General features: G+C 43.5%; 1 protein-coding gene across 2 annotated transcripts; it reads left to right on the forward strand.

Annotated features, from left to right (window-relative positions):
• Positions 1–547: 547 nt before the first annotated feature.
• Positions 548–49,211, forward strand: LOC127567524 (disintegrin and metalloproteinase domain-containing protein 12-like). Of its 2 annotated transcripts, XM_052010520.1 has the most exons (14): positions 548–656; positions 4,599–4,711; positions 16,482–16,567; positions 19,511–19,589; positions 22,221–22,294; positions 26,014–26,146; positions 27,184–27,237; positions 29,002–29,073; positions 32,643–32,815; positions 38,125–38,206; positions 39,912–40,048; positions 42,560–42,665; positions 45,348–45,399; positions 47,242–49,211. In XM_052010520.1, exons 1-14 carry the CDS (start codon positions 605–607, stop codon positions 47,382–47,384), a joined length of 1,356 nt encoding a protein of 451 aa, XP_051866480.1. In that variant the 5' UTR covers positions 548–604; the 3' UTR covers positions 47,385–49,211. The 2 variants fall into 2 exon arrangements, with proteins under 2 accessions (XP_051866480.1, XP_051866481.1); XM_052010521.1 differs by lacking the exon at positions 27,184–27,237.
• The last annotated feature ends 22,878 nt before the right edge of the window (positions 49,212–72,089 follow it).

Genomic DNA, 72,089 nt, shown 5'->3' on the forward strand with positions numbered 1-72,089 from the left:
TGATCTGGTCTGTTGGTGGTGAAACTGCTTGGCTCTATCTATCACATGCTGTTTTCTCCTGTTGTCTTTCCCAAGACAGGGTAACCAAAATTGTACACAGCACCCCTGATGTGGCTTCTCCACCGTCTTGTATCTCTCAGTGAATAAACATCTTATATATGGAGTGGCATTAGTTCAAGAACAAACAGGAGTGAATTAAAAGTAAAAAAATAACACACACACATACTGTAAATCTGGAATGAAAACAGAAAACTTGAAACATTCAGCAATTCAGGCGACATCTACGAGATAATGAACTGCTGCCAGTCTGAGATCCTTTGCTCCTGTAGTTAAGTAAACCTTTGATATTGTTGTTGAAAGTTTGAGCTAAAATTTCAGAGAACTTTTATTTTTGGTAAGGTATTCCAGGAAGATTAAACTATTCCAAGAATCAATAAATGACCGACGAAAGATTAGATTTCATAATGGGCGGAGTTACTTCTCTTATTGCTTAAGTCAAGGAGGCTCTGCATTCTTAAAACACATTCAGTCTAAGCAATGTGTCAAAACAGGTGACGCTTTTGCAGAATTCAGAGAGCAAGAAACCCTTGAAGTTGGAGCACCAATGGAATCAATACAACTACTTGTCTCCTTTTTGTTGGCCACAATTCCCAGAGGTACAGTAACAATTAATGCAGTGCTCAGCAAGTCCTGGATCGGTTATACTGAATAGTGCAGTCAGTGTAAGCAATGTAAGTGCAAGCAAACAGGGCAACGGTCACAGATATCAAAGGGGGCAGTAACTGCTTACATATTGAAGTGTGTAAATTAAATATTGTACCTGATTGTAGTGCTTAAAAAATTGATTATATTAACAGATAATTTTTAAGAAGTTGGATAAACAATGACAGGTAAGAATGTGCATGAAATGGAGTGTAATGATTTTGAATTTATTGTTAACAGAATGAACAAATGTGCATATATACTTCAATGTTCAGTGTTCTTGCAACATGCTATATGTAAATATACAAACATAATTTTAATGTTATATTTCTTTATTGCTTCAGCATACCAAACATATGCACACATATACAATCGTGCACCAATGTATGAATAGCTGCACATATATAGTGAATGACTACTTATTCAGTGCTGAGCATATCTTTGATTCATGAAATCATTACATTGTTACGGCACAGAGGAGATCGTTCAGGCTGTTGAGTCCAGCCAAACTCCTTGAATTCAGTTCCATTTCCCTTCTCTTTCCAAAAACCCTATTAATTATTTTCTTTCAGGTGCTCATCTAACCCAAGGCAAACCCAACAGGGCACAACTATGTGTTTCAGGTTTGGTCAGGTTGGATATCAAACCTTGTTTCCGGGCCTGGGTTAGATTGGAATAATTGGCAGCTTTATAAATTAGTGCACTAACCCTCAGGACTTCATAAATAAATGCATTACATAAATAAAATGATACTTGTTATCTGGGGCAATACAGGGTCTCTGTCGTGCTAATTCAGGTGGGAAATGCCCGAATATCCTGGGTGGCAGTGGTTGGGTCAGGTCGGATATCAAATGTTTACATTCCTTTGACCTGAGTCCGGTTTGGATTGTGGTCAGGTTGGGTTGAGTTTTAATTTTATACCTATATGTCGAAACCCAATTTCCCATTGAAAGACTTAAATAACTGCTTCCAACACCTTTATTGCCAGTCAGTTCCGGATCATAACAGCTCTGAGTAAAAGATATTCCTCACATTCCCTTCTGTGCCTTCTGTCTATCATTTTAAAGCTGTGTCCTTTGGTTCTTGATTCTTATGTCAAGCCTTATCTAAGCTCTTGTACATTGCCATCACATCTCCCATCAACCTTCTTTGCTCCAAGGACTACAGCTCTAGTTTCTTTAGTCTAACTTCACTCTGGTGAAACTTTTCGCCTTGGTTCAAGCAGAATGGACGTGGTGGGCTGAAGGGCCTGTTCTGTGCTGTACGTCTCTTTGACTCATTGACTCAACATTACAGCTGGCGGAATTCTAACTCATTTCAATTATTTGGTGGGGCCGAGAATATCAGTGGCAATTAATGATCCAGCAGTGTTAATTAAGTGTGAAAGTGCAAAAACTTACTGGAAATTAGTCAAAGCAAGAGACAATCTGTCTTTCTTAACAGCATAGTAAAAGCTGTCAACTCCAAATGTCAGTGCAAAAAATATTACCCTCTTTTGGCAAATATTATGAATTGTGCATCAAAGTTTAACATGAATCCAGCTTGTCCTTAACAATTGTTGATGACAAGACTATGGTTTCGGCTGAGCTATTGTACGAGCAAAATCATTTCTCTGCGTGTGTGTGTGTGTGTGTGTATATATGTATGTGTGCATTGTGTGTGCATGTTTGTGTGTGTGTGTGTGTGTTTAACATAGAACATAGAACACTACAGCAAAGTACAGGCCCTTCAGCCCACAATGTTGTGCCGACATTTTATCCTGCTCTAAGATCTATCTTTCTTTTTCAATCTTTTTATTAAGTTTCAAATTAATTTCAAATTAATATACATAACATTAGTGATTATACACATGGTACGAAGAGATCGGGATAACAATAATAACACTCACACACGGAGTAAAATATATAATCTGAACCTCCCAATCTCCTACTAAGTGAGCATGATACAAAAGAATTTGAAAGCTAAGATCTATCTAACCCTTCCCTCCCACATAGCCCCCTATTTTTCTATCATTCATGCATCTATCTAAGTCTCTTAAATGTCGCTAATGTATCTGCCTCCACAACCTCTGCCGGCAGTGTGCTCCATGCACCCACCACTCTCTGTGTAAAAAACTTCCCCCTGACATCCCCCTTATACCTTCCTCCAATCACCTTAAAATTATGTCCCCTCATGTTAGCCATTGTCGCACTGGGAAAAAGTCTCTTTATGTGTGTGTATGTGTGTGTTTGTCTGTGTGAGAGAGGGGGTGCATGTGTGTTGTGTGCGCAAAGGTGTTATGCATGTGTACATGCATGTCTGAGCTGTGCTAATAATTTTGGCCTCTTTCCCATTCCAAAGTTTAATTGCTCTGCAATTAAGGGTAGCCGTGCTTCATTTCCCAAAATGTAATGTTCTCAAGTTCCCTTTCTAAACCATTCTGCTCAGCAAGTTAGGCAACATGTAAGGAGAGAGAAGCAGGTTAATTTTCAAGCTAATGGCCGTCATCAGAACTGGGAGAGGTAAGCAGAGTCTGAGATGCAGAGAAAGCAGGGTGAGGTAGACTTTAGTAAGGTCTTTGACAATATCCCATGTGGGAGACTGGTTTAAAAGGTTAGGACCATGGGATCCAGGGCAAGTTGGCAAAATGGATCCAGATTGGCTTGGCAATAGGTAATGGCAGAGGGTTGTTTTTGCAAGTGAATGCATGTGACTTGTGGTGTCCCGCAAGGATTGGTGCTGGGACCCTTACTGTTTGTAATATATGTGAATGATTTGGATGTGGATATGGATGTGGGAGACATGATCAGTAAGTATGTGGATGACATGAAGATTGGTGGAGCTGTTGATAGTGTGGGAGGTAGCCTTGGGCTGCAGAGATATATCAATGTGTTGGTGAAATAGGCTGAAAAATGGCAGATAGAGTTTTGTCCAGACTAATGAGAGATGATGCATTTTGGGAGTCCTAATGATGCTAGGACATGCACCATGAATGGTTGGATCTTAGGGAATACTGAGGAACAGTGGGACCTTGGAGTACAAGTCCATAGATCCTTGAAGGTGGCAACATAGGGAGATAATGTTGTTAAGAAGGCAAATGGGAGGGCCTCAAATACAGAAGTAGGAGGTTATGCTCCAACTTTATGGAACCTTGGTCAGACAGCTGGAGTTCTGTGTGCACCATGTGAATAGGAAGGATGTGGCAGCACTGAAGAGGGTGCAGAGGAGATTCACCAGGATGTTGGCTGGGATGGAACGTTTCAGTTGTGAGGAGAGAGTGGAGAAGCTGGGTCTGTTCTTCTCGATGTGGGGGAGGTTAAGGGGGAGTGTGAGGGTGTATAAAATTATGAGGGGTATAGATAGGGTAGACTGCAAGAAACATCCCCATAACAGATAAAACTACAGGACATGGATTTAGGGTGAAGAGATTTAGAGGAGATATGAGGGGGACCTTCTTCACCCAGAGAGTGCTAAGTATCTAGAATACACTGCATGAGACAGTGGTTGAAGTTGGATTGCTGACCCCATATCTCAATGACCACTTGGATTGCCTAGGCATAGAAGGCTATGGACCAAGTGCTGGGAGATGGGATTAATACGGAAGTGTGGCCATGGGTCGATGTGGATGAGTTGGGCCAAGTGGCCTGTTTCAATGCTGTATGATTCCAGGACACTATGACTCTAGGCGGGAACTTGGCTGGAAGGCAGGAAAAAAATGGAATAACTAAAGAAATGCTGGGAGAGGTATAAATAGGAAAAGATGAATAAATATCTGAAATGTTGACTATTTTATTTTCTACAACTGCTGTCCGATCTGTTGTTTCCAGCATTTTTTTTATATCAGATTTCCGCATCTGAAGTATTTTGATTTTGCAGTTTTGGTTACAGTTTTAGTAACATTAACTTCTTCCTTGCAGGGAAATGCTGCTTGCAGAGTCAAAAGGGACTCTGTCAGTCTCAGGCACATGAAATAGTTGCGGTGGAAAAACTGACCGAGCCCTTGAGCTTACTGTCAAAGAATACTACAGGGGTGAGGTTGCCTGCCTTTGCTCTTTCTTCTCGTTTTGTAAAGAAAAAGAAACAGTGGGATGTGCTTGCTTAAAAATAGATCGAGAATTCTGATTTTCCTGCTCTTCATTTTATTTTAAGTTTGTTCCAAAGATGTGGGAATAGGAGTCAAGACCAGGAATGATTTCATATTTCACAAAGACGTAAAGGAGGTCATTCAGCCTCCAAGTCTATGCTGGTTTTCAGAGCAATTCTTTTCCCCACTTATTTCCCTCTATCCTGCTCTCTCATACCTGCCTATTAACACTGCTCTTCGCCATTTCTCAAATCATCCACATACAGTAGAGATAATTTATAGATAATTATAGATAATTTATAAAGCCAGTTAACCTAACAACCCACATGCCGTTAGGATGTGGGAGGAAACTGAAGAACCTGAAGGAAACCCAACCCACAGAGTCACAGGGAGAACATGGAAAGTCCACCCAGACAGTGCCTGTGGTCAGAATCAAACCTGGGTTGCTACACTACTTGCAACTCCATTGCATCACACACTGCTATTGCCCTTGAAGTGTTGGTGAGCTGCCGCTTGACATGCGGCCGTCGATTTGGTGGAGGTAATCCCGTAGTGCTCTTAGATAAGGAGTCAATGTGACATCAAATGTAAGCCACCAAGAATGGCTCCTGCTACCCTCCAGTGGGATGTGGGACCAGTCATCTGCCCAGTTTCGGATAGAGCAGGTCCCTTTGGCAATTCCGTCTTCCTGCATGTTCCTGTGCATGTCCAAAGTGACATCTATAACCTCTTTCACAAGAGAAGGAAAGGACAATTGCATTTCCGCAGTGCCTTCCACATCTGTCTCTAAACATCTCAATGAATTACATTGCACAGAAACAGACTGTTTGGCTCAATCAGTGCATGCCAGCATTTGTGTTCCAATTGAAAATCCTCCTGTCTTTACTCCTCTAAGTCTATTACACATAACCCTGTATTCTCTTCTCACTCATATGATGGGTTCAGCCTATCCCTACATCCATATCATAAGATATAGGACCAGAATTAGGTCATTCAGCCCATCGAATCTGCTCTGCCATTCAGTCATGACTGATATTTTTGCAGCCCCATTCTCCCGCCTTCTCCTCATAACCCTTAACCCCTTTACCAGTCAAGAACCTATTAATCTCTGCCTTCAATACATCCAATGACTTGACTTCTACAGCCCTCTGTGGCAACGAATTCTACCGATTCACCACCCTCTGGCTGAAGAAATTCCTCCTCATCTCAGTTTTAAAAGGATGTCCCTTTATTCTGAGGCTGTGCCCTCGGATCCTAGACTCCCCTACCAATGCAAACCTCCTTTCCGCATCCACTCTATCCAGCCCTTTCAGTATCCAGTAGGTTTCAATGAGATCCCCCCTCATCCTTCTGAACTCCATCGAGCACAGGCCCAGAGATATCAAATTCTCCTCATATGTTAAACCTTTCATTCATAGAACATAGAACGTAGAACATTACAGCACAGTACAGGCCCTTCGGCCCACAATGTTGTACCGACATTTTATCCTGCTCTAATATCTATCTAACCCTTTCCTCTCACATAGCCCTTCATTCCCCTATCATTCATGTGTCTACCTAAGAGTCTCAAATGTCTCTAATGTATCTGCCCCCACAAACTCCGCCGGCAGTGTGATCCATGCACCCACCACTCTGTGTAAAAAACTTACCTCTGACATTCCTGGGATCATTCATATGAACCTCCTCTGGACCCTCTCAGTGGAAGCAAAGTCCACATTCTCACCCTTCTTTTAAATTCCCCATTAGAAGTGGTGTCAAAACTTAGTCTGTGGTGTAGTGTCCGAAAAATGACAACCGGTTTGCATATATAACAGCAACTCACCAAAGAACACATAGATGTGTTTTAGAAATGTATTTGTAGAATAGATACTAGCTGGGTCATTGGTATTACATCCAATACTCTTCTCCCCAGAAGTACCAGCAAGAGCAGACGGGATCTTGGGTTCAACATCTCTTGTGAATGATGTCAGTCTCATGTCAGCCCACATTTTTGTGTTTGTGTCACTGTAGTGCAGATTGAACCTGGAAGGTTCAGTTTACATGGTGTTCCTTAATACATCCCTGAAAACTCTTCCCTGCTGATATATTTCAGGTGTCAAGCAAATTATTGGAATTGGAATTGGTTTATTATTGTCACATGTACCAAGATACAGTGAAAAACTTGTCTTGCATACTGTTCATGCAGATCAATTCATTACACAGTGCATTGAGGTAGTACAAGATGAAACAATACAGAATGCAGAATAAAGTGTAACAGCTGCAGGGAAGTGCAGTGCAGGTAGACAATAAGGTGCAAGGTCATAACAAGGTAGATTGTTAGGTCAAGAGTCCCTCTTATGGTATTAAGGAACCGTTCAATAGTCTTATAACAGCGGGGTAGAAACTGTCCTTGAGCCTTTTAAACAACCAGTGATGAGATTTTCCTTTCTCTGGGCCTTTTGCATCTTTTATTTCCAGTAATTTTTAATAAACTGTGCTGTTTTAGTTAACCATCAATATTTGGTAATTAGTAATTGGCAATTGGTTTATTATTGTCACATGTACCGAGATACAGTGAAAAACTTTGTTTTGAATGCTATCCAGACAGATCATTCCAAACATAAGTACATGGAGGTAGTACAAATGAAAAAGCAATCACAAAATAGAATGCAGAATATAGTATTACAGTTACAGAGAAAGTGCAGTGCAGGTAGATAAATAAGGTGCAAGGGCCATGACAAGGTAGATTGGGAGATTCAGTTCTTGAACCAACCAGCAAGACCCTAATCACTACAGTTTAGCAACACTATAACCACTTTAATCTCTTTACACTAAAATGGACCTTTTTGTTCCAATTGTGTTCTTTTTTGTAAAAACTGTGCATAATTTATGCTTAATTTATGTTTTTCTTGTGAATGCTGCTTATATGATGCTGTGTGCCTGTGATGCTGCTGCAAGTAAGTTTTTCATTGCACCTGTGCGTCCATGTACTTGGGCGTATGACAATAAACTCGACTGACTTTGACCAAGATCAAGACCTCATCAAAGCTGACCTTGAACCTGGTGGTACGTGCTTTCAAGCTTTTGTATCTTCTACATGATGGAAGGGGGGTGAAGAAGAATGTCTGGGGTGGGAGGGGTCTTTGATTATGTTGGCTGCTTATCCCAGGCAGTGGGAGGTGTAAATGGAGTCAACGGAGGGGAGGCTGGATTTTGTGATGGACTGGGATGTGTTCAAAGCTCTCTGCAATTTCTTGTGCAGAACAGTTGCCAGCCAAGCTGTGATGCATCAGGATAGGATGCCTTCTATGATGCATCTGTAAAAATTGGTGAGGTTCATCAGAGACATGCCAAATTTCCTTACCCTTCTGAGGAAGTAAAGATGCTGGTGAGCTTTCTTGGGAGTAGTGCCACACAATCCAATGGAGGATATCATCACTGTGGTGTTTTCTTCACAACATCTCAGTCGCTTAATGATCACTATTCATAATACAAGCTTTTTAATTCTAAGTAATAGAATTAGATAAATTTAACTCCCTTCACGGAAATCAAATTTCAACAACACTTCAGGAGTCTGGATTTCTGGCTTAATAACTTTACAGCCCTATGATACCCATTAGGCAGGTTTAACATGGCATTATTTAGTGAAATACAGATCAGACGAAGCCATCTCTCTAAGAATGCCTGTCTGCTCAGAATTTTTGGCAAGATTTTATTTATTTAGTATATCAACTGAAGGCGTGCCATGAAGGGAGATTTAACTGAGGTTCATAACACTTGAGAGACTAAACAAGGTAAACAAGAGGACCTACTTCCCTGGGCAGAGAGCTCAGTAATTAAGGAGTGTAGATTTAACTTAGCTGATAAAGCATAACTGGGAAGTTGAAAAGAAATGCTTTCGCTCAAAGTCAAAGTCAAAGTTGAGTTTATTGCCATATGCACAAGTACATGTATGCACAGGTGCAGTGAAATCTCAGTGGGAGGTGTGGGCTCTCACTGAAAGAACATAAGAACATGAATTAGGAGCAGGAGTACATCATTCAGCACCTTAAGCCCAATGTGCCAGTCAACGAGATTGTAGATGAACCTGTACCTCATCCTGTATCCCCTAACATCCAGAAACCCACCAGTCTCTGTTTTGAATGAACTCAACAGCTAAGCATCTACAACACTCTAGGGTAGAGACTTCCAAAGAATCCCCACCCTCTGAGTGGTTTGTAGACACAAGATCCCTCTTCACATTTAAACAGCCTTTGTTAGCACTTGAAAAACTGGCAGAAGAGCAGTTGCCATACCAAGCTGCTGAATATTTCTCTGCCTGCTTCAATCTGAGGTCCCCCCCTGTTTTAAGAAGACCACCATCATCCTGGTACCTAAGAAAAACAAGGTTACGTGCCTTAATGACTACTGATCAGTGGCTCTGACATCCATTATCATGAAGTGCTTTGATGGTACACATTAACTCCAGCCTCCCAGACAACCTCGACCCATTGCAATTCGCCTACCGTCTACTGCCATCTCCCTAGCCCTACACTCATCTCTGGAGCACCTGGACAGTAAAGACACCTACGTTAGACTAATGTTTATTGACTGCAGCTCCTCCTCCAATACCATAATCCCAAACATCACCAGACTCCGAGACCTGGGACTCAACACCTCCCTCTGCAACTAGATCCTTGACTTTCTGACCAACAGACCGCAATCAGTGAGGATAGGCAGCAATACCTCCAGCATGATTATTCTCAACACTGGTGCCCCACAAGGCTGCGTCCTCAGCCCTCCACTCTACTCCCTAGGCACTCATGACTGTGTGGCCAGATTCTGTTCAAACTCCATCTATGAGTTTGTAGATGATACCGTCATAGTAGGCTGTACTGCAAATAATGATGAGTCGGAGTACAGGAAGGATATAGAGAGCTTAGTGATATGGTGTCATGACAACAACCTTTCCCTCAATGTCAGCAAAACAAAAGAGCTGGACATTGACTTCAGGAAAGGGGGCGGTGTACATGCACCTGTCTAACTCAATGGTGCTGAAGTCAAGAGGGTTGAGAGCTTCAAGTTCCCAGGAGTGAACATCACCAATAGCCTGTCTTGACCACGTAGACGCCACGGCCAAGAAAGCTCACCAGCGCTTCTATGTCCTCAAGAGGCTAAAGAAATTTGACACATCCCATTTGACACTCAGTAACTTTTATCGATGCACCATAGAAAGCATCCTCTCTGGATGCACCATGGCCTGGTATAGCAACTGCTCTGTCCAGGACCATGAGAAACTTCAGAGAGTTGTGGACACAGCCCAGCACGTCACGGAAACCAGTTTCCCCTCCGTGGACTCTGTCTATACCTCTTGCTGCCTTGGTGAAGCAGCCAGCATAATCAAAGACCCCACCCATCCAGGTCATTCTCTCTTCTCTCCTCTCCCATCAGGCAGAAGATACAGGAGCCTGAGAGCCTGAGGGCACATACCACCAGGCTCAAGTACAGCTTCTATCCCACAGTGATAAGACTATTGAACGGTTCCCTTATATGATGAGATGGACTCTTGACTTCACAATCTACCTTGTTTGACCTTGCACCTTATTGGCTACCTGCCTGCACTTCTCTGTAGCTGTGACAATTTGTATTCTGTTATTGTTTTTACCCTGTACTATCTCAATGCACTGTGTAATGAATTGATCTCTACGAATGGTATGCAAGACAAGTTTTTTTACTGTACCTCGGTACACGTGACAATAATAAACCAATACCAATACCAATAACCAGACTAGAACAGCGGGCGGGGGTGGGGGGGGGCATTATGTCATTGTGACTCTGTGGACATTTTGCATATCCTATCTAATTGCTGCCACTCCTCTCTTTCCCCAGGCTCATGTAATTGTCTTTTCTCTTTCAAATATTTATCCATTCCATTTTGAAAGGTGGTAGGTCTGCTTCCAACCAACGCATTCTGTATAAATCTGTTTGTCCTCTGGGGAGGACCTTAATAATAATCTGAAATACTTAGAAGCTGAGATAATTATTTGTGTCGACAGAAATATTTTCTTTTGTATAAATCAACACCTTTGCAATTGTGCATTTGGTGAGTCACAGTATATAATGCCCCCACAGGCACCTGGTGATTCAAAAAAATCATGTAGCAATTCCGGTGTCTGGCTGATGCAGCCAATGAAAGGGGCAGAGGTGCAGCTTGAATTTAAGTGACACTTCAGTGCTTGCCCCCTCAGGGGTTTGCACAATATGGCTGATTTCTGGGTTGTGGATCCCACGGATTCTGGAAGAGATGAGGTCATCAGTAGTTTTATTGAGATTCCCGGAAAGGTGAGGCAAGTGGGAAGTCTTTAGACTCCTTTGCGATTGGGAAGTACGAGTACTGAGAAGGGTGGGACCGGTATAGTCCGGGCGAGTTTCACCCTGACAGAACTGGGTCTCATGGTTTGCTAAGGCTGGGGGGAGGGGGTGGGGGGCTTGGATGGCGGGAGATTTAAACTGTGGGCACAGGTCTGTAGAATTCAAAAGGACATACAGGGACAGCCAGCATGGCTTTGTGAAGGGCAGATCATGTCTCACAAGCCTGATAGAGCTCTTTGAGGAGGTGACTAGGCAGATTGATGAGGGTAGTGCAGTAGATGTGGTCTACATGGACTTTAGTAAGGCATTTGACAGGGTTCCACATGGTAGGCTTCTTCAGAAGGTCAGAGGGCATAGGATCCAGGGAAGCTTGGCCATGTGGACTCAGAATTGGCTTGCCTGTAGAAAACAGAGCATTGTGGTGGAGGGAGTGCATTCAGATTGGAGGGCTGTGACTAATGGTGTCCCACAATGCTCGGTTCTGGGATCTCTGCTTTTCGTGATTTTTATTAATGACTTGGATGAGGGGGTAGAAGGGTGGTTTGGCAAATTTGAAGACGACACAAAGGTTGGTGGTGTTGTGGATAGTGTAGTGGATTGTCAAAGATTCCAGAGGGACATCGATAGGATGCAGAGCTGGGCTGAGAAGTGGCAGATGGAGTTCAATCCGGAGAAGTGTGAGGTGGTACACCTTGGAAGGACAAACTCCAAGGTACAGTACAAAGTTAATGGCAGGATTCTTGGTAGTGTGGAGTAGCAGAGGGATCTGGGGGTCCATATGCACAGATCCCTGAAAGTTGCCTCACAGATGTATAGGATAGTTAAGAAAGCTTATGGGGTGTTAGCTTTCATAAGTCGAGTGATCGAGTTTAAGAGCTGCGAGGTAATGATGCAGCTCTACAAAACTCTGGTTAGACCACACATAGAGTACTGTGTCCAGTTCTGGTCGCCTCATTATAGGAAGGATGTGGAAGCATTGGAAAGGGTGCAGAGGAGATTTACCAGGATGCTGCCCGGTTTAGAGAGTATGCATTGTGAGGAGAGACTAAGGGAGCTAGGGATTTACTCTTTGGAGAGGAGGAGGATGAGAGGAGACATGATAGAGGTGTACAAAATACTAAGAGGAATAAATAGAGTGTACAGCCAGCGCCTCTTTCCCAGGGCACCAATGCTCAATACAAGAGGCCATGGCTTTAAAGTAATGGGTGGGAAGTTCAAGGGAGATATCAGAGAGAGGTTTTATACCCAGAGAGTGGTTGGGGCATGGAATGTGCTGCCTGGGGTGGTGGTGGAGGCAGGTACATTGGTCAAATTCAAGAACTTACTGGATAAGCATATGGAGGAATTTAAAATAGAGGGATATGTCAGAGGAAAGGTATAGATAGTCTTAGGCAAGGTTTAAAGGTTGGCACAACATTGTGGGCTGAAGGGCCTGTATTGTGCTGTACATGGAAGTGATTATTGGATGGTGAATCTCTGGAGTTCTCATTTCTCAAACATGATTGTCTGCTCTTACTGTTTCTGCATGCAAACCAGTTGTCATTTTTCGGACACTACACCAGGGACTAAGTTTTGACACCACTTCCAATGCTGAGTTTAGAAGAAAATTCTTCATTCTAAGAATGGTGAGAATGTGGACTTTCTCATCACTGGGTAGGGATGTAAGGGTAGGCTGAACCACCATATGAGTGAGAAGAGAATACATGGTTATGGTTGAATTGGTAAATTGGATTATTATTGTTACATGTACTGAGGTACAGTGAAAATCTTTGTTTTGCATATCATCAATGCAGATCATTTCATTACAACTATGCATTGCGGTAGTACGAGGGAAAACAATAACAGAATGCAGAATAAAGTGCTACAGTTACAGGGAAACTGCAGTGCAGGTAGATAGGATATCTGTATTAGTCATGTACATCAAAACACACAGTGAAATGCATCTTTTTTGTGTAGAGTGTTCTGGGGGCAGCCTGCAAGTGTTGCCACACTTCAGGTGCCAACATAGCATACCCACAAAGACTAACCCGTATGTCTTTGGAATATGGGAGGAAACCGGAGCACCTGGAGGAAACCCATGTAGACACAGGGAGAACTTACAAACTCCTTACAGACAGCAGCCGGAATTGAACTCAGGTCACTGGTGCTGCAATAACATTACGCTAACCACTACACTACCGTGCCTGCCACGGCACAAGTCACAGAAGTGACTTGATCTTGACAATAATGTGCAAGATCATAATGAGGTAGATTGTGAGGTCAAGAGTCCATCTTATTGTACTAGGGGACCATTCAATAGTGTTATAACAACAGAACAAAAGCTGTCCTTGAGCCTGGTGGTACATGCTTTCAGGCTTTTGTATTTTCTACCTGATTGGGGGGGGGGGGGAAGAGAGAATGTCTGGGGTGGGTGGGGTCTTTGATTATGCTGGCTGCTTCATGGAGGCAGAGAGGAGTGTAGACAGAGGCCATGGAGGGGATGTTGGTGTCTGTGATGTGCTGAGCTGTGTCCATGACTTAGAGTAAAGACATGAGAAGGTTAATCGGAACATAAAAGCAGGCATGCACTGTTTGAGCTAAATAATCTGTTCTGTGCAATGTAATCTTGTACAGGCTAGTTCATTGCAGGTATTTATAAGATAAAGCAAGATATTTATTGGTCACATGAACACCAAAACACACAGTGAAATGCATCTTTCTGTGTTACTGAGAACGTGCTGGCGGCAGCCTGCAAGTGTCGCCAATCTTCTGGCACCAACATAACATGGAGTTCAACCCAGGAAAATGTGAAGTGATACACTTTGGAAGATCGAATTTGAAGCCAGAATACAAGATTAATGGCAGGACTCTTAGCAGTGAGGAGGAACAGAGGGATCTTGGGGTCCTCGTCCATAGATCCCTCAAGGTTGAGAGGGTTGTTCAGAAGGAGTATGGTGTGTTGGCCTTCATTAGCCGGGGTATTGAGTTCAAGAGCTGCCAAGTAATGTTGCAGCTCTGTAGAACTCTGGTCAGACCACATTTGGAGTATTGTGTTCAGTTCTGCTCACCTCATTATAGGAAGGAAGTGGAAGCTTTAGAAAGGGTGCAGAGGAGATTTACCAGGATGCTGCCTGGATTGGAGAGGATAGGTTGAGCAAGCTAGGGCTTTTCTTTTTGGAGCAGAGGATGAGATGTGACTTGATAGAGGTGTACAAGATGAAAAGAGGCATAGGTCTAGTGGACAGTCAGAGATTTTTTCCCAGCATGAAAATGGCTAACACGAGGAGGCATAATATTAAGGTGATTGGAGGAAGGTATGGGGGGGGGGCTGATGTCAGAGGTAAGTTTTTTTTAAATACAGAGAGTGGTGGGTGCGTGGAACGCACTGCCGGCAGAGGTTGTGGGTGCAGATACATCAGGGACATTTAAGAGACTCTTAGATAGACACATGAATGATAGAAAAGTAGGGGGCTATGTGGGAAGGAAGGGTTAGATAGATCTTAGAGCAGGATAAAATGTTGGCACGACATCATGGGCCAAAGGCCCTGTACTGTGCTGGAACGTTCTGTGTTCTATGTTATATTTTATGTCCACAACTCCTAACCCGTACGTCTTTGGAATGTGGGAGGAAGCCAGAGCACCCGGAGGAAACCCGGGTCAAAGTTGAGTAGATATAAAACTTACAGCAGCATCACAGGCACATGGTATATGTAAGCAGCAGTCACAAGAAAAATATAAATTAAACATAAATTATACGCAATTTTTACAAGAAAGAACACAATTAGAACAACAAAAAAAAGATGGTGCTGGAGAGAGGTGACACTTTGCTGCCATCTAACAGCAATGTAGTTTCATACTCAAAGTACTTAACGAGGAGGTAGATACATTTTTGAAAGTTTGGGGAATTGAGGGTTACGAGGAACAAGTCCAGCAAAAGAGTTGAAGCCTGGGTAGATCATCCCTGGCTGTATTGAATGGCAGGGCAGGTTTGCAGAACCAGTTCGGCTACTCCTGGTCCTATTTTCTTGTGTTCTTGTGAAAGAACAGGAATGAGAGACGTAAATGGCACCAGCGCATGACAAAGTAAGCCCTTTGAAATGACTAGATGGACAAAGAGCTCAGGAAGATAAAAGTCAAAGGAACGCTGGAAATTTGAATTAAAAACAGAAAATGCCAGAAATAACTCAACAGGTCAGGCAACATCTCTGGAAAGAGAAATAATCAATGCAAGATAAGATTTCTTTATTAGTCACATCAAAACACACGGCAAAATGCATCCTTTGCATAGGGTGTTCTGGGCGTAGCCCGCAAGAGTCGCCACGCTTCCGGCGCCAACATAGCATGCCCACAACTTCCTAACCCGTACGTCTTTGGAATGGGAGAGGAAACCAGAACACCCGGAGGAAACCCATGCAGACATGGGGAGAACGTACAAACTCCTTACAGACAGTGGCAGGAATTGAACCTGGGTCGCTGGCACTGTAAAGCATTACACTAACCGCTACACTACTGTGCCTGCCCTGTTTCAGGTCTGCAACCCTTCGTTAGAAGTGGGAAGGAGTTAGATACTGGAAAAGAGAGATGAGTTAGCTTTCAGTAGTTAGTGGGGGAAGGAATGTAGTAAAAAGGGAACGTCTGTGATAGGGTAAGTTGAAATGGCTTAAACTGTACATTTACCATCACAGTAAGCTTCTTGGTTTATGTAATGAGTTGCTAATGTTAAGGTTGTGGGACATGCCCAGCAGGCCAAACTTGTCTGTGTAGGTTGAGAATAACTGAGCCAAGATGCTATAAAAACAGAAAATGGAAATACTGGAAAAATCTTAACAGGTCAGTCAGCATCTGTGGTAAGAGAAACAGATAATGTTTCGGATGAGCGACTCTTCATCAAACCCAAAAAAACAGAAAAACAACGACAGAATCCTTTCCCCAGGTTGGAAATGTCAAGTGCTAGAGGACATGCATTTAAGGTGAGAGGCGGAAAAGTTTAAAGATGTGCAGAGCAAGTATTTTTACACAGAGTGGTGGGTGCCTGGAATGGGCTGCTGGGGGTACTGGTGGAAGAAGATGATTTAGTGGCATTCAAGAGGCTGTTAGATGCATGAATAATTATTGTTTTACCCTGTACTACCTCAATGCACTGTGTAATGAATTGATCTGTACGAACTGTATGCAAGGCAAGTGTTTCACTGTACCTTGGTACAAGTGACAATAATAAACCAATTTATGGATCACGTACAGGCAGAACAGATTAAATTTAGTTTGGCATCGTTTTCATTGCAATCATTGTGGACCGAAGGGCTTGTTTCTATGCTGTACTGTTCTGTGTTCTATGTTAGTCCCTCAATTTCTTTCTTTCCCTGTCCAACACTTTGACATCCATCTCTCTCACTTTCCTTCCCAGCAGGAGTTGCAGAGTGATCAGGACAACTGGGTACATTACATGCTGAGGTTTGAAGGCAAGGAACACCTCTTACACCTCACAAAGGCACGGTAAGTATGAATCCCATAATGAAGGAACTGTGACACTGGAAACAAATTCAGATCAAGACATACCAGAGGTTTCATGACTTAGTTTGCTGATTTCAGCACAGCAACAAAGGAACATCATACCTGCAGCTATCTTGTCAAGCCCTATAAGAACTTTGCATGATTTACTCTTGAGAAAACAGCACCAGTTCGCTTATTCTCTCTCAGTATGACAAACCCATTATCCAAACAATTTGGTGAATTACCAGCGAAGAATATTTACAAGGATGCTGTCAGGACTCAAGGGCCTGAGTTATAGAGAGAGCTTGGGCGGGCTAGGACTATTCCTTGGAATGTAGGAGACTGAGAGGTAATCTTACAGAAGTGTATAAAATGATGAGGGGCTAGGGTGAATGCACATTGTCTTTTACCCAGGGAAAGGGAATTAAAAACTAGAGAGTATAGATTTAAGGTGAGAGGGGAGAGATTTAAAAGAGAGCTGAGGGGCAATTTCTTCATGCAGAAGGTGGTATATGGAACGAGCTGCCAGAGGAGTGGTTAATGCTAGATGCCAGCACCTGCAGTCCCCTTTGTATGCAAAGATAAGACATCCTTATTAGTCACATGTACATCAAAACACAGTGGAATGCATCTTTTGCGTAGAGTGTTCTGGGGGCAGCCCGCAAGTGTTGCCACGCTTCCAGCGCCAACACAGCATGTCCACAACTTCCTAACCCGTACGTCTTTGGAATGTGGGAGGAAACTGGAGCACCCGGAGGAAACCCACGCAGACACGGGGAGAACGTACAAACTCCTTACAGACAGTGGCTAGAATTGAACCCAGGTTGCTGGCGCTGTAATAGCGTTATGCTAACCGCTACACTACCGTGCTTCCTAACTTTCACAATACCCCTCACTGCCTTTCAGTCAATGAATTACTAATGAAGTGTAATCACTTTACTAAACTAGGAAATGTGACTGTCAACCAGAACACAGCAAACTCCCATTAACAACATTGAGATATTGACCAGATATTCTTAATATAATGATTGAGATGTAAATGTTAAGTAGTACACCCGGGATAAGTTCTTTGTTCTTTAAATCTGTTGCATAGGACACTTTACACAGAACAGAGAAAAGAAAGGATTTAGGTTGAGCTCCCAATCTGGAAGACAGCACCTTTTTAAATATCAAAAATAAACTTCATTCATCAAAAAACATATGTAGAAAGGAAGAACAGTGTAAAATGCAAAAGCTTAACATTCATGATTATTACATTTAGTGTAAAACTTAGAGAAAAAACACAGACAAACAAACATAGCACCATTGCCACTAACGTGGCTCTCCGAGGTGATACCCCTTTCATTGTTCGAGGGGCTTCCTCACCCTACTCTGCCCCTCCATGTGCAGCAGCAGAAGGAGCCACAGAGCATTAGCGTTGGCTGCACCGAGCTTCATTGCATCCCTCAGCACGTACTCCTGCAGCGAGTCCTCTGTTACGCAGCTGTGAGGGATGAACCGAGACAAGGACCCTTGCATCTGTCTCCACACCCTCTTTGCAAATCCACAGTCTGCAAAGAGGTGGGTGAACGTTTCCTCCCCACCGCAGCCTTCCTGAGGGCAGTGTGCGTTGGCGGTGATGTGTCATCTGTAGAGGAAAGCTCTGACTGTGAGGGCACCTCTCACCGCCAGCCAAGCGAGGTCTTGGGACTTGTGGACAGATCTGGCGATGAGGCATTCTGGCCTATGGATGGACTGTTTGCTCCAGGAACAAACTCACAGAATCCCACAGTGATAGCACTTCCAACACCATGGCATTCCTGTGGTGCCAAACTCTGTTAAATTTTACATCCAAGTTTGTGAAGTGGGATTTGAACCCACATCCTTCTTGCTCAGAGACAAGATTGTTACTGTTGAGCCACATGGATGGACAATGAATGGTGTCTGTGTCAGCCATACCTATATCTCTTTTATAAATGAAACAAATAAAGGTGAAATGTCAGCACAACCCCGCATTGAATACCCACCAGCATTTGCATATCATTGTTAACATTGCAAATCATTACAAATTGTCTCACACAAGAAGATATATGAAAAAGAGGGTTATGAGCTGTGTAGGAGGGAAGGATTAGATTGATCATGGAGTAGGTGTTTATAATAGGTTGGCACAACATCATGGGCCAAAGGGCCCGTACTGTGCTCTACTGCTCTATGTTCCATGTAAGAGATTTTGAAGCAAAATCTCAAACTGAGGCTGTGTCAAAATGGCTGGTTTAAAGAGCACCATAAAGGAGGACAGAATCAAACAGCAAAGATAAAGGCCCTCCAGCCCACTATGTCCATGCCAGCCATCAACTACCTGTCCATACAAGGGCCTAAGGAGGAAATTCTCAAACTTCTATTTAATTTTGATTTTTGGAATCTGGACATCATTGGCAAGGCCAGCATTTATTGCCCATCCATAATTGCCAGCATTTATTCCCCATCCATAATTGCCAGCATTTATTGCCCATCCATAAGTGCCAGGATTTTGCAGCCCTTCCGGTGAAGGTACTCCAACAGTACTGTTGGGCAGGGTTATTCCAGGATTTACACCCACTCACAATAAAGGGCTGGAGATGTATTTCCAAGCCAGGACAGTGTAGTGATTGTACGGCCATGGATGGTGGAGAGAAAGGCACATGTCCCATTATGCAACTTCAAAAGAAACCTCTATCCAGGGAATTCTAATACTGTGGGGCTCATTATCATGAGCAGAAATGTATGGATTTACAGAGAAACAGGTAGCAAGAGGAAGACAGTGTAAACACTGATGGTTTTGATGAGGGAAGATGAGAGGAAGCTCAAATGGATCATGAATGGGTTGGACTCATTGGACTGAATGCTGTATTCTCTATACACCATTAATCATTCAAATGATATTTTTCACATGTTACAATGCAAATTTTCTTTATTACATTTCTCCAGAAACCTACTGGCTGAGACCTACAGTGAATCACACTACTTAGCTGATGGATCCATGGTAACCAAGGCTCGCCACCATCTCGTGAGTGTTGTCACTTAACCTTCACGCAGCCCAGACACGAGCTATTCAGCTCATTTGGTCCATGCTAGTGTTGATGATTCACACAATCTTCCACCCAGCTATACACATTTTTCCAATGTAATTGGCCCTCTATGATTCGATGAAATAATTTCAGAAGCAGATAGAACAATGAACAGTAGAGCACAGGATCAGATCCTACAAGGTTAATGGCAGGACTCTTAGCAGTGTGGAGGAACAGAGGGATCTTGGGGTCCACGTCCATAGATCCCTCAGGGTTGCCGCACAGGTCGATAGGGTTGTTAAGAAGGCGTATGATGTGTTGGCCTTCATTAGTTGGGGTATTGAGTTCAAGAGCCACCAGGTGATGTTGCAGCTCTTTCGAACCCTGGTCAGACCACACTTGGAGTATTGTGTTCAGTTCTGGTCGCCTCATTATAGGAAGGATGTGGAAGCTTTAGAGAGGGTGCAGCGGAGATTTACCAGGATGCTGCCTGGATTGGAGAGCATGTCTTATGAGGATAGGTTGAATGAGCTGGGGCTTATCTCCTTGGAGGGAAGCAGGATGAGAGGTGACTTGATAGAGGTGTACAAGATGATAAGAGGCATAGATCGAGTGAACAGTCAGATACTTTTTCCCAGGGCAACAATGGCTAACGAGGGGGCATAATTTTAAGGTAATTGGAGGAAGATATAAGGGGGATGTCAGGGGTAAGTTTTTTTTTAAACAGAGAGTGGTGGGTGTGTGGAACACACTGCTGGCAGGGGTTGTGGGGACAGATACATTAGGGACATTTAAGAGACTCTCAGATAGACACATGAATGATAGAAAAACAGGGGGCTATGTGGGAGGAAGGGTTAGATAGATCTTCGAGCAGGATAAACTGTTGGCACAACACTGTGGGCTGAAGGGCCTGTACTGTGCTGTAGTGTTCTATGTTCTATCTGCTTCTACCAGTTCCACTCAGCTTAGCACTGTGTGTATAAAACCTGCTTTACTCATTGTTCTGACCAATGAAGGCAAGTATGCTGTATTTACCACCCTATCTACTTGTACGCCCACTTTTAGGGAGTAATAAACTTATTTCTCAAGATCCTTCTGTATATCAACGCTAATGGTCCTGCCATTTACTGTATACTTGCATTTGACCTCCCAAAATGCAACACCTCACACTTGCCTGCATTAAAATCTATCTGCTATTTGTCCACCCAGATTTCCAACTGATCCATATCTTCCTGTGTCCTTTGACAACCTTCCTACCCACAGCTCCACCAATTTTCATGTCATCTGCAAACTTACTAATCAGACCTCTGCATTTTCATCCAAATCATTAATATACAATGATAAACAATGATCCCTGTGGAACACCATTGGTTACAGACCTCCAGTCAGAAAAGCACCCCTCCACCAATACCCTCTGTGTTCTATGGCCAAGCCAGTTTACCAAGTCACCATGGATCCCGTGTGGGATTTTAATTTCAAGGAATCAATGAAATTTGGAATTCAGATATTAGTAATGACAGCTGCAGAAATTCTGGATTGCTGTAATCATTTATTGCTGCCTTTTAGATCATAAGATCTAGGAGCAGAAATAGGCCATTCCACCCATTGAGTCTGCTCCAGCATTCAATCATGGCTGATTGTTTTCCTCAACTCCATTCTCCTGCCTTCTCCCTGTAACCTTTAACCCCCCTTACCAATTAAGAACCTATTATTCTCTGCCTTAAGCTCAAGAATCTATCAATCTTAGCCTTAAGTAGGGCAAGGGAATCTATCACCCTTACCTGCTCTGGTCTATATGTGACTCCAGACCATGGCAATGTTGACTCTGAGCAGGCCTCCAGTGGCCCAGGAAGTGGGCAATTAGGGATAGACAAAAAATACAAACACTAAATGTTGCAGATGCTGGAAATACTCAGTGGGTCAGGCAGCATCTATGGAGAGAGAAATAGATTTAATGTTTCAGGTCAATGACTGGGAAAACTTAAACTGGGAGAAATTAAACCTTTTTTTCCCAACTAACATTTCCCAATTCCAATCAAAAAGTCATCAATTAGAAACCTTAACTGTCTCTTTCTGTGGAGGCCAGCTGGGTACTTAATGAGCAACAAAATCTGCTGGAGGAACTCAACAGGTCAAGCAGCATCTGTGGGAGGAAAGGAATTGTCGACGTTTCAGGCATGCTTTGAACTCAAAAGGTCAAAAATATTTTTAAAGGACAATTCCTTTCCTCCCATAGATGCTCATCAACCCAGTGAGTTCCTCCAGCAGATTGTTTCTTGCTCCACATTCCAGCATCTGCAGTCTCTTTTATCTCCTGGGTATTTAGTGACATCCACACCCTGTGAACAAAAGAAAAAGTCTCATTGAATGGCAGGCAGGCACAAAGAGCCTCATGGTTACTTGGAGTAAAACCATTGAGTGTGAAATAGAATTGGGAAAAGGTGGCATCACCTTTGGGGGAGAAACCACAGGGACACAGAAGGAAGTATTTCATTGTTATTATTCATTTACAGGATGTGGGAAGACCAGCATTGGTCACCCCAGTGAAAGCAATGTTGGATAGTGTGGGGAGTATAAGGTCGTGAAATGTTTGGGAACATTGAATTAGACTTCTGTCAATTCTCTTTCAGGACCACTGCTGCTACACTGGGTTTGTTGAAGGAGTTGAGTCCTCAGTGTCTCTTTGTACCTGCCAGGGTCTCAGGTGGGTGCAGTAACCTGTGTCCAGTGGATGTGAAACATTGCACTAATTAAAATGGCAATGGCGCATCAGTGCTCAAGATTTAATGGGAGCTTAAAGGGCAGCTTTTTCACTCAAAGGGTGGTATATACATGGAATGACCTGCTGGAGGAAATGGTACAGGTAGGTACATTAACAGCATTTAAAAGGACTCTTGGACAAGTACATGGATAGGAAAGGTTTAGAGGGATATGGGCCAAACGTGAACAAATGGGACTAGGTTAGATGGGAATCTTGATCATCATGAACTAGTTGGGACAAAGTGTTTGTTTTGGTACTGTATGACTCAAAGGATAACTTACAGTAGCCAATTAACCTACCAGCACATATTTGGGATGTGGGAGCAGTCAGAGAAATCTGCCTGGTTACAAGGTGAAAACTCTACCCAAGCTCAGGATTGAACCTGCAAACTACTTTGAGTCAGGATTCTGGGTTCAACTTCCTTGTCCAGAGGCTAAAGCGCAAGAAGTTCTGGGCTGAGGTGGCAAAGTGGTTATATTATTGGACTATTTTCCAGAGGCATGTGCAATTGATCTATAGTTATAAGTTGGAATCTCACCATAGAAACTGGGGAAACAAATGTGGAATTTCATTTTCTTTTATAAAATTCTCGTTTTGGTCACGAAGCTACCAGCCGGTCATAAAAACCCATGTGGTTCACTTGAGGAGAAAGGGATCTTCTATCCTTATCCAATCTGGGCTACACGTGATGTAAGACCCACTGACATGGTTGACTCTTAACAGCCCTCTAAAATGGTCAAGCAGGTCTTGAGTTCAAGAGCAATTAGATATAAATAACAACGTATGGCATTGTAGTGCTGTATGGCACTGGGGATATCTTTCAGATTCTCCAACTTTTGGTGAACTGCTCCCCCTCTGTCCCTTTCGATCTCTCGATTGACCCAGTTCTTCCTACACCCACCCCAGCCCCCACCCGTCACCCAGTTTCTTTCCCTCCCTGCACCCACCCCATCTGCCCCTCACCCACACCCTCCTCCCATTGGTTTCTCTCCCCCACTATTCCCACCTGCCCACCCCACCTCCCTCACTTGATTCCCTGCTCTGCCTTCCTTTCCTGTCAGATTCCATCATCTGCAGCCCTTTCTTGCCTCCACCTCGCTATTTCCACTCTCCCCTCCTCCATCTGCCTATCACCACCCCTCACCTGGATCCACCAGCTCTTGCTCCACCCCTGCCCTCCCCTTCTTTATACTGGTTATCTCCCCTCTACCTTTTGATTCCGGATGAAGGATCTCGACCTGAAACGTCGACTGTCCGTTTCCCTCCATGGATGCTGCCTGACCCGCTGAGTTCCCCCAGCACCTTGTACACTGCTGTCTTTCAGATGAGCCATGAAATTAGGGCCCCATCTGCCTTTCAGGATCTTGAATGTTATTAAATATTCTTATTTAATTTTATTGAATTATTAATTATTAAACTCCTTTTATCATTATTATTAAACTCTTAGATAGCCACATGAATGATAGAAAAATGGAGGGCTATGTGGGAGGGAAGGGTTAGATAGATCTTAAGAGCAGGATAAAATGTTGGCACAACATTGTGGGCCGAAGGACCTGTACTGTTCTATGTTCTATGTAAATAGTGGTTCAGAGATGATTGAGGGAAATCTCCATGGTGGGTTGCTCAATTATCCCTCAGCCAACATCCCCAAAGCAGAACGAATTATTTTCTTACTGTTGCCTTTATGTTAGACCATGTTGTACACCAAAGGGAGGTACAATGATTATGTTATTAGACTGATACTGTGCTAATGATACTGGGATCTTGAATTTCATAATGTCAGCAAGGGGATTTGAATTCCATTAAATAATATGGAATCACAGTCTAGTAATAGTAATGGTGTCCATTAAACTACTGCATTGTCATAAAAACACATCTGATTCCCTAATGTCTGTCAGAGACAGAAACTTATTTATTTAGGCCTATATGTGACTTCAGGCCTACTAATGTAGTTTATTCTTAACCACCTCCTGAAATATCCGAACAAGCCATTTATTTCGGGGCAATTACAGATGCTCCATAAGGGTGGATTTTACCACTAACATCCACATAAATTAGAGTCATAGAGACATACACTATAGAAACAGGCCCTCTGACCCACTGAGTCTGTACTGACCATCAACTTTACACTAATCTGCCATTAATCCAGTTTTTTTATTCAGCTCACATTTCCATCAATATTCACATCGTGGGATAGTCTAGGACCAGAGGACACAGCCTCAGAATAGAAGGATGTTGCTTTAGGACAGAGATGAGGAGGATTTCTTTAGCCAGAGGGTGGTGAATCTGTGGAACTCATTGCCACAGACAGCTGTGGAGGCCATCTTTGGGTGTATTTAAAGCTGAGGTTGATTGGTTCTTGATTAGTAAGGGCGTCAAAGGTTACGGGGAGAAGGCAGGAGAATGGGGTTGAGAGGGAAAAATACATCAGCCATGATCGAATGGTGGAGCAGACTTGAAGGGCTGAATGGCCTAATTCTGCTCCTATGTCTTATGGCCTAACTCCCCCCAGATTCTAGCACACATCAATACACTAGGGGATATAGCTGCCAATAACCTACCAATCCACGTGTCTTTGGATGTGGGAGGAAACCGGAGCACCCCAAGGAAACCCACACGATCACAGGGAGAACATGCAAACTCCACATAGATAGCAGCCAAGGATTGAACATGGGTTGCTGGAGTTGTGAGGCAGTGGCTCTACAACAGTGGCCTCCCATAAATGAAACATTATTGGCTCCTATATTTTCTACATTACAAAAGTAACAATGCTTTAACAATGATGAATTGGCTGCAGCAAGAGGTCATCCTGGAGCTATTAACTGCACTGTATTGGTTTTGGTTTATTATTGTCATTTGTACCTAGGTACAGTGAAAAACTTGTCTTGTATACCGATTGTACAGGTCAATTCATTACACAGTGCAGTTACATTGAGTTAGTACAGAGTGCATTGAGATAGTACAGGTAAAAACAATAACACTACAGAGTAAAGTGTCGCAGCTAAAGAGAAAGTGCAGTGCAATAAGGTGCATGGTCACAACAAGGTAGATCATGAGGTCAGAGTCCATCTCATTGTATAAGGGAACCATTCAATAGTCTTATCACAGTGGGGTAGAAGCTGTCCTTAAGCTTGGTGGTACGTGCCCTCAGGCTCCTGTATCTTCTACCCGATGGAAGAGGAGAGAAGAGAGAATGACCCGGGTGGGTGGGGTCTTCGATTATTCTGGCTGCTTCGCCAAGGCAGCGAGAGGTAAAGACAAGGAGTGGAGGCTGGTTTCTGTGACGCACTGGGCTGCGTCCACAACTCTCTGCAGTTTCTTGCAGTCCTAGGCAGAGCAGTTGCCGTACCAAGCTATGATGCATCCAGATAGGATGCTTTCTATGGTGCATCGATAAAAGTTGGTGAGTGTCAAAGGGGACATACCAAATTTCTTTAGCCTCCTGAGGAAGTAGAGGCACTGCTGAGAATAGTAAGTGACATAGAATTTAAATTTAAAAGTGTAGAACAATTATAGTAAGGGTAATGAATAGATCTGTAGAGAGCAGCTTGCAATGAGTCGCCATGCTCCAGTGCCATCTTACTGAATATATATTAATATAATTTCTTTCACTGGTGAAGTCCTTGTAGCTTTGAGATGCTTATGAATACCTTTCAATGCAGTGGGTACATATCGATGGGAGACCAGGAGTATATCATCGATCCAGTGAGCGATGGCAGTGAGAGACACAAAGTCAGCCGGTCACAGCATGTCCGAACAAAGAGGCACCTCTCCCACTCCTACTCGCAACTTGTGGTAAGAAACTGAGGCTACCTTACTTTTATAGAGTCATAGAGTTTTACAGTGCAGAAACAGGCTCTTTGGCCCGCCACAACTTTTACACTAATCCCACATCCGCATTAGGACTGTATCCTTTTATGTCTTGCCTGTTTAAGTGTCTGTCTAAACAGGGTAATTGTATCTGATTCCACCACTGTTGTCAGACAAGTTCAAAAGGTCTCAAAGGACAAGGACTCTGGACACAGTCTTTGGAGTTAAAATGATTTATTTATGAAAGACAAACACAGAACAGGATAACAGGGGCAATACACACACACACACACACACAGGTGATTGTGAACATGGGGGGGATTGCAACAAGGGTGAGATGCACACCCACACCAAACTGGATACAAACAAATCAAGGAAGAAACAATATGACACCTGCCACTCTCCTTGACAGTGCAAACATCAGTTCTATGGTCCCAGGTTTCCTTAACTAATTTCTGTTAAGCAATGCACAGCTTACCTCAACATCCCTCAGAAAAGATAAAGGGGGAGAGCCAAGCACATGTGGCACTCTTTATAGTGCTGGAGGGCTGGGGGTGGAGCCAGCCTAGGTAATTCAAACAAGCCAATCGCTCAGGGCCAGGTAGAAGGGTGTTTTACAAAGGCCATTGGTCAAGTGTGTACGCTAATGGGTGGGTGGAGCCAGACCTTGATTGACAGTGGTGTGGCTTTTGACCATGTGATCAATGGTGTCACATGACAGCCATGACCCTTCACAACACAAGCACCTCCTCTGGCAGTGCGTTCAAGATATTGGCCATTCTTTGTGTAAAAAACTTACCCCTCAGCCCCCTTAAAACTCCTTACCTCTCACCTTAAACCTATGTCCTCTTTTTTTCTGATGAGAATTATACTGTGTCCTGTCTGTTGAATGGTTGGGTATTGAAGACAGGTTGGCACTAGCTGTTCCACCACCCTGGTCAATATTCCTTGCTTCATAAGTACATGAGAAAATTGGATGGCCGGGTACACTTCTATGACTTTTCTTTATCTTTCTTTACTAGACTTACAATACTAATCTCAGCATTGAACTCTACCTGGTGGCTGACAGAGAAGAGGTAAGGCTATTCAATGGGGCATAGTGGGGCATTCAGTCAAGCCATGATGTTTAGAAACATTGCTTTCATCTCAAGGAGCTTTGCCATGCTGATCACAGTGGTTGGGAGAGGATGGCATAATATTTCAGGACACCATTGCACAAGGTAGCTGGATCTTTAAAAAGGGGTAGATTTCAATTGGTAATTGGTTTATTATTGTCACTTGTTAGATGCAGTGCTTTGCATAGCATCCATACAGATCATTTGAAGACATAAATACATTGAGGGAATACAAGGGAAAACCAATCACAGAATACAGAATATAGTGTTACAGTTACAGAGAAAGTGCAGTGCAGGTAGACAAGTGCAAGGGTCATGGTGAGGTAGATTAAGAGATCCAGATTTCATCCTCATCGTACAAGAAGTCAGTTCAGGACTCTTACACTGCAGGATAAAAGCTGTACTTGAGCCTGGTGACTTACTAAATTGGTTTATAATTGTCACAGAGACTGAAGTACACTGAAAAACTTGTTTTGCATACGGTCCATACAGATCAATTCATTACAACAGTGCATTGAGGTAGCACAAGGGAAAACAATCACAGAATGCAGAATAAAGTGTTACAGTTACAGAGGAAGTGCAGTGCAGGCAGATGTGGAATTTAGATTTAAGAGAATAGAACAATTATAATAGAGGTAATGAGTAGATCTGCAGAGAGCAGCTTGCAACAAGTTGCCGTGCTCCGGCACCATCTTGCAATGTGGTGGTGCATGTTTCAAGCTTTTGTATCTTCTACCTGATGGAAGTGGGGAGAAAAGAGATGACCAGGGTGGGAGGGGTCAGTGAGAAGTGTAGACCGAGTCCATGGAGGGGAGGCCGGTTTTCGTGATGTGCTGGGCTGTGTCCACAACCCTCTGCAATTTCTTACGGTCTTGGGAAGAGCAGTTGCCGTACCAAGCTGTGGTGTGTCTGGATAGCTTTATATGAGGCATTTATAAAAATTGGTGAGAGTATCGGGGGCTTGCCAAATTTCCTTAGCCTTCTGAGGAAGTAGAATGAATCATTTGAAGCTCCTAAGTTTATAGTGGAACCAGACAAAATTGATCCAGGAAAATTGATCACCCTGTTGAGAAGCACCACTAAGAGCAATATCAGTTAGGGTATGAGAATGGATATCAGGTAAACTCATTCAGGGAGAGATTTTGTGGAAATTAATGTGAAGGAATAGTTTGTGCAATTATACACAGCAGCATTGTGGGTTATAATTGCAATCAAGAACATTGAACTAAAAACGTTCAAATCTCAATGCAGAATTCAAACACATTTAACTCTATAAGGTGAAATAAATGAGAATAAAAAGTAGCATGAATAACGGCAGCTGTGAAACATTTGATTGCATTAAAAAGCCCCATCTGTTTCACTAATGGATTTCAAAGAGGAAATTTGCCACATATTTGTGACTCCAGACCCACAGCCATGTGGGTGACTCTTAATGCCCTTTGTAATAGTCTTGCAACAGTTCAGATGGCATTTCAAGGTGGGCAGTAAATGCTGGGCTAGCCAGGATTGCCCACAAGAAAAATAATGGAATTCAGATACAACTTGCAGAGCTGTTGTGTGATTTCCTGTTGGAAATGAGCCTCGCCTGACAGAAATGCACACTGGATTTGCATGGGATGTGAAAGGTGCGATATCAATGAAAACCTTTCATTTATGTTTCTTTCATGTCTTGTGAATCAAGAGATATGGGGTTAGTGAACTAATTGTTATCATTTTGTTTTCCAGTTTCTGCAAAATGGGGGGGATCTCAAAAAGACACAGGATCGTTTAATCACTCTCGCACATCATGTCAATCAGGTAATGGAAATGCAATACTTCTAATTGGGAATGTCAGGTAAAAGGTTAAAATCCATCGTTCACCATGCTGTTTAAATCATAGGGCAGAAGACACTGTAGCTCAAGCAAAAAACAAATTGCTGGAAGAACCCAGTGAGTCAAGCAGCAACGGTGGAGGCAAAGGGATGGTCGACATCTTGAGCTGAGACCCTGCAGAGTCTTCAGTGGGTCAGGCAGCACCTCTGCAGGGAAATATGGACAGTCAATGTTTCCGGTCGAGACCCTTCACCTGAACTGCACCAGTCCAGATCTGACCCAGTCCAGATGAAGGGTCTCGACACGAAACGTCGTCTGTCCATTTCCCTCCATAGATGCTTCCTGACCCACTGAGTTCCTCCAGCGCTTTGTGGGTTGCTCCAGATTCCAGCGTCTGCAGTCTCTTGTGTCTCCAGATACTGTAACTCAAAATAGCCAAACCTTTTAAAGTTTTCAAAGGCCATAGAGTGAAAGAGGAAGGGGAGTATGAGCAGTTAAGAAGTCCTGGAAATAGGTTAGATTGGATGCTAGTCCAAAAGGTGATGATTTCAATACATTGAAGAAGAATATTGGATGTTGGGTGGAATGTTGGATTACTGGGAACAAACGGATAAAACTTGCTGGGCCATGAACACATTGTGTGGCTTTTTACAATTTATTCCAAAACCCTCAATTATTATCAGAAACACTGCAATGGTTAATGGATTCTGAGATAGAACAGAGAACATAGAACAGTATAGCACAGGAACAGGCCCTTCGGCCCACAATGTCTGCGGCAAATATGATACCAATTTAAACTAAATCTCTTCTGCCTTTACATTATCCACATCCCTCCATTCCCTGCACATTCATGTGCCTATCTAAAAGCCTCTTAAACACCTCTATCATATCTGCTTCCACCACCACCCCTGGCAGCACATTCCAGGCACCCACCACTCTCTGTGTGGAAAAACTTGCCCCGCACATCTCCTTTAAACGTTCCCCCTCTCACCTTAAATTCATGTCCTCTAGTATTTGACATTTTCTATCCTGGGGAAAAGATTCTGACTGTCTCCCCTATCTCTGCCTCTGATCATTTTATAAACATCAACCAGGTCTTCCCTCAGCCTCCAACACTCCAGAGAAAACATCCCAAGTTTGTCCAACCTCTCCTTATGGCTCATGCCCTCTATTCCAGGCAGCATCCTGCTGAACCTCTTCTGCACCCTCTCCAAAGCCTTGACATCCTTCCTGTTCCTTCCTGATGGGCAGGCACGGTAGTGTAGCGGTTAGAGTAACGCTTTACAGCGCCAGTGAACCGGGTTCAAATCCGGCTACTGTCTGTAAGGAGTTTGTACATTCTCCCCGTGTCTGCGTGGGTTTCCTCTGGGTGCTCTGGTTTCCTCCCACATTCCAAAGACATATGGGTTAGGAAGTTGTGGGCATGTTATGTTGGCGCCGGAAGCATGGTGACACTTGTGGGCTGGTCCCAGAACAGTCTATGTAAAAGATGCATTTCACTGTGTGTTTCGATGTATGTGTCTAATAAAGATATCTTATCTTAATGGGGTGACCAGAATTGCACACAATACTGCAAGTGCGGTCTAACCAAAGTTTTATACAGCTACAACGTGACTTCCTTACTCTTATACTCAATGCCCATGATATATGTAATGCAGTAAAATTACACAGTCGCACGGTCAGACTGTGTGCACTAATGCACTGTTAATACCTACAACTAGCCAGCAATAATCCATGAGCTCCTTCGCTCTTGTAATTACCAAACCTCACCACAGTGGGTCACTAGGCACTTAGATTCCTTCTCTGGTAAAGCAATGACACCTCAGAATCAGATTTATTATCACTGACTTAGATGACGTGACATTTGTTGTTATTATAATTTACAAAAATAAATAAATAGTGCAAAACATAGGAACAATGAGGTAGTGTTCATGGGTTCATGGCGGAGGGGAAGAAGCTGTTCCTGAAATCTGAAAGCGGAGGAGAAGAAGCTGTTCCTGAATCGTTGTGTGTGGGTCTTCATGCTCCTGAACCTCCTCCCCGGTGGTAGTAACGAGAAGAGGGCATGTCCTGGAAGGTGAGGGTCTTGAGTAATGGACGAGCTGGTTAACTCATAATGTGCATGTGTGAAAATCTTCAACAAAGCCCTTTATGTTATGAAGATAAGCCATTTATTGATCTTGAGATGTGAACAATTGTGACGACCAACTTTTTATTGTCCAAAAATAACTGTTGGATGACTTCACTGAATCTTTGTAGTAATTGCATGAGATAAGACCAGAACACTCTGTGTATCGGAAGCTTAATTAACACCCTCAAATTCTCAAGACTTTTAGTAGTACCATGGTGATGTTGCTTGTAACTACCCTCAACAATAATGATAAATTGGGCACAGAGAGAATCTGTATTAACTGACAAATACCTTTATTGGTTCAGTTAACAACAAGCATGCAAGTCGTACAAAACTAAATACCTGTGCACGCACACATGATAGGTTTCTCTGACCCTCCCTGAACGGTCAAAGAATAGACAAGGTAATACCCGGGAATAGGAGTTCACACTGGCCTGGCATTCCTCTTGATCCCGACGTAATCTCCACGTTTCTGACGTAGGGTTATCCACTTCTGTGATGTTTGGTCTCCAGAGTTTTTGCTGCTTTGCATCTGAAGCCCCTCATTCCTATTCACTTTCCTTATCAGTTCAAACTGTTGTGTTTCGATTTCGTTGGCTCTGGCCGATCTGGCTCATGTTTGTCAGCCTTTCATTGGCTCTAGCCCAAGGCTACAAGCAGTGTTATTTTATTGCTCTTCCACCAGACTTGTGTCTCATGTAACTTTCTTTGTTCTCTCTGAATCAGACCAGTTCAAACCACTTTAGCCATGTCAGCCAAACACTGGGCTCAGGTTACTTCAGGTCACGGGCTGTTCTTTCTACAAGCCTGCCATTTCTACCTAACCAAATAAACAGCTTCTTATTTGGAAATGATCTCAAGTTTAGCAGAACATCAGCAGGAACCTTATCGTGTCCACTTTCAATTGCTCTGATCAAGCTATCCCTGAGCAAGAACCAGTTCACAAAATGGTGGCCGCAAGAATAGTCTCACAAAATGGCAGCCTCCATTCCTTTGACCACATGACATCTGGTTTGTCTGCTTCCACGGTCCTTGGCTCATTTCACTTCGCTGATTTGGAGATTTTAATCCCTTCTGGCCAACAGTGGGGAGTTAGCTAAAGGAGGACAATGAGTGGAAGGGAAGAAGGAGAAAAGGGAAGGAGACTTAAATAGGCAAGACACGGAATGATACGGTCCTAATGCAGGCAAATGGGATTGGCATAGATGGGCAAAATGGTGGACATAGACATGGGGTGCTGAAGGCTCCGTTTCTGTGCTGCACAACTCGATAACTCTTTGACTTTAGTAGGCATGTGCAACCTACTCATTTAAGGTCCTGTTGTTCCAGTAAGAAAGGAGGGAGGGAATTAAAATAATTGTGCATAAGAATTTGAAAAGAATTGCAGGTTCTAAATGCACTGTTTGGATCCATTGTTTTTCAGATTTACCAAAAGCAGTTAAATATCCAGATTTTCCTAGTTGGGATTGAAGTCTGGACAATCGAAAACAAGGTTGGCTCCAGCGAGGATACCGCGGAGGCCCTGCAAAACTTCATGCAATGGAGAACCAAGGAACTTGTGCCAAGGAAGCACCATGACAACGCCCAACTTGTCAGGTAGATGTGGGTCTGTGTCACCTGGGACCACGCTGCAGTGTGGTGCCATGGGTTTTAGAAGGGACTAAATGCTCACAATGTTCTGAACCAGGGAAGGTCACTATGATCCACAATCCAATCCCAACATCCAAAAACTATTGCCCACACTCCACTGTTAAATAGAATTACATAGAATATAGAACATTACAGCACAGTACAGGCCCTTCGGCCCACGATGTTGTGCTGACATTTTATCCTGCTCTAATATCTATCTAACCTTCCCTCCCACATAGCCCCCCATTTCTCTATCATTCATGTGTCTATCTAAGAGTCTCTTAAATATCCCTAATGTATCTGCCCCCACAACTTCTGCAGGCAGTGCATTCCATGCACCCACCACTCTCTGTGCAAAAAACTTACCCTGACATCCCCCTTATACCTTCCTCATCACCTTAAAATTATGCCCCCTCATGTTAACCATTGCCGCCCTGGGAAAAAGTCTTTGACTGTCCACTCGATCTATGCCTCTTATCATCTTGTACACCTCTGTCAAGTCACCTATCATCCTCCTTCTCGCCAAAGAGAAAAGCTCCAGCTCACTCAACCTATCCTCATAGGACATACTCTCTAATCCAGGCAGCAACCTGGTAAATCTCCTCTGCACCCTCTCTAAAGCTTCCATGTCCTTCCTATAACGAGGCAACCAGAACTGAACACAATACTCCAGGTGTGGTCTAACCAGAGTTTTATCGAGCTGCAACATCACCTCGCGGCTCTTGAACTCAATACCCCGACTAATGAAGACCAACACACCATACGCCTTCTTAACAGCCCTATCGACCTGCTAGAATAAACAGTAAATAAGAACACCATTTTGGTCTGAATGGTTAATGATCCAAAAGAACCCACACCCTTTCCATTTCAGCATATCATGAAAAACAGGAACAGAACTGACCATTCAGACCCTCTAACCTGCTACTTCACGTAATGGCTGATCCATTACTTCAGCTCTATGTTTCTGCCCGATCATGATATCTGTCAGCTTCCTACAACCCCCCTGGCCTCTATAACCTTCCCTGCTTAATGTCAATGTCCGCTTATACAATTACGGCCTATTTGATGCAGGGTGAGAAAGAAAGACAGAAGAATCCTTGTAAACCTATGTTAAATATCCATTTTATATTGGCAGATAACAATATGCCCCCTCCTATCTCTGATCTCCTCCAGCCCTATCACCTTATCAGTACCTTGATCTTCCCTGAATTTAATTAGCACCCATGCCCTTAACTATCAATAACATAAACTCTGGAATTCTCTCCCTAAAAATCTCCTTTTTCTCCTCTGACATGCCCTAAATCCAACATCTTTGCATTGGTTTTCATTACTTCCCCTAATATCTTCTCACGTGGCTTAGAGTCAATTTTGCTTGGCAATGCTTCTGAGAAGCATCTTGGGATTTCTTGCAATGTTGATGGCGCTGTGTAAATGTTGGTGAGGATATAAATGGAGACACAAGAGACTGCAGTTGTTGGAATCTATACCAAAAACAAGATGCTTGAGAACTCAGTGGGTCAGGAAGCACCTGTGGAGGGAAACGGATGTTTCTGGTCGAAAGCCTTCATCTGGCCTGAAAGATTGAGGGAGAGAGTATAAAGAGGTAAAGGGAAGGATGGAGCAAGAGATGGCAAGCAATCGGTGGATCCAGGTGAAGAAGGGTGTAAATAAACAAGACGTTGGTGAGGCCATATTTGGAATATTAAGTTCAATTTTGGCCACCCTGCTATAGGAAAGATGCAATTAACCTGGAAAGAGTGCAGAGGAGATTTACAAGGATGTTGCCAGAACTCGGTGGACTGAGTTATAGAGAGATTGAACAGGTTGGGACTTTATTCATTGGAGTGCAGGAGAATGAGGGTGATCTTACAGAGCTGTATAAAATCATGGGGCATCGAAAGGGTGAATGTGCACAGTTTTTTTCCCAGGGTTGGGGAATCAAGAACTAGTGGGCATGGGTTTAAGGTGAGAGGGGAGAGATTGAGTAGGAACCACCAAAACCATAGAACCATAGAACCATACAGCACAAAACAGGCCCTTCGGCCCACCATGTTGTGCCGTCCATCAAACCACCCTCACACTATCTAACCCTTTCCTCCCGTATATCCCTCTATCTCACATTCCTCCATGTGCCTATCCAACAAACTCTTGAACTTGTCCAATGTATCTGCCTCCACCACCACCCCAGGTAGCGCATTCCATGCACCAACCACTCTCTGGGTGAAAAACCTCCCCCTGACATCTCCCCTGAACCTCCCACCCATAACCTTAAAGCCATGCCCTCTCGTCTTCAGTATTGGTGCCCTGAGGGACAACTTTTTCACCCAGAGGGTGGTCAGTATATGGAGTGAGCTGCCAGAGGAAGTGGTTGAGGCAGGTACATTAACAACACTTAAAAGGTAGTTGGACAGGTATGTGGATAGGAAAGGTTCACAGGGATATAGGCCAAATGCAGGCAAATGGGACTAGTTTAGATAGGAATCTTGGTCAGCATGGACCAGTTGGGCTGAAGGGCCTGTTACGGTGCTGTATGACTCTGTGACTCTCTGAACCTGGAGCATCTCTAGTGTGGCAATTCTCCACAGTGACAGCAGGGGGAGCTCCAGCACAGCATTGAACTCAAAATAGACCAGTCACTGCAGCTGTGATCAGCCGTGTCTCCTTGACGCATGCTCATCGTTTGTTGGTGTCATGGTCAACCCTAGGAAGCACACTCAGAGATGTTTATTTGGTGATCTCACTGAAGTGTGCACAATTCTCAAGGGGTTTAATAGGGTAGATGTTTCCCCTGGCTGGGTCCATACAGTCTCGAAATAAAGGATTGGCCATTTGGGACAGAGATAAAAGGAAATTTGTTTATGAGGGTGGTGTATCTTTGGAATTTTGTACCCGAGAGGAATGTGGCTGAGAATCCACAGACAGATCAGAAGATTTTTAACAAAAAACAGAATTGCCGGAAGAACTCAGCCAGTCAAGCAGCTTCTGTGGAAAGATAAACCAGTTAACATTCCAGATTCCTTTCTTACCCTGTTTCTTTTAAATGCATTACTAATGGTCAGAACTCATTCTCCTTATCACCTGATCGCCTCAACCTATGTCTGCATGGTCTTTTGTCTTACAGCTCACACCTCCCCCCCCCCCCCAGAGTTCTGCTTTGAAAATTATAACCCCTCCACCTCTCCCCCCCAGTTCTGAGGAAGGATCACTGACCCAAAACATTGACTGGTCTCTCTTTCCACAGACGCTGCTTGACTGGCTGAGTTCTTCCAGCATATCTGTTTCTGTTTCGTGTTCCAGCACCCACAGTTTTATTTGTTTTCCACTCAGAAGATATTTAGATATTAAGAGAATCAAGATTTATTGTTAGTAGGGGCATAGATAGGGTAAATACACTCAGTCTTTATTCCCAGGGTTGGGGAATCAAGGGCATAGGTTTAAGGTGAAAGGGGAAAGATTTAACAGAAGCTTGAGGGACAGTTTTATTACACAGAGAGTGGTATTGGTATTGGTTTGTTATTTAGGTCAGGCACGGTAGTGTAGCGGTTAGCGTAACGCTGTTACGGCGCCAGCGACCTGGGTTCAATTCCGGCCGCTGTCTGTAAGAGTTTGTACGTTCTCCCTGTGTCTGCGTGGGTTTCCTCTGGGTGCTGTGGTTCCCTCCCACATTCCAAAGACATACGGGTTAGGGAGTTGTGGGCATGCTATGTTGGTGCCAGAAGCGTGGCGACACTTGCGGGCTGCCCCCAGAACACTACACAAAAGACGCATTTCACTGTGTGTTTCGATGTACATGTGACTCATAAAGATATCTTATCTTATTATTGTCACTTGTACCGAGGTACTGTGAAAAACTTGTCTTGCATACTGATCGTACAAATCAATTCATTACACAGTGCATTGAGGTAGTACAGGGTAAAAACAATAACAGAATACAGAGTAAAGTGTCACAGCCACAGAGGAAGTGCAGTGCAGAAGATCGCCAGCCTTGTAAGAAGATTTAAAAGAACATTATTAGTAATTCTTAGAGAATTAAATTTAAAAGAGTAGAACAATTATTGTAGAAGTAATGAGTAGATCTGCAGAGAGCAGCTTGCAACGAGTCACCACGCTCCAGAACAAGCTGCCAGAGAGAGTGGTTGAGGCGGGTACAATAACAACTTTTAAAAGACAGATACATGGACAGGAAAGATTTGCAAGGATATGGCAAATGGGACTAGCTTGCAAGGGGCACCTCGGTCGGCACAGACCAGTTGGGCTGAAGGGCCTGTTTCTGTACTGTATGGCTCTATGACTCTAGGACAAGAAAGTGGTATTGAGGTTAACAATCAGCTCGTCCTTATTGGATTGTAAATCAGGCAGAAGGGGCTGAATGGCCTCCACCTGCTTGTATTTCATGTGGCCATTTGCACTGAAGTTATTTAAAGAGAGAGGGACATCTTGAGTCAATACTGTTTTAAATCTATCCCTTTCTCTCTCCTTCTGATCTCCCCAGGCTCTCTCACACAGGCCATTCTTTCCAACCCCCCCACCTCCCCAACCTCTTTCCCCTCCCCCACCCTCTCCATCCGCACGGTAGTGTAGCAGTTGGCGTAACGCTATTACAGCGCCAGCGACCCGGGTTCAATTCCAGCCGCTGTCTGTAAGGAGTTTGTACGTTCTCCCCGCGTCTGCGTGGGTTTCCTCCGGTTTCCTCCCACACTCCAAAGGCGTACGGGTTAGGAAGTTGTGGGCGTGCTATGTTGGCGCCGGAAGCGCGGCGACACTTGCGGGCTGCCCCCAGAGCGCTCGACGCAAAAGATTCACTTCACTGTGTGTTTCGATGTAGATGTGACTAAGAAAGATATCTTATCACTGGCTCCCGTCGCCCCCACTGTTCCCATCTGCACACACCACGTCCCTTATTTTCTTGCTCTTCACCTTCCTCTCTTTGATATCTGCACCTCCACATATCATCTCCCATCCTCTCTCAATATCTCCACCCTTCCCTCCCTCACCTGAATCCCTGCCCATCAATCCCTCTTCACCTGGATCTACCCATCACTTGCCAGCTCTTGCCGCACCCCTCCCCCTCACCTCTCCATACCAGCTATCTCCCCTCTACTCTTTCAGTCCAGATGGAGGGTCTCGCCCTGAAACGTTGAATGTCCATTTCCCTCCACGGATGCTGCCTGACCCATTGAGTTCCTCCTGCAGTTTGTTTTTATGCTGCTGTTTTAGATCAAACTGGGTTTGCCTGGCACTGAACAATGTGTCTTCTATTACTCCCTCCCCTCCAGTGGTGTGCCCTTCCAGAGGTCTCTGGGACAAGCCTACCTCAGCAAGATGTGCTCGAAGGAGAGAAGTGGAGGAGTTGTCAAGGTAGGACCCAATGGCATTTATTTTCTTAGATGCTGTATGTGTCCAATGAGATCAAAGAGAAGGATGGTATTCCATTTGTCCCTTTCAGGATCTCAGAGTGTCCCAAAGTCCAATGAAATGCTTGCTCCTGTTGTAGACACTGATTCAGTTTTATGGACAAGACAGCCAATTAAGATAAGAGATAAGGTATCTTTATTAGTCACATGCACATCGAAACACACAGTGAAATACATCTTTTGCGTAGAGTGTTCTGGGGTGCAGCCCGCAAGTGTCGCCACGCTTCCGGCGCCAACATAGCACGCCCACAACTTCCTAACCCGTATGTCTTTGGAATGTGAGAGGAAACCGGAGCACCCGGAGGAAACCCACCCAGACACGGGGAGAACGTACAGACTCCTTACAGACAGCGGCTAGAATTAAACCAGGGTCGCTGGCACTGTAAAGCGTTACGCTCCCAGAAGTGGAAATGTAACTCAACATTCAGTGTCTTTATTAACGTTGACTGAGGAACAGATATTGATTTGGACACCAAGAATGGGACACTTGCTCTTCTTAGAAACCATGTCAAAGGATCATTTATACCTCATGTAAATGCAGACTGGTCCTCTGTTTACCATCTCTTCCAACAGACAGAATTCAGAGCGGGTTAGATATTGAACGTGTTTGGTAATACAGACTGAAACTCTTTGGTCCAACATTCTGTGTTCCAGCAGCTCCCGTAGCCTGGCATGTTTGCAATCTGTAGTATAGATCTGTACTAATTAACTAATTCCAACTAAAATCAAGTTAAGATCCAAAGGTAACTAAGATCTGTACAATCTGTAACTATTTAATCCACCAGTTCAACTTTTGCAGTCTCAGCCAACAGCATTTCTGATTTACAAAAGTTTAGGGTTACGGGCAGTTCTTGGAACCTTGACATAATCCAGGGAGTGTCTAAAAGAACAGTGTTAAAAGGACAGTTTTGCTGCCCAGAGGAAGATGATTGGGGGGCAATTTCTGTGGCCTGCCTTTTTCTGTGGTCCAGCACTGGTCAGGTCTCAAGCATGTCAGACTAAAGAGTTTCAACCTGTACATCAAAAAAATTTGCATTTATATCCTGCACTTAATTGCAAAAAAAAATCCCAAAGTCCTGAACAAGAACCTCACTAAGATTTGGACCCCCAGTTGGACCCCCATCATCCGGGCCATGCCCCCTTCTCGATGCTGCCATCAGGCAGGAGGTACAGGAGCCTGAAGACCCACACCTCAAGGTTCAACAATAGCTTCTTCCCCACTGCCATCAGGTTCTTGAGCTGACCTGAAAAACCACCTCGGATTAAATTTTCATCTCTCTCTCAATCTTCCCCTAGTGTTTATTCCGTTGGTTATTTTGCACACTTGTAAATTATGTATAATTTATGTTAATTCAAGTCTATGTTCACAAGTTTGTCTTCATCTTGTACTGTATTGTGATGCTGCTGCAAAAAGCCAATTTTCATGACATTTATACCCTGTGTGTGTGGGTATACCTATGACAACAACAAGCTTGAACTTGAACTTGATTAGGGATGGGCAATAAATGTTGCTGTTGCCGGCAGTATCCACTCCATCAAAAATGAATAAACAACAACAGCAAAACTTTGAGAGCTGAGGGTGCATTGTGAAGAAGCTCTTGTATGGATCTGGAGGTATTGTACTAATGCATTTATTTTTACACTTGCAGGATGACCAGGATAGTGTCAGAGAGGTGGCTAAATATATTGCTCATGAGCTGGGTCACAATCTGGGAATGCATCACGATAGACCTTCTTGCCACTGCCCTGTCACTTCTGGGAAATGCTTACTGGCAAGATCGATTGAGTAAGGACAATTAACATTTGCCTCCTTCCATTTAATGATCTTTTAAAGATCAAGTAATTGGGCTGTATTATGGTCATTAAAGGAATATTGGCTTCCTAAAATAAATGAACTGTAATTCTAGGTATTCTTGTAAAGCATAGCGAGGGTCACTATAACTCTGGGCGATGTCAATTAAACTGGCCATTTGCTGCTTTCACTGACTTCAGTGAAGTAAACACACATTGACTGTCAGCCCAAGTTAGAATCATCCTCGTTGTGCAGTGCAGTCTAGAGTCTCGAGACACTGTCACATTGATACAACACTCCGCGCTTTGTTGTGGCAATGTACCCTTTGAAGTGCAGTAACGATTGTTTACGTAGGTGATCATGATACCAGGTTAACCAATGGCAAAAAATGCACTGAAAGCAAACAGAACTGGGAATTGAGTGCCTAAAATGGTAGCCAAGGAATTGTCAGATTGTTGTAAAAGTGCAACTGATTCAATAATGTTCTGTTCTTATAGAGATGTATAAAATCATGAGGGGCAAAGATAGGGTGAATGAGGTAGTACAAGGGAAAACAGAATAAAGTGTTACAGTTACAGAGGAAGTGCAGCGCAGGTAGACAATAAGGTGCAAGGTCACAATGAGGTAGATTGTGAGGTCAAGAATCCATCTTATTGTACTAGGGGTCTGTTCAATAGTCTTATAACAGTGGGATAGAAGCTGTCATTGAGCCAGGTGGTACATACTTTCAGGCTTTTGTGTCTTCTGTTCGATAAGAAGGGAGGGTGTCCAGGGGAGGGAGGGGTCATTGATTATGTTGGCTGCTTTACCGAGGCAGCAAGAAGGGACTTAACCAATCAAGTCAGGAAAAACTTTTTACACAAAGGTCACAGATGGAGCTTTCTTGCCCAGATGTCTCTGGATACTCTAGATGGAGATTATTTTTTTTCAAAGAGAGTACTTCAAGGAATATAGGAAAAGGTGGATAAATGGAGCTAATATACGACATCAGCAATGGTCAGAATGAATGACAGAAGAAACTTGAAGGGCTGAATGGCCTTGTCCCGTTTTCAGACTGTGTCGTCTAATATCATAAACCTAAGATGGGGTAACATTAGCATGTTACCATCCCTTGACTCTAAGTGCTAGGTAATCACTTCTATATATGGGCAACTTATAGTGACAGAGTGGCTGAGGATAAATAATGCTCATTTGGAGCAATGGAAGGCACTCGTAAGTTTAAATGCTTTACTAAACAATAAAAGACAATCTCCCAGTATCTGAATGGGTGAACTGCATGGTGCTGCTCATAACCAGAAGGTGTTCAATTCAATCCCTGGTCATTTCTGTTGAGATTATGAGAGGCATACCTGATAGAAGTTTATAAAACTATGAGAGGCATAGATAGGGTAGACGGTCAGAGTCTTTTTCCCAGGGTAGAAATGTCAAGTACTAGAGGACGTGAATTTAAGGTGAGAAGGAAGAAGTTTAAAGGAGATGTGCGGGGCAAGTTTTTTACGCAGAGAATGGTGGGTGCCTGGAACGCGCTGCCTGGAGCAGTGGTGGAAGCAGGTACGATAGTGGTGTTTAGGAAGATGTTTGATAGACACATGAATATGCAGGGAATGGAGGGATATGGATCATGTGCAGGCAGAAGAGATTTAGTTTAATTCGGCATCATGTTCAGCACAACATTGTGGGCCTAAGGTCTGTTCCTGTGCATGTACAGCACAGGAACAGACCTTCTGTTCCCGTGAAGGTCTGTTCCTGTGCATGTCTATGTTCTATGATCTATGTTAGTTGATATTACCTGAGCCATTTCGTTGGATGCCCTGGCTACTTGACTTGAATTCAGTGAGGATGACACTACCTCTGAAGTTGAATGTGGTGAGATGACAGAAACAGGTTCTGAAGTGATTACCTCCCCAGTAGACATCTCACTGCCACCTTCTTCACACAATATGGATAGCACTTGGGTAATGGGTGCAGAGGGCTATGCTGTAGGGTTTTCAGTGAGGGCCAGAATTACCTTTGGGGAAAAATTAGTACAGAATTACAGAGCACAGGTGCTATTTGATCCATTGTCCCTGTAGCAGATCTTTGAAAGAGTTTACCCGTTAACCCCACTCCCTTCTCTTCTTGCAGGAACTTGATGTCCTCCCATTTCAAGTATATAAATAATCCTCGGAATCTGCTTCCAACACTGCTGCATTCTTCAGATCATAACAACTCATAAAACATCTCACCCTCATCGTTTTCTCCTCCTCTGTTCAATCTCCCTCTAACCTTCCCTGCCTCATGGAGAACAATGCCAGCTATGTGAGAAGTCACTTATCTCTCATTCACGCTGGAAGTATCTTCTTGAACTGTAACACTGCCGATGTTGTATCGGTAAATCTTCCAATGCCTGGTCTGCACTTTCTCCAAGTTTGATCAAGGATTTATGCAAGCTCTAGTTATTTCCATCTGCCAATTACTGAATTGTTTTTTTGAAAAAAAACATTCTTGTTCTTTTTTTCTCCACAGGTCACCGATGAATCCAATATTCAGTGATTGCAGTAAAGAATTTCTGAACCACTTCTTGAAAAACTTCGACGTCAGTTGTCTGAAGGATCAGCCAGACACCTCCATGGTGAGTGAGGGTATCTCTAGAAAAAGATAAATGCCATTCCCATAACCCGTTCCACAGTACTTTACAAATTAGGCATTTGGTGACTTTACAGAATTTTATCTCTGTTTTGGTAAATTAATTTGGCAAATTGGTACATTGGTTTAATATCGTCACATGTATCAAGGTACAGTGAAAAACTTGTCTTGCATACCATCCAGACAAATCAATTCATTACACAGTGCATTGAGGTTGTACAAGGTAAAACAATAACAGAATGCAGAATAAAGTGTTACAGTTACAGAGAAAGTGCAATGCAGGCAGACAATAAGGTGCAAGGCCATGACAAGGTAGATTGTGAGGTCAAGAGACAATCTTATTGTCCAAGGGGACCGTTCTAGTGCACATCTATTTGCACAGACATCTATCACTCTACATAAGCTTCAGCTCATCCAGAACTCTGTTGCCCATGCCCTAAATCGATTGTCCCGTTCATACTTCTCACCTCTCCTCACTCACCTATATGGGCTACCACAGAACATAGAACGTAGAACAGTATAACACATTATGCCAACCTTAACTAATCCCATCTGCATGAATACGGTCTATATCCCTGCATTCTCTGCCTGTTCATGTGCCTGTCTAAATGCCTCTTAAACATTGCTATCGCATCCGCCTCTACCACTTCCCTTGGTAGTGCATTCCAGGCACCTACCACTCTCTGTATAGAAAACTTGCCTCGTAGATCTCCTTAAAATCTCCCCCTCTCACCTCAAACCTATGTCTGCTAGTATTTGATGTTTCCACCCTGGGAAACAGAATCTGACTATCTACCCGGTCTATGCCTGTTCGGTATACCAGTTAGCACAGTAGTGTGGCAGTTAGCGTAACGCTATCACAGCGCCAGTGACCCGGGTTCAATTCCGGTCCCTGTCTGTAAGGAGTTTGTACGTTCTCCCCGTGTCTGCGTGGGTTTCCTCCGGGTGCTCCGGTTTCCTCCCACATTCCAAAGACGTACAGGTTAGGAAGTTGTGGGCATGCTATGTTGGTGCCGGAAGCGCGGTGACACTTGCGGGCTGCCCCCCAGAACACTCTACGCAAAAAGATGCATTTCACTGTGTGTTTCGATGTACATGTGACTAATAAAGATATCTTTTTTTATCTTAAGTAATGCCTCGGTGTTAAAATTTGCATCCTTGTCTCCATATTTAGCTCTATCCTTGCCCTCCCTACGTCTGTGACCTCCTCCAGCTGTACAGACCCTCCACATTTGCACACCTCCATCTTTGGCTTCCTGCATGCCCTTGATTTCCATCACTGCTTTGGTCCTGAGCTCCAGAAATTCCTCTCTAAACGTCCTCACCTTGTTTCGTCTCCATCTTTTGGATGCTCCTTGAAACCTATTGCTTCCATCTTTGTTGTGACTCGTCCTGTGGTACTGTACTCTGTAATTCGTCAATCTTTGATAACATTCCTGTAACAGATTTGGGAGCATTTCACAGTTATAGAGTCATACAGGTCAGAAAAGGCCTTTTGGCCTATTATATCATGCCAACCATTGAGTACCACCTCTACTTTTACCAACACTTGATCCGTAACCATACAACCATAAGGCATAGGAGCAGAATTAGGCCATTCAGCTATCAAGTCTGCTCCGCCATTCAACCATGGCTAATTTATTTTTTCCTCTTAACCCCATTCTCCTGCCTTCTCCCTGTAATCTTTGATGCCCCTAACAATCAAGAACATATCAACCTCCGCTTTAAATATAATCAATGACTTGGCCTCCACAGCCGTCTGTGGCAATGAATTCCACAGATTCACCACCCTCTGGCTAAAGAAATTCCTCCTTATCTCTGACCTAAAGAGATGTCCTTCTATTCTGAGGCTGTGCCCTCTGGTCCTGAACTCTCCCACTACTGGAAACATCCTCTCCACATCCACTCTATCCAGGCCTTTCAATATTCGGTAGGTTTCAATGAGATCCCCATTCATCCTTCCAAACTCCAACATGTCCAGAGCTATCAAATGCTCCTCATACGTTAACCCTTTCATCCCTGGGATCATTCTCGTAAACCACCTCTAGACCTTCTCCAATGCCAGCATATCCTTCCTTAGATATGAGGCACAAAACTGCTCACAATACTCCAAATGTGGTCTGATCAATGCCTTATAGAGCCTCAACATTGCATCCTTCCTTTTATTTTCTAGTCCTCTCTAAACCTTCTATACCTTGGCTTATCCAGATAGTTCTTAAATGTTGTAAGTGCCTCTGCCTCCACCACCCCCTCAGGTATTGTATTCCAGATTCCAGCTACACTATGAGTGAAAATATTCCTCCTCAGATCTCCTCTAAATCATTATCCCTTTACTCAATACCCATCCCTTCTAGTTTTATTCATTTCTGCTGTGGGGAAAAGTTTCCTGCTAGTTCCCCTTGACCCTCGTCATTGTGTATAACCCCATCAGGCCCATCCTCAGCCTCCTCCCTGCCAAGGAAAACAGACGTCATAATGAATCCTCACAATGAATCACTGCAACGTTTTGATGAATTTCCTCAACACCTTCCTGAGTGTTATTACAGCCTTTACATTGCTAAAGCTGATATAAATGTTTTATGTACATCCACTGTGCTAATCCTGCATCACTGGCCATGTATTTATTTTGGGACCAAGGGTGACTGGTTTCATTATTTTGTTTCTCCAGAATATCACAGTTGCATTAATAAACGAAGGCACCTCAATGACTTCTAAAATTGGTGAGTAAAAATCTCGAGGATCTCAGCTGAGAAAGCAGGAGTGGACGTGCTGACTGGACAGTGTAAATGGGTTAACACTGATAGGGTTGTCGAGGACACAGATTTAAGGAACTTAGCGAAATGACTGGAGGATTTATCTATTATGCACAGTTCAAATAGGAAATTGCAAAGTGGACTAGAATGTATGAGTGAATATAAAGCTTTAAGGACATGAGGAAACAGGAGAGGAGTAGGACAAAACATAATGAGCCAAACAGAGTCACAGAGTCATACATCACGGAAACAGGCCCTTTGGCCCAACTGGTCCATGCGGACCAAGATGCCCTTCCAAGTTAGTCCCATTTACCTGTATTTGGTCCAGATCCTTCTAACCCTTTCCCATCCATGTACCTGTCCAAGTGTCTTTTAAGTGTTTTTATTGTACCTGCCTCAACCACTTCCTCTGGCAGCTCATTAGATATACGTACCACCCTCTGCGTGAAGAAAGTTGCCCCTCAGGTTCCTATTAAATCTTTCCCCTCTCACCTTCAGCCCTCTAGTTCTTGATTCCCCAATACTGGGAAAAAAACTGAGTGCATTCACCCTATTTATACCCCTCATGATTTTATAAACCTCTATAAAATCACCCCTCAAGTCTCTGAAAATAGCCCTAGCCTGTCCAACCTCTTCCTGTAACTCAGTCTCTCAAATCCTGGCAACATTCTTGTAAATCTTTTCTGCGCTATTTCTATTTAAATAACATCTTTCCTGTAGGAGGGTGACCAAAACTGAACATAATATTCCAAGTGTGGCCTCACCAGTGCCTTGTACAACCGTATCTTGTAAAAATATCCTCCTTTATTGCTGTCCAAGTTTATGAATAGCAAGGCAGGATGGTAGAAGCCATTTCTCCACCCCAGATGATTGGAATCTAGAGTATTTCCCATGCTTGGGTGTTTTGGCAGACAACTTGTACCACTGGAGTTAGAACTGGATGAGAACCTTGCAAAGAGCACAAAAGCATGAGGAGATGGCAATGGAGTGGAATTAGAGCTGAAGGCTTCAGCTGAAAAAGCAGAACAGGCATGATGAGCCAAATGATGTTCTCTGTGCTGTAATTGCTGCCACTGAGTTCACTGGTCATGGACTTCCCCTGGGGAGACACCCTTTGAAGGGAGATGGTCCTTTCATGGAAGGTTGACTACTTGGGGAACAGGACCCTGAGATAGAAACATAGAAAACCTACAGCGCATACAGGCCCTTCGGCCCACAAAGTTGTGCCGAACATGTCCCTACCTTAGAAATTACTAGGCTTACCCATAGCCCTCTACTTTTCTCAGCTCCATGTACCTATCCAAAAGTCTCTTAAAAGACCCTATCGTATCCGCCTCCACCACCATACTCCAGTCTCTGAGTAAAAAACATCCCTGACATCTCCTCCGTACCTACTCCCCAGCACCTTAAACCTGTGTCCTCTTGTGGCAATCATTTCAGCCCTGGGAAAAAGCCTCTGACTATCCACACAATCAATGCCTCTCATCATCTTATACACCTCTATCAGGTCACCTCTCATCCTCTGTCATTCCAAGGAAAAAAGGCCAAGTTCCCTCAACCTGTTTTCATAAGGAATGCTCCCCAATCCAGGCAACATCCTTGTAAATCTCAAAAGTAAAGTAAAACTTCACAAGGATGACTTCAGCGAGGATGGAGAGAAGGTAGAAAATTGGCAGAACAGGAGCATTTTGGGATTAAGGAATCAAATAGGTTTAGTGGTAAAATGTATCAAAATCAAAATAAACTCAATGCTTTTTCTTCAGAAAAAAGATATTCTTGTCATCAATAGTTCTTATGTCTATGTCACAGGTGTTATTGCTTCTGCTTCATTGTTTGTTCTCATTATTGCCGGTCTTGGGATGTTGGTTTACCTGAATCAAAGAAGACAAGAAAACATTACTGGCTGCACTGAGCACATTTCTGACAATCTCCTTCCCCAAAACATCGTCTAATCAAAGGACTACACATACATCATATTGGTATTGATTTATTATTGTCACTTGTACCGAGGTACAGTGAAAAACTTATCTTGCATACCGATTGTACAGGTCAATTCGTTTCAGATGTTTCAAAAGAATAGACAAAATGTGAAGAATGTGAATATTTTTCTTAAATGGGTAAGAAACAATCAAACCTTGATGTACAGAGAGATCTTGAAGTGCTGGTTCATGTGATGCAGATGGTGAGCATTCAACCAGAGTAAGCAATTAGGAAGGATATGTATGTTGCCCATGGTTTTTAGTGTGTTTGGAGCACAAGAAGACTTGCTGCAGCTGCAGAGCCTTTGGTGAGACCTGACCTGGAGTACTGTGTGTCTCTGGCTTCTGCACCAAATGAAAGTGTACTTGCTTCTGAGGCAGCATGGCACAGATTCACTATGGACGTGAGGGTTGTCCTATGAGGAAAAGACCATGCTTGAGTTTAGATGTTATGGTCTGGGTGAGAATATGGTGATTTCTTCTGGACATTAGAATCAGGTTTATTATCATTGACTTATGTCATGAAATTTGTTGTTTTGTGGCAACCGTACAGTGCAAAGACATAAAATTACTCTCGATCACAAAATAAATAGCGCAAAAAAAAGGAATAATGAAGCAGTGTTCATGGGTTCATGGACCGTTCACAGATCTGATGGCGGAAGGGAAGAAGCTTTTCCTGAATCGTTGAGTGTGGGTCTTCAGGCTCCTGTACCTCCTCCCTGGTGGTAGTGACGAGAAGAGGGATGGTGAACATAGAACCAAAGGACCCTGCCAGGGTAAGATGTTTTCAGTTCACCCTGGTTGCAGACTGTGGAACCAGCGAGATGAGCCCCAGGAAAGGGCTGAGAAGTTTCTGCCCAGATAGTTTTGCATCTTCTGGGCTCCTTACTCTGGAGATTTTTGGATGCTCACTCATTAACTATATTCAGAGTTCTTAAGGGAAATAGGGTTTTAAGAATAGAGGGATATAGGGATCAGGTGGGAGAGTGGATTTAAAGCTCAAAATCGGTCATGGTTTCACTAAATGGCAGATCCTGCTTGAATGGCTTACCCTTGCTTTGATTTCTCATTTCATTAAAGATGTGAATTTCAGGCAAGAACCAAGGTGGCAGCTCAGTCTCAACTTTCTTATTTAGTCACTGTGAATCTTATCCCCAAAAAATGTGAATAGTTATTTAACCAGACTTACTACTTCATTGCAGTATGGAATTCCACCCTTTACCTAGCTTATACTGCACTTCTTCATTCATTGTCTTCAGGCAGCTGTGAAATGACACACCACACCAAAGGGTTTTGAAAGAAAGCAATTTTTTTTGTTCCACAGCTGAAGTATTCAATCCATTCTATTACAAAAGCAAAGTACCATGTGTACAGGAGATCTGAAATGCTGGAAAATCCTCAGCAGGTCAGGCAGAATTGGCAGAGAAAGAAAACAAATAAATGAATCGGGTTGGACTTTTCTATTCTTTGGGGATGTCCAACATGTGTTGCTGCTTCAGATTTAGCGGACCTGAACTGTTTTCATAACATGCTGTGCACAGCAATGTGCTTGAACCACATTGAAGCATTTGAACAATGCTGTTTATTTATTTCACAACAAATGTATATTCCAAGATTATGAATCTGAATTACAATTGTTCAATCAATACTTGTTGCTGCTTCATGACTGTAAAATGTGAAATTTTGGCAAAGTTTCTATGAGGTAATTTTTTTATATATGTTAACAAAAGGCTTGAGTTATTTCTTCAGATTACATTAAAGACACTGCTTACTTTAAGGTTTGGTGATCAGGGTGTGAGATCTGTATACAGCATTTACCGGAGATGAAAGAAATAAAACGTGCCATTTTGTACTTATTGGACTCCGACAACTTTTGTGCCAATATTGGTCTTGGTATTGCTATTGGTTTATTATTGTCACTTGTACCAAGGTACGGTGAAAAACTTGTCTTGCATACCGATCATACAGGTCAATTCATTACACAGTGCAATTACATTGAGTTAGTACAGAGTGCATTGAGGTAGTACAGGTAAAAACAATAACAGTACAGAGTAAAGTGTCACAGCTACAGAGAAAGTGCAGTGCAATAAGGTGCAATATTGTCAGAGCATTTAGAAAATTCTTTTACCAATTATGGAGAGGCAGCATGATTTTCTATAAAGTGAAGATCCATCTCCAACAAACATAGAACATAGAGTAGTACAGCACAGAACAGGCTTTCGGCCTACAATGTTGTGCCGACATAGCTAATCCCTCCTACCTACAGAATGCCCATATCCCTCCATTTTCCTCTCATTCGTGTGCTCATCCAACCCCCTCTTAAAAACCCCAGTGAATTTGCCTCCACCACCCCATCAGGCAATGCATTCCAGGCATCCACCACTCTCTGAGTAATTCAATTTACTGAATACATAACTAATGTAACAGACAGGAGATTGACAATATCTCTGATGTATATGAACTTCCAGAAGCCACTTAGTAGGCTCCACATTAGACTATTAACAAAATTATAGCTCCTGGAGCTGTAGGTAAATTGAAGAATATAGCTTGGAGTCAGTGTAGCGTAGATTCACTGGATTCATTCCTGGGTTGACATGTTATCTCACGAAGACAGATAAACTCCATACTCACTCGAGTTCAGAAGAATGAGAGGAACAAGGTCCTCAGAAAGATTGACAGTGGAGATGCCAGAAGTCCCCCTCTCCTATCTGGTATCTGTAACAGCTATTTAACACAATTTTACTATGATACAAAATCACAATTCTGAATTGCATTCCAGGTGATCAGACTCACTTCAATAGTTACAATGGGGTTTTAGGTGAGAAGACAATTTTAATGGAATCGTACATTCACAATGGGATACATTTTAGGAGGAAAAATGCAAGTATCAAAACTTCTCCATCTGTGACTCTGTTATTGAAACAGCTAACTTCATGAAATGTCATCTGTAATCAAACATGACCTTCAGAGATACAGCTGAAGTAGTCTTCCAATCATTCATAAATCCATAGCTGCTGACTATGGAACCTATATTTACGACAGTATCATGAATATTAAAGGCGTGTGGATCATCAAAAACAATAGGGGGTGAGACAAGAAAGGACATGGTTAAACCTTACAAATGCATGTCCCGTTCCTCTCCACCACCCCTAACTCCACTCTTTTCCAAAATATATAGAGTCTGTGGTTCTCTCATAGTGTGCAGGGATATTAAACTTTCGGTCAATTTGTGAGCTGCAAGTTGTCTCTATCATACAGTTGCCTTGCCCTGTTACTGTGGACATAATCAACTATTCTTCCAGAGGTATGACTGCTGGAGATTGAACAAGCCATTGTCAACAAATGGGTCTGCAGTCTGATTGGAAGAACATAGTTATGGTGTGCCTCGTGGATCTATGACAGGGCCTCAACCATCAACTATTCATTCACCACTTGGGTAATGCAATAGACAGCCATCCATCCGAGATTGCAGATGGCATGGAGATTGGTGGTACACAAGGTAGTGTAGGTGGGGACATGAAATTAACATAGAGACATACATAGAATAATGAGTAGGTGAATTTCAATGCAAGTCTGAGGTTTATTCACCAATAAAGGATAGGTACAAGTATCATTTAAATGGTGACCATGATGTGCAGTTCAAATATTATGTAAACTATAAGCAGGGCCTTAGAATATATATTACAAGTGTCCTGCTACAACTGTACAAAGCTCTGCTTAGACCTGTGTACCACTCCTTAACATGCAGATATCACTTTGGAAATGGTGCAGTGCACATTTTGTTGAAGCTACCATGGACTAGATCATGAGGTGAGATAATCCAGGATTGCATTGCATGGCAGGTTGATGGTTGGTTTTGAAAGGAATTAACAGGCTGGTTTTCCACTGGTGAGGGGAGTCTGGAGTAAGACAGAATAATAAAATCAGTTTCAAAGAAGTTTGGAGAAATTTCCTCAGATGGTAAGAGAAGCATGGAATTCTCATCACAACATCTGGTAGATGGCAACTCATCAATAATAGTCATGGCTGATCAGTGTCTAAATTCTATCCACCAGTCCTGGCTCCATATCAGTTTCTACCCTGGTCAAGCAAGAATCTATTGTCAAAGATGATCAGGGAATGGCAGAAGAGGTTCATGAAGCCATGTAGCCTACTCCTCTTCCTATGTTCCTCTGACCTGGATACTGGCATCATAATACTTCACCATCCTGATGAAGGGTCTCGACCCAAAACATCAACTGCTTATTTCTCTCCATAGATGCTGCCGGACCTGCTGAGTTCCTCCAGAACTTTTTGTGTGTGTTAATACAACTACAACATCTGGAGAATCCAGAGAAACAAAGGACTGCAGGTGCTGGAATCTAGATGAAAAACACAATGATACTGGAGGAACTCAGCAGGCCAGGCAGCATTTGTGGGGAAAAGCATGGAAGTCCTGAAGAAGGTCCTGAAGAAGGGTCCTGACCCGAAAAATTGACCGCATGCTTTTCTCCATGGATGCTGCCTGGCCTGCTGTGTTCCTCCAGCGTCATCGTGTTTTTCATCTGCAGAATCTCTTGTATCTACTTTATACTTCCTATTGTCTATTAAGACAAACACTACCCTAAAGTTCTCAGTCATGACAATACAAATGGTAAGGCATGGTTGGGAACCTGGAGTGGGGCATTTCATTTACGAGGAGAGACTGGATAGGCTGGATTTGTCTTTCTTGGTGTGGAGGAGTCTGAAGTCAGGACCTGATGAAGGTGTGCAAAATTATCAGGGGCATAGAGAGGGTAAATAATGAGAAACTTTTGTCATAGAGCTATATAGCACGAAAACAGGCCCTTTGGCCCAACTCGTCCATGCCAACCAAGTTACCTACCTGAACTAGTCCCATTTGCCTGCATTTGACCTATATCCCTCTAATTCTTTGCTAAGCATGTACCTGTCTAAATGTCTTTTAAACATTATAATTGTTCCTGTCTCTACAGCTTCCTCTGGCAGCTCGTTCCATATACCCACCATCCTCTGGGTGAAAAAATTGCCCATCAGGTCCCTTTTAAATCTTTCCCCTCTCATCTTAAACCTATGCCCTCTAATTTTAGACTCTCCTCCCCTGGGAAAAAGATAAGATATCTTTATTTTGATGTACATCGAAGAACACAGTGAAATACATCTTTTGCGTAGAGTGTTCTGGGGGCAGCCCACAAGTGTCGCCATGCTTCCGGCACCAACATTGCATGGCCACAACTTCCTAACCCGTACGTCTTTGGAATGTGGGAGGAAACCGGAGCACCCGGAGGAAACCCACGCAGACACAGGGAGAACGTACAGACTCCTTACAGACAGCGGCGGGAATTGAACCTGGGTCGCTGTCGCTGTAATAGTGTTACACTAACTGCTACACTACTGTGCCTGCCCCTACACTACCGTGCCTGCGACTATTCACCTTATCTATGCTCCTCATGATTTTATATACCTCAATAAGATTATCCCTCAGCCTCCTACGCTCCAGAGAAAACAGTCCCAGCCTATCCAGTCTCTCTTCATAATTCAGAACATAGAACATACAGTAGAACATTACAACACAGTACAGGCCCTTTGGCCCACGATATGGTGCCGACCTCTTAGACTACTCTAAGATCAATCTAACCATTCCCTCCCACATATCCTTGCATTTTTCTATCATCCATGTCTTGTACAGCTGTAACATGACGTGCCAACTGCTGCACTCAACACCCTGACCAATGAAGGCAAGCATGCCATATCCCTTTTTCACCCCCAGGTCTATCTGCGTCACTACTTTCGGGAACTATGTACTTGTAGCCTGAGGTCTCTCTGTTTTACAGCACTCTCCGGGGCCCTGCCATTTACTGTGGAACTCCTGCCCTGGTTGAGCGTCCCAAAACTTCACGCTTGTCTGAGTTAAATTCCATCTCCCATTCCTAGGCCCACTTTCCCAGTTAATCTAGATCCTGTTTAATCTTGGGTAACCTTCTTCACTGACATAATAGAGATGTCAAAAACCAGAGGGCTTAAGTTTAAGGTGAGGAGTAAGAGGATTAGAGGGGATCTAAGGGAACATTTTATCACTCGAGTGTGGTTGCAATCTGGAACACACTGTCTGAGGAGGTGGTGAAGGCAGGTAGTCTCACAACACTTAAGAAGTATCTGGATGAGTGCTTGAATCACCAAGGCATAGAAGACCATCGACCAAGTGCTGGTACACGGGATAGCATGTCATGTAGAGGTGTACTTGATAGTCAGCATGAATATAAAAGCAAGGATGTACTGCTGAGGCTTTATAAGGCATTAGTCAGACCACATTTGGAATATTGTGAGAAAATTTAGGCCCAATTTCTAAGGAAGGATCTGCTGGTCCTGGAGACAGTTCAGAGGAGGTTCACAAGAATGAACCCAGGAATAAAATCTTAACATATAAGCAGTGTTTGATGTCTCTGGGCCTGTACTTGACAGAGTTCAGAAGGATGAGGTGGAGTCTCATTGAAACCTACCAGATACTGAAAGGCCTGGATAGAGTAGACGTGGAGAGGACGTTTCTATTAGTGGGAGAGTCCAGGATCCGAGGGCACAGCCTCAGGATAAAGGGACATCGCTTTAAAACTGACATGAAGAGGAATTTCTTCAGCTAGAAGGTGGTGAATCTGTGAAATTCATTGCCACAGAGGGCTGTGGAGGCCAAGTCCTTGGGTGTATTTAAGGCAGAGATTGATAGGATCTTGATTGGTGAGGGGGTTAAGAGTTACAGGGAGAAGACGGGAGAATGGGGCTGAAAAAAAATCAGCCATGACTGAATGGGCGGAATGGCCTAATTCTGCTCCTATGTCTTATGGTCTTGTGGACACGGCCGGAAATAGGAAGCATAATGTGCTGTGACGTTAAAGGGCCTGCTTCAGTGCTGTGTGATCCATGACTCCAACCAGAGGAAAGATTCAAAGTTTTGAGACTGAGATTGATCCAGTTTATAGCAATTATTTTATCATCAACAAGTAAACGGTGGTGCATTTGTCTATTTAAGTGGTCGCCGATGGAATAGGCCAAGAATTGACATTACCTACTCTAACCCTGGCTGGTTGGTCGCTTGTGAATTGGAATTGGAATCGGTTTATTACTGTCACTTGTACCGAGGTACAGTGAAAAATTTGTCTTGCATACTCACGGTGGTGTAGCGGTTAGCGTAACGCTATTACAGCACCATTGACCCGGGTTCAATTCCGGCCGGTATCTGTAAGGAGTTTGTACATTCTCCCCGTGTCTGTGTGGGTTTCCTCCAGGTGCTCTGGTTTCCTCCCACATTTCAAAGACGTACGGGTTAGGAAGTTGTGGGCATGCTACGTTGGCGCCGGAAGCGTGGCGTCACTTGCGGGCTGCCCCAGAACATTCTACGCAAAAGATGCATTTCACTGTGTGTTTCGATGTACATGTGACTAATAAAGATATCTTCTCTTATTCTATCTTATCTTATCATACAGATCAATTCATTACACAGTGCATTGAGGTAGTACAAGGTAAAACAACAACAGAATGCAGAATAAGGTGTAACAGCTACAAAGAAAGTGCAGTGCAGGTAGACAACAAGGTGCAAGGTCACAGTGAGGTAGATTGTGAGGTCAAGAGTCCACCTTATCGTGCTAGGGGACCATTCAATAGTCTTATAACAGCGGGATAGAAGCTGTCCTTGAACCTAGTGGTACATGCTTTCAGGCTTTTGCATCATCTGCTCAATGAGAGAGTGGAGAAGAGAGAATGTCTGGGGTGGGTGGGGTCTTTGATTATGCTGGCTGCTTTACCGAGGCAATGAAAAGTGTAGACAGAGTCCATGGAGGGTGGTTTCCCTGATGTGCTGAGCTGTGTCCACGACTCTCTGCAGTTTCTTTCGGTCCCAGGCAGAGCAGTTGTCATGATGAATCCAGATAGGATGCTTTCCATGGTGCATCGGTAAAAGTTGATGAGTGTCAAAGGGGACATGCCGAATTTCTTTAGCCTCCTGAGGAAGTAGAGGCGCTGGAAGTAGAAGCTCTGCTGGCTGTGATGCCTTCGCTCTCTGTGCAGGCTTTGACGACTGGGATTGAAGCTTGCACGAACGACAATCCTGCCTTCGTTTTTCAAAGTAAGAGGCAAGAAGTTTGTGGACTGCTTCCTCATCTCCGGGACAGCCAACTCAATATTCCACAAGTGTCTTTCTTCAGAATCAGAATCAGAATCAGGTTTATTATCACCGACCTAAATGAGTTGGAGCAAGATGGTGCAGGACTGCGGTGACTCATTGCAAGCTGCTCTCTACAGATCTACTCATTCCCCTTACTATAATCACTCTACACTTTTAAATTTAAACTCTATGTCACTAACTATTACTAATAATGTTCTTTTCTGTACTGTTATTGTTTTTACCTGTACTACATCAATGCACTCTGTACTAACCCCATGTAATTGCACTGTGTAATGAATTGACCTGTACAAACGGTATGCAAGACAAGTTTTTCACTGTACCTCAGTACAAGTGACAATAATAAACCAATACCAATAAAGGTGAAATGTGTTGTTTTGCGACAGCAGTACAGTGCAAAGACATAAAATCATTACAAATTACAAAAATAAATAAATAATGTAAAAAGAAGGAATAACAAGGTAGTGTTTATGGGTTCATGAACCATTCAGAAATCTGATGGTGGAGGGGGAAAAGGCTGTTTCTGAATTGTTGTGTGGGTCTTCAGGCTCCTGCACCTCCTCCCCTGATACAATCCATCAGTTGGTTTTTGCTCAATTTAAACTTTAGTTCCTGACACTTCAAATGAACCTGGGGAATAGTTAAATGACAGTGCACGATTGAGATAATAGTAGGTGCTTTATGCTCTTGGTTTAATATATTATCAGTTGAAGTGGGACTCTGTTATCGCCCCTGCTGATTCCTGCTTCACCATTGTCCCAGTTAATCTTCAATATTAGCACATCCTAATTGGGATTCAGAAACTGTGCCAGCTTCAGTCACAAACTCAGTATTAGTTTATGGATTTGGCATTATTGGACTTTGAGGTACAGGGTTGGTGCTGAAAAGTGGTGCTGAAGTAAAGGATAATTGAACAGTAGAACAGGCTTAAAATATTTGAGAGGTATCCAGCACTTAAACCACTGAAGTTAACAAGGCGAAGAAGTCTACAGACCAAATTCTGGTTAATGGGATTAGCATGGATAGATACTTGATGATCTGCATATATATAGAGTCATAGAGTCACACAGCACAGGCCCTTCGCCCTAACTCATCCATACTGACCAAGATGTCCATCTAAGCTAGTCCCATTTGTCCATTTTTGACCCTTTTCCCTCCAAACCTTTCCTATCCATGTACCAGTCCAAATGTCTTTTAACTGTTATTATTGTACCTACATCAACTACTTCCTCTGGCAGCTCATTCCATTTTCCCACCACCCTCTGGGTGAAAAAGTTCCTCCTCAGGTTCATATTAAATATTTCCCCTCTCGCCTTAAGCCTATGTCCTCCAGTTCTTGATTCCCCAACCCTGGGAAAAAGAATCTGTGCATTCACTTTATCTGTGCCCCTCATAATTTTATACACCTTTATAAGATCACTCCTCAGTCTCCTACGGTCTAAGGGATAAAGCCCTCGATAAGGTGGGCTGAAGGGCCAGTTTCTGTATGACTCTTGTGACTCAGTCATTAGGATCAAATAGCCTACTCCTTCAAATACAAAGTTAATGGCAGGACTCTTAGCAGTGTGGAGGAACAGAGGGATCTTGGGGTCCACGTCCATAGATCCCTCAAGGTTGCTGCGCAGGTGTATAGGGTTGTTAAGAAGGCGTATGGTGTGTTGGCCTTCATTAGTCGGGGTATTGAGTTCAAGAGCTGAGAAGTGATGTTGCAGCTCTATAGAGCTCTGGTTAGACCACACTTGGAGTATTGTGTTCAGTTCTGGTTGCCTCAGTATAGAAAGGATGTGGAAGCTTTAGAGAGGGTGCAAGGACATTTACCAGGATGTTGCCTGGATTGGAGAGCATGTCTTATGAGGATAGGTTGAGTGAGCTAGGGCTTTTCTCTTTGGAGAGGAGGAGGATGAGAGATGACTTGATCGAGGTGTACAAGACGATAAGAGGCATAGATGGAGGAGTGGACAGTCAGATACTTTTTCCCAGGGTGACAATGGCTAACACGAGGGGGCATAATTTTAAGGTAATTGGAGGAAGGTATAAGGGGGATGTCAGGGGTAAGTTTTTTACACAGAGGGTGGTGGGTGCGTGGAATGCACTACTGGCAGAGGTTGTGGGGGCAGATACATTAGAGGCATTTAAGAGACTCTTAGATAGACACATGAATGATAGAGAAATGGGGGGCTATGTGGGAGGGAAGTTTTAGGTAGAGCAGGATAAACTGTCGGCACAACATTGTGGGCCGAAGGGCCTGTACTGCGCTGTTATGTTCTATGTTCTTTGTTCCTGCAACCATTTCAGAATCAGAATGAGATTTAATATCACTGACTTGCATGTGTTTTCTCTTTGAAAAGCCCACACAGCAGCATACAAACTCAATTTATAAATATTTTTCCAGTCGTACGCAAGAAGCCTTTAACTAACTAGCACCAACTACAATTAACATTTGAAAGGCAGATGAAACACATACATTGTGACTAATATCCTACCTTAGTGGTGACTTAGCTCACACGTCATTGAGATAAAGTACAGCAGATGTCAACGCCTAATCCCTCTTATGACCTGTTCTGCCCTTTAACACCAGGCTGCATGTGATCTGCAAGGGTCCAACTGTAGGAAGGCAACACGATCAAGAACACAAACCAGATTTCGCTTAGAGTCTATCTCATGGCTATGCAGTTTATATCCAGGCATCAGAAATTAAGAAAGTACATTTAAATTAAAATGTCATATTACTTGGACAAGCAAAATGTCAATGCTGAAAAGAAGTGTCAAATTAAATCAACCAAGACTTCACACTCCAACTCAGGAATGGCGTTAACAAATAAGGGATTAGGCCTTGTCATGATACAAAAGCGCTGGGAGTTTTAATAGCTTATTTGAAAACACAGAAGTGTTTTGGTGTGAATCTGTGGGTTAGAAACATAAAGCACTTCCATCCAAGCAGGAAGCAGTTCAAAAATGATCAAAGCCTTGTGTGCGATGAACTTGGACAGACTTCAAATTGCTTCTCAATAAGCCTTGCTCCAGAGATCATCATTGCCCATAATGAAAGACTGTCGAAAATGGCCAATAGAAAAGGCAGTATGATATGTTTGGAAATGAGGTACAGATATATTCTTTGGTTAATTATAGAACAAGGGAAATTCATTGCTCAATCAATCTCTTTGGTGAGATATATTCATATTGGAGAATATGCAGTTCACTTCATTTCATCCCATTCTTTAGTTAACTTTGTTTGCATGCTGTAGAAAATGGAGCAAAAATGTCAGAAACATTCTATCATACCAGAGCAAAAACAACTTGCACAGATAAGGCAGCTTTAATGTAGCAGAATATCCCTAAGCACTTCACAGGAGCATTACCAAACAATACTCGACTCGTGTCTGTGTGGCATGCTCAAAGAAGGAAGAGCGCCTTAAAGGAACAGAGGCCGATATAAAAATAGAAAGAGCTGGAAATACTTAGCAGGCCAGGAAGCATTGGTGGAGAGAGAAAAAAAGTTAATGTTTCAAGTGGCTTAATGTTGCAGGTTGATAACTTTTCATTAGTCTTCAGCCTGAAGCATTAACTGTGCTTCTCTTGCCATAACTGTGCTATGTGCCTGTGATGCTGCCGCAAGTAAGATTTTCATTGCACCTGTGTGTACATGTACTTGTGGATATGACAATAAACTCCACTTTGACTTTATTTCCAGCCTCTTCTGTTATTATTCCCCCCTTCCATCAGGCAGGAGATAAAAATGCTTGAGAACATATACCACTAGGCTCAAGGACAGCTTCCAATCTGCTGTTATAAGACTCTTGAATGGCCCTCATGTACAATAAAGATGAACTCTTGATCTCTCAATCTACCTCATCATGGTCCTTGCACCTTATTTATCGACCTGCACTGCACTTGTCTTACATTCCATCAGTGAATGTACAAATAATTTAATTGGCTATAAAGGCCTCTGAGAAGCCCTGTGATTAAAAAGTTATGTATAAATGGAAGTTGTTCCTTCTTTCCCATTGGCAATTTGCTTTTGATCTCACGATATACAACGTTGTGGCCCTTGCACCTTATTTTCTGCTTGCACTGCACTTTCTCTGTAACTGTAACACTGTATTCTGCATTCTGTCATTGCTTTTCCTTTTGTACTACCTCGATGTACTTATGTTTGGAATGATCTGTCTGGAGGGCATGCAAAATAAAGTTTTTCATTGTATCTTGGTACGTAGAACATAGAACAGTACAGCACAGTACGGGCCCTTCGGCCCACGTTGTGCCGACCTATATAAACCTTATCCCCATTCAATCTATCCCCCTCTACACCTCCCATAAGCTTTATTTTCCTTCGTCCATGTGCCTATCTAATAGTCTCTTAAATGACCCTATTGTTTTGGCCCCTATCATCACCCCCGGCAGTGCATTCCAGGCACCCACCACTCTCTGCGTAAAACAAAAACCTACCTCTGACATCTCCCCTGAACTTTCCTCCACACACTTTAAATGAGTGACCTCTAGTATTGGCCATTGCCACCCTGGGGAAAAGATGCTAGCTGTCCACTCTGTCTATGTATCTCATAATCTTTTTACCTCTATCAAATCGCCTCTCATCCTCTGTCGCTCCAAAGAGAAAAGCCCTAACTCACTCATCTTCTCCTTATAAGGCATGGTCTCCAACCCAGGTAGTATCCTTGTAAATCTCCTCTGCACCCTCCCCAAAGCTTCCACGTCCTTTCTATAATGTGGTGACCAGAACTGAGCTGAACACAATATTCCAAGTGTGGTCTAACCAGAGTCTTTTAGAGCACTGATAATGGTTACTCGTGACATTGCCTCGTGGCTCTTGAACTCAATCTCCTGGCTAATGAAGGCCGGCACACCATACACCTTCTTAGCCACTCTATCAACTTGCGCAGCAACTTTGAGGGATCTATGGACTTAGACCCCAAGATCTCTCTGTTCCTCCACACTGCTAAGAATCCTGCCATTAACCATGTACTCTGCCTTCAAATTCATTCTTCCAAAGTGCATCACTTCACACTTCTCTGGATTGAACTCCATCTGCCACTTCTCCGCCCAGCTCTGCATCCTGTCTAAATCCCGTTGCAACCTATGACAACATTCTGCACTATCTGCTACACCACCAACCTTTGTATCATCTGTAAACTTACCAACCCATCCTTCCACTTCTTCATCCAAGTTATTTATAAAAATCACAAAGAGCAGGGCTCCCAGAACAGATCCCTGTGGAACACCACTAGTCACTGACCTCCATCTGTGGACAAGACAATTCTGAATCCACACAGCCAATTTTCCATGGATCCCATACTTCATGACTTTCTGGATGAGCCTACCATGGGGAACCTTGTCAAACGCCTTGCTGAAATCCATATATACCACATCCACCAAACTACCTTCATCAATTTGTCTTGTCACTTCCTCAAAAAACTCTATTAGGCTCGTGACGCATGAGCTGCCTTTCACAAAGCCATGTTGACTATCCTTAATAAGACTATGCTTCTCCAAATGCTCATAAATCCTGTCCCTAAGAATCCTCTCCAATAGTTTGCCCACCACTGATGTAAGACTCACTGGTCTATAATTTCTGGGATTATCCCTTTTACCTTTCTTGAACAATGGAACAATGTTTGCCATCCTCCAATCCTCTGGTACCATTCCTGTAGCCAGGGAGGACTCAAAGATCATCATTAACACTCCAGCAATCTCTTCCCTCACTTCCCATATTAACATGGGGTATATCCTGTCTAACCCTGAGGATTTATCTATCCTAATGTATCCTAATCTAGCTCCAACACTGCTTCTTTCTTAAACTCGACATACTCCAACACATTTGTCTGTCCTATGCTCACCTCACATTCGTCTAAGTCCCTCTGCCTGGTGAACACTGAAGCAAAATATTCATTCAGGACCTCCCCTTCCTCCTTCACCTCCGAACACATTTTTCCCCCCTTATCTCTGAGCAGTCCTACCCTCACCCCAGTCATCCTTTTGTTCCTCACATACATGTAGAACGCCTTAGGGTTTTCCTTAAGCCTACCTGCCAAGGCCTTCTCATGTCCCCTTCTAGATCTCCTAAGTCAATTCTTACGATTCTCGATAATTCTCACGAGCCCTGTCTGAGTTTTGCTTCCTAAAACTTAAATATGCTTCCTTTTCCCTCTTGACTAAATCTTCCACCTCTCTTGTTAACCATAGTTCCTTCACCCTACCATCCTTTCCTTGTCTCAATGGGACAAACTTATCTAGAACCCCATGTAAATGGTCCCTAAACAACCTCCACATTTCTGTGGTGCATTTACCAGAGAACATCCATTCCTAATTTACGCTCCCAAGTTCTTGCCTAATACCATTGTAATTTGCCCTCCCTCAATTAAATATTTTCCCATAATGCCTGCTCCTATCTTTGTCCATGGCTATCCTAAAGGTCAGGAAGTTGTGGTCACTATCCCCGAATTGCTCACCCACGGAGAGGTCTGTCAGCGACCAGATTATTCGCCTAGTACCAGATCCAGCATGGCCTCTCCTCTAGTCGGCCTGTCCACATACTGTGTCAGGAGTCCTTCCTGTACACACCTAACAAATTCTGCCCCATCTAAACCTTTTGCACTAAGGAGGTGCCAGTCAATATTAGGGAAGTTGAAATCACCCATGACAACAACCCTCTTATTTTTGCACCTTTCCAAAATCTGCATGGTAGTGTAGCGGTTAGCGTAACGCTATTACAACGCCAGCAGCCCAGGTTCCAATTCCAGCCGCTGTCTGTAAGGAGTTTCTACGTTCTCCCCATGTCTGTGTGGGTTTCCTCCGGGTGCTCCAGTTTCCTCCCACATTCCAAAGATGTACGGGTTAGGAAGTTGTGGGCATGCTATGTTGGCACCGGAAGCGTGACAACACTTGCGGGCTGTGCCCAGAACACTCTATGCAAAAAGATGTATTTCACTATGTGTTTCGATGTACATGTGACTAATAAAGATATCTAATCTATTCTAATATAATTTATCTACTCCTCAGTGTCCCGGTGGCTATTTAGGGGCCTATAGAATACTCCCAATAGAGTGATTGCTCCCTTCCTGTTTCGAACTTTCATCCACAATAGATGTTCCCTCTATGATGTCCTCCCTTCCATCAGGTGGATTACTATCCCTGATTAGCAATGCCACATCCCCCCACCCCTTCTACGTTGCTCCCTATCCCTTTCCAAACATCTAAATCCTGACACCTCAAGCAGCCACTCCTACCCTTGCGACAAGCAAGTCTCTGTGATGGCCACAACATCGTAATTCCATGTATTGATCCATGCTCTAAGTTCATCACCCTTATCCTTAACACTTCTCACATTAAACATATTTCAACCCATCTAACTGACTGCATTTACGCCCTATCCCCTGCCTATCCAGGGCAGGCACGGTAGTGTAGTGGTTAGCGTAACGCTTTACAGCGCCAGCTACCCAGGTTGAAATCCGGCCGCTGTCTGTGAGGAGTTTGTACGTTCTCCCCGTGTCTGTGTGGGTTTCCTCCAGGTGCTCCGGTTTCCTCCCACATTCCAAAGACATACGGGTTAGGAAGTTGTGGGCATGCTATGTTGGCGCCGGAAGCGTGGCGACACTTGCGGGCTGCCCCCAGAACACTCTACGCAAAAGATGCATTTCACTGTGTGTTTCAATGTACATGTAATTAATAAAGATATCTTATCTTATCTATCCTTCCTCACCCTCTCTGTGCACATCGCATCTACTTCCACACCAACTGGTCCATCATCTAATCTAACACTCTGGTTCCCATCCCCCTGCCAACCTAGTTTAAACCCTCCCCAACAGCTCTATAAACCTGCCCACAAGGACTTTGGTCCCTCTCGAGTTCAGGTGTAACCCATCCCTTTTGTACAGGTCATACCTACCCCAGAAGACGTCCCAATGATCCACAATTCTGAACCCCTGCCCCCTGCATCATCTCTACATGTGACAATAATAAACCAGTTACCCATTGCATTTCAAGCAACTGATATAATCTGCTTTCAGATATCATGGGATATCAGCATCATTGGTAGGATCACCACTGATGAACTGTCCCTGGCTGCCCTTAAGAAGGTGGTGGTGAGCAATCTTCTTGAATTGCTGCAGTCCTTCAAGTGAGAGTGGTCCCACAAGGCTGCTGGGGAGGGAGTTCAGGACTTACACCCAGTGACAATGAATGGCTAAGAATCTATTTCCAAGTTAAAATTGTGCGTGACTTGTTGAAATGGATCATCTGCCCTTATGCTCCTTTGTTTCAACTTGGCCTCCCTTCTTTCAGTGCCAAGTTTCTGAAGGCTTCCCTTCATCCATCTTCACTAACACTGGGATGGATTTGCGGTGGGTTCCTTTCCTATTACAGATACTTTATGACTTCATCTCAGATGTGCCCTCAATTTAAAAGAACTAGTCCTTCGCTGCAATGTTGGCGATGTAAACCATTAAAGAGATGTTAAACTGAGGCTGCACTTGATCCCTCAAGGTATAAAGGATCCCATAACACTATTTTTTCCCTGTGCAGACCTTAAATTTTCAAACAGACAATAAAACACACGGGCAGCAAGCAATCTGCTGGAGGAACTCGGTGGGTGGAACAGCGTTGTGTCTCTAATATAACACAAGGCTCTAGTTATTACCACATTACTGTTTGCAGGATCTTGCTGTTCAAATTGTCCGCTGAGGATCTCACATTCCATCGGTGACTGTTGAAATAATTTCATTGGCCAGAAAGGCCTCTGAGAAGCTCTGAGGTCAGAAAAAAATGCTGTACAATTGGAAGCTGTTCCTTGTTTCCCATTGGCAATTTGCAATACTGAAAATGAAATCAGTATAGATAAATGAGGCACAGCCAGAGCAGGAACAGATTGGTATTGGTTTATTATTGTCACTTGTACCGAGGTACAGTGAAAAACTTGTCTTGCATACTGTTCGTACAGATCAATTCATTACACAGTGCAGATACAGTGAGTTAGTACAGAGTGCATTGAAGTAGTATAGGTAAAAAAATAACAGAATACAGAGTAAAGTGTCATAGCTACAGGGAAGTGCATTGCAGGTGGACAATAAGGTGCACGAGACCATCTCAACGTATTGGGGAACCATTCAATAGTCTTATCACCGTGGGATAGAAGCTGTCCTTGAGCCTGGTGGTATGTGCCCTTAGGTTCCTGTATCTTCTGCCTGATGGGAGAGGGGAGAAGAGAGAATGACCCGGGTGGGTGGGGTCTTTGATTATGCTGGCTGCTTCACCAAGGCAGCGACAGGTTTCAGTTGTTGCTGTTGTACGAGACGTTGGTGAGGCCACATTTGGAATATTGAGTTCTGTTTTGGTCAGCCTGCTAAAGCCTGCATTAAACTGGAAAGAGGGCAGTAGTGATTTGTGAGGATGTTGCCAGGACTTGAGGGACTGCGTGATAGAGGGAGGCTGAGCAGGTAGAACTTTATTCCTTGTAGCGTAGGAGAAAGAGGGGAGACCTTATAGAATGTGTATAATATCATGAGATAAGACATCTTTATTAGTCGCATGTACATCGAACACTCAGTGAAATGCATCTTTTGTGTTGAGTGTTCTGGGGGCAGCCCGCAAGTGTCGCCACGCTTCCGGTGCCAAAATAGCATGCCCACAACTTCCTAACCCGTACGTCTTTGGAATGAGGGAGGAAACCGGAGCACCCGGAGGAAACCCACGCAGACACGGGGAGAACGTACAAACTCCTTACAAACAGTGGCCGAAATTGGACCGGGGTCGCTGGTGCTGAAATAGCGTTACGTTAACAGCTACACTCGTGAGGGGCATAGATAAGGTGAATGTGCACAGTCTTTTTCCCAGGGTTGGGGAATCAATAACTAGAGGGCATAAGTTGAGAGGGGAAAGATTTAGTAGGAACCTGAGGGGCAATCTTTTCACTCAGGGGGTGTTTAGTATATGGAACAAGCTATGAGAGGAAGTGGTTGAGGCAGGTTCAATAACAACATGTAAAATGTACTTGGACAGGTACATGTACATGGTTAGGAAAGGTTCAGAGGGATATGGGGCAAACGCAGGCAAATGGGACTAGCTTAGATGGGAATATTGGGCGGCATGGACTGGTTGGGCCGAAGGGCCTGTTTCCACGCTGTATGGCTCTATGACTCTATGTATAAGCCGCTGCACCATATTGGTAGCTTTAAGTTTCGGACAACAAATTTCTTGAAATAATGCCAGCATTTTTTCACTTGCTGAGTGTTTTACATTCTGCAGACAGTACACAGTCCTTAGAGTGGGAAAAGCTACTGCTCAGTTTGCAAGATTTGATAGGATGGAAGAGCAAAACTTTAAAATCACCTGTAGTTTGGACCACAGACAGACCTGCAGCAAGATCATGTTTATCTTTGGGAAAACTGACATTAAAGGGGTCAGGTGACTGTGCATTAAAGGCAGTTTTATGACCTCCACACATTAAAATTGAGCAAGCTTCCTATGCCAGCATGCCATGAGGAATCAATGTGAATTTTAAATCTACTTTTAAAACCAGCTGTGGGGTGAAGGTATCTCAGGAGGAGCTATTCACACAGTGACTCGGGCACAGTTGACTAATCTTATGAAAGCATTAACCAAGGAAACGACTGAAATAATTGGCCACACAGTGACATAAATTTGTTTGAGTCTCACTGTCCAAGCAGCCAGACATCTATGGTCAGGCTGAGAATAAGATTTGCATCTCAGTATGACAGGTAACTACCATGGTTCACTGCAGCCAGATCTATCCGCATAACCTTAGAAGATGTTAACACCAGTTGCCACCAGAGTAAAACCCACTCACAGATCCTTCGCTGTGCATGGAGCTTTCCCCATCGGAATACTGCTATTGTGACAATTATATTCAGCAGGATATAATTTCCTTGAGATGACAATGGACTAATTCAGTAAATAAACCAATTTATGGATCTAACAATCAGAAAGTCATTTTCCCAGGGTAGGGGAGTCTAAAACTAGAGGACATAGGTTTAAGGTGAGAGGATAGAAACTTGGGGACCTGAGGGGCAACTTAATCATCAAATAATGCGAAATGATCCTGGACACTTCCCTGAAGTACCAAGTAAGATAAAGATAAGATAAGATCTTTATTAGTCACATGTACATCGAAACACACAGTGAAATACACCTTTTGCGTAGTGATTTTGGGGGGCAGCCCGCAAGAGTCGCCACCCTTCCGGCGCCAACATAGCATGCACACAACTTCCTAACCCGTACATCTTTGGAATGTGGAAGGAAACCGGAGCACCCGGAGGAAACCCACGCAGACATGGGGAGAACATACAAACTCCTTACAGACAGTGGCCGGATTTGAACCCAGGTCGCTGGCGCTGTAAAGCATTGTGCTAACCACTATGCTAGACTGGATAATCTGGGCACTCTTGTATTACGAGTCTTCTGACAAACACCTCTGATAATACAAGGCTCCAGCACTTCTGATAATGCAGCAAATCCATCATCGCACTGGAAACGCGATCCACAGAGTACAGGGTGACAGGGGTTTAATCTTGACATATACTGCTTAGAACTCCATCCCCAGACAACACACTAAACATGCCATAAGTGTGAATATATTACAGTATATAGAACGCAGTAGAGATTTATGAAGGTGTCAGGACTGGATAATCTATAACCTTAGCTATAATTGATTGGATAGGTTTATGTTCCTTTATTTGGAAGAGAGGAGGCTGTGGGGAAACAATTGCGCTGCATAAAATAATGAAGTGCCCAGACAGTAAATGAGAAGGACTTATTTACCTTAGCAGAGGAGTCAAAAACCAATGAAGTAATTGATGATGGGATTGGAGAGATTTATTAGCCAGGAAGGAGCTTAAGAAGGGACTTAGGAGAGCTAGAAGGGGACATAAGAAGGTCTTGGCAAGTAGGGTTAAGGGAAACTCCAAGGTGATCCACATGTACATGAAGAACAGGAGGATGACCAGAGCGAGGGTAGGACCATTCAAAAGATAAACATGTGCCTGGAGGCGGAGGAGGTAGGGGAGGTCCTTAATGAATACCTTGCTTCAGTGTTCACTAGGGAGAGCGACTTTGACGAATGTGAGGTCAGTGTAGAACAAGCTAATGTGTTGGAGCATGTTGAGGTTAAGAAAGAGGTAGTGTTGGAGCTTCTTAAAAACATTAGGATAGATAAGTCCCCGGGACCGGATGGGATATACCCCAGGTTACTACGGGAAGCGAGGGAAGAGATTGCTGGGGCATTAACTATGATACTTGCATCTTCCCTGGCCATGGAGTGGTACCAGAGGATTGGAGGATAATAAACCAATACCAATACCAATACCAATACCATTCGGTTCTTGAAACAACCAACAAAACCTTAATCACCCCTACAGTTGAGCAACGCTATGACCACTTTTATCACTTTGCACTAAAATGGACTTTGTTTTTTATTGTTCTAATTGGTATTGGTTTACTATTGTCACTTGTACCGAGGTACAGTGAAAAACTTGTCTTGCAGACTGCTTGTATAGATCAATTCATTACACAGTGCAGGTACATTGATTTAGTACAGAGTGCATTGAGGTAGTACAGGTGAAAAAAAGCATTAACAGAATACAGAGTAAAGTGCCGCAGCTACTGGGAAGTGCATTGCAGGTAGACAATAAGGTGCAAGGTCACAACAAGGTAGATTGTGAGGTCAAGAGTTCATCTCAACGTATAAGGGAACTGTTCAATAGTCTTATCACCGTGGGATAGAAGCTGTCCTTGAGCCTGGTGGTACGTGCCCTCAGGTTTCTGTATCTTCTACATGGTGGAAGAGGAGAAAAGAGAGAATGACCCGGGTGGGTGGGGTCTTTGATTATGCTGGCTGCTTCACCAAGGCAGCAAGAGGTATAAACAGAGTCCATGGAGGGGAGACTGGTTTCTGTGACATACTGGGCTGTGTCCACACCTCTCTGCAGTTTCTTGCAGTCCTGGGCAGAGCAGTTGCCATACCAAGCCCATGATACATCCAGATGGGATGCTTTCTATGGTGCATTGATAAAAGTTGGTGAGTGTCAAAGGGAACATACCAAATTTCTTTAGCCTCCTGATGAAGTAGAGGCACTGGTGAGCTTTCTTGGCTGTGGCGTCTACATGGTTGGACCAGGAGAGGCTATTGGTGATGTTCACTCTGAGGAACTTGAAGCTCTCAACTCTCTCAGCCTCAGCACCATTGATGTCGACAGGTGCATGTACACCACCCCCTTTCCTGAAGTCAATGTCCAGCTCTTTTGTTTTGCTGACATTGAAGGAAAGGTTGTTGTCACGACACCATGTCACTAAGCTCTCTATCTCCTTCCTGTACTCTGACTCATTGTTATTTGAGATATGGCCTTCTACAGTAGTATCATCTGCAAACTTGTAGATGCAGTTAGAGCAGAATCTGGCCACGCAGTCATGAGTGTACAGGGAGTGGAGGGCTGAGGACGCAGCCTTGCTCTGTTCTCCTGTTTTCTTTCTTGAAAAAATTGTTGTTTTTCTTGTGAATGCTGCTTATCTGATGCTATGTGCCTGTGATGCTGCTGCAAGTTAGTTTTACATTGCACCTGTGCATACATGTATTTCTGCATATGACAATAAACTCGACTTTTACTTTAAAACTTTGAAATGTGGGTGAAATACACCAATATCTGTTCTGTGCATTTTGCCCGAAAACCATATGGTGAAGAGCAGCACTTGCTTTGGGATACTCACTGTTATTTGGAGGAGGATGAATGCTCTACTCAGACACCGCACGTCACTTTGTACAGCCAGCTGTCTCTGCCGTCAGCCTGCAGGCATTGCTTTGTCAACTCGCATGAGATTTCTGTGTAACAAGATGAATACAAGGCGGAGATAACACTCATCCTTAATTCTGTCAATGAACCAAACCTTCAAGCCTGTGCTCATAGCAGTTAAAAAGATAAAGGTCATTGAAACAAGTTGAGGAAAAAAAGAGCTATGATAATGTCTGATACATGCTTTACCAGTCATAGAGTTAAACAGCACGGAAATAGGCCCTTCGGCCCAACTTGTCCATGCCGACCAAGTTGTCTACTTGAGCTAGTCCCATTTGCCTGCTTTTGGCCCATTTCCATCCAAACTTTTCCTATCCGTGTACCTGTCTAAATGTCTTTTAAATGTTGTAATTGTATCTGCTTCCACCACTTCCTTTTGCAACTCGTTCCACATACTCACTACCCGACGTGTGAAAAAGTTACCCCTCAGGTCCATATAGTGTAGCGGTTAGCGTAACGTTATTACAGCGCTAGCGACCCGGGTTCAATTCCGGCCGCTGTCTGTAAGGAGCTTGTACATTCTCCCCGTGTCTGCGTGGGTTTCCTCCGGGTGCTCCGGTTTCCTCCCACATTCCAATGACCTACGGGTTAGGAAGTTGTGGGCATGCTATTTTGGAGCCGGAAGAGTGGCGACACTTGCGGGCTGCCCCCATTGTTAACGCAAAAAGAGCATTTCATTGTGTATTTCAATGTACAAGTGACTAATAAATATATAAATATATATAAATCTTTTGCCTATCACTGTAAACTGATGCCCTCTAGTTTTAGACTCCCCTCCCCTGTGATAAGGACTGTGACAATTCATCTTATCTATGCCCCTCATGATTTTATTACCTCTCTATAAGGTCACCCCTCAACCTTCTACACTTCAGGGAAAACAGTCCCAGCCTATCCAGTCTCTCCTTATAGCTCAAGCCCTCCAGTTCCAATAACATCCTTGTGAATCTTTTCAGCACACTCTCCAGCTCAATGACATCCTTCCTTCAGCGTGTGTCCCAACCTCCAAAAATGGAAAAAAAGTAGAAAAAAGATGCTGAAATATCCCAGATAACAAACCTGTATTAATATAATGCATTTAAAATTAGATTGCAGGAACATACATGCCACACAAGAAGCCACTCAGCTCATCATGATTGCATTGGCTCCTTGATAGACTTGCCCAACTCTCCCCATCATCGAGGACATCTTCAAGAAATTCTGATTCTTTGTCTTTTCACCATAACCCTGCAATCTCCCCCTCCCTCACCCACCTCCCTTCCCCCCCTCACCTGGACTCACCTATCGCCTGAACTCACCTATCCCCTGCCTACATGTGCTCCTCCCCCTCCCCCCACCTTCTTATTCTGGCTTCTGCCCTCTTCCTTTCCAGTCCCAATGAAGGGTCTCGGCCCAAAACGTCGACTGTTTATTTCCCTCCACGGATGCTGCCTGACCTGCTGAGTTCTTCCAGCACTTTGTGGGTATTGCTCCAGATCCCAGCATCTGCAGAATCTCTTGTGTCTAAGTTTTTACCTCTTGAAAGTTTATCTACTACCTGCTTAAAAGATACCATTGTATATTCTTCCATCAGCCTTTCAACCAGTGTATTCCCAGTTACAAGAACTTGTTACATTAAGGGAATATTTCCTTCTTGCCTGGTGAAAAGGCAAAGAATCAGAATTTCTTGAAGATGTCTTCAATGATGGGAGAGTTGGACGGGTCTATCAAGGAGCCAATGCTTTGACTAATTACCTTCAAGCTGTTCTCCCTCCAGTGGCAATGCATTCTCCCTTTGAATTTTAATAGTCAGTCAGAATCTTTTTTTCCCATGCTAGAAATGTCAAATACTAGAGGACATGCATTTAAGGTGTTAAAGAGAGATGTGCAGGGCAAGATTTTCACACAGAGAGCGGTGGGTGCCTGGAACAGGCTTCCAGGGGTAGTGGTGGAAGCAGATATGATAATGGTGTTTAAGAGGCTTTCAGACAGGAACATGAACATGCAGGGAATGGAGGGATATGGGATCACGTGCAGGCAGAAGGGATTTAATTTAATTCGGCATCGTGTTCAGCACAGACGTCCGTGGGCCGAAGGATCTGTTCTTGTGCTGTACTGTTCTATGTTCTATGTCCTAACTCTATTAAATATCTGATAAATTAATGATTTCTCTGTTCTAGGGTTAATAATCCCAAGTAGTAAACACACCTGAGGTATTTTACAGGGAGGCAATTAAAAGAAATGGTCAGCAGAAGTTGGAAGTTTGATTGGCAGAACATTTACAAGGAAGAGGATATTTGGCACATTGTATGTGTGCCAGTCAAAAAGAACTTCACACTCTAATCTCACAGATAGCACTAGATCTGCAGCCTTGCTGGCCTTGGTTCTTCAAGTACATGACTATGCATTGTTTAAATGTGATGAGTGTTTCTGCCTCAGCCACTCTTTGCAGACCCCAACCACATGCCACAGGAAAAATTCTTCCTCGTCTCCCCTCAAATCCTTCTACCAATTATTTTAAATCTACATCATCTCTTATTTACTTTCTCTGGTAAGGCAAATAATTCAAAGAGTCTTAGAGAGATACAGTGTGGAAACAGGCCTGTTGGTCCATTGAATCTGCACCAATCACCAATCACCCATTTTGGTATTGGTATTGGTTTATTATTGTCACTTGTACCAAGGTACAGTGAAAAACTTGTCTTGCATACCGTTCGTACA

This window comes from Pristis pectinata, chromosome 2 (genome assembly GCF_009764475.1).
Source record: "Pristis pectinata isolate sPriPec2 chromosome 2, sPriPec2.1.pri, whole genome shotgun sequence".
Taxonomy (NCBI): Eukaryota; Metazoa; Chordata; class Chondrichthyes; order Rhinopristiformes; family Pristidae; genus Pristis; species Pristis pectinata.

Bases quoted from the DNA above. Each gene is read 5' to 3' on its own strand.
- LOC127567524 (XM_052010520.1), top strand. From the start codon at position 605: ATGGAATCAATACAACTACTTGTCTCCTTTTTGTTGGCCACAATTCCC. The intron at 26,147-27,183 runs GTAAGAAACTGA...TTTCTTTACTAG, and splicing joins ACTCCTACTCGCAACTTGTG to ACTTACAATACTAATCTCAG. The intron at 45,400-47,241 runs GTGAGTAAAAAT...TCTATGTCACAG, and splicing joins CTCAATGACTTCTAAAATTG to GTGTTATTGCTTCTGCTTCA.